General features: G+C 35.9%; 6 protein-coding genes across 9 annotated transcripts; 3 read left to right on the top strand and 3 right to left on the bottom strand.

The window, feature by feature from the left end:
• Positions 1 to 694: 694 nt before the first annotated feature.
• LOC126714770 (uncharacterized) lies at positions 695 to 2,445 on the top strand. Its single transcript, XM_050415068.1, has 2 exons — positions 695 to 1,206; positions 1,903 to 2,445. The coding sequence occupies exons 1-2, from the start codon at positions 835 to 837 to the stop codon at positions 2,059 to 2,061; spliced, it is 531 nt and encodes a 176-aa protein (XP_050271025.1). The 5' UTR covers positions 695 to 834; the 3' UTR covers positions 2,062 to 2,445.
• A 1,379-nt stretch (positions 2,446 to 3,824) lies between these two features.
• Positions 3,825 to 9,335, bottom strand: LOC126714771 (glucuronokinase 1-like). 2 transcript variants are annotated; one of them, XM_050415071.1, is made up of 7 exons: positions 8,963 to 9,111; positions 8,675 to 8,748; positions 7,192 to 7,341; positions 6,067 to 6,255; positions 5,864 to 5,980; positions 4,689 to 4,849; positions 3,825 to 4,261 (listed from the first exon to the last, which is right to left on the bottom strand). In XM_050415071.1, the coding sequence occupies exons 3-7, from the start codon at positions 7,291 to 7,293 to the stop codon at positions 4,018 to 4,020; spliced, it is 813 nt and encodes a 270-aa protein (XP_050271028.1). In that variant the 5' UTR covers positions 7,294 to 7,341; positions 8,675 to 8,748; positions 8,963 to 9,111; the 3' UTR covers positions 3,825 to 4,017. The 2 variants fall into 2 exon arrangements, with proteins under 2 accessions (XP_050271028.1, XP_050271026.1); XM_050415069.1 differs by lacking the exon at positions 8,675 to 8,748 and having other exon boundaries at positions 8,963 to 9,335.
• Positions 9,336 to 18,439: 9,104 nt separating this feature from the next.
• LOC126714772 (golgin candidate 6) lies at positions 18,440 to 28,380 on the bottom strand. 3 transcript variants are annotated; one of them, XM_050415072.1, is made up of 20 exons: positions 28,197 to 28,380; positions 27,937 to 27,989; positions 27,479 to 27,531; positions 26,785 to 26,912; positions 26,647 to 26,699; positions 25,727 to 25,873; positions 25,262 to 25,335; positions 25,099 to 25,168; positions 24,686 to 24,739; positions 24,489 to 24,584; positions 23,581 to 23,631; positions 23,419 to 23,505; positions 23,196 to 23,309; positions 23,032 to 23,103; positions 22,529 to 22,711; positions 22,271 to 22,374; positions 22,069 to 22,117; positions 21,862 to 21,927; positions 19,682 to 20,449; positions 18,440 to 19,178 (listed from the first exon to the last, which is right to left on the bottom strand). In XM_050415072.1, the coding sequence occupies exons 2-20, from the start codon at positions 27,958 to 27,960 to the stop codon at positions 18,627 to 18,629; spliced, it is 2,745 nt and encodes a 914-aa protein (XP_050271029.1). In that variant the 5' UTR covers positions 27,961 to 27,989; positions 28,197 to 28,380; the 3' UTR covers positions 18,440 to 18,626. The 3 variants fall into 3 exon arrangements, with proteins under 3 accessions (XP_050271029.1, XP_050271030.1, XP_050271031.1); XM_050415073.1 differs by having other exon boundaries at positions 28,106 to 28,200; XM_050415074.1 differs by lacking the exons at positions 27,479 to 27,531; positions 27,937 to 27,989; positions 28,197 to 28,380 and having other exon boundaries at positions 25,727 to 25,881; positions 26,785 to 26,878.
• Positions 28,381 to 30,331: 1,951 nt separating this feature from the next.
• LOC126702487 (serine/threonine-protein phosphatase 7 long form homolog) lies at positions 30,332 to 31,174 on the top strand. Its single transcript, XM_050401194.1, has 3 exons — positions 30,332 to 30,666; positions 30,778 to 30,978; positions 31,087 to 31,174. Exons 1-3 carry the CDS (start codon positions 30,332 to 30,334, stop codon positions 31,172 to 31,174), a joined length of 624 nt encoding a protein of 207 aa, XP_050257151.1.
• Positions 31,175 to 39,051: 7,877 nt separating this feature from the next.
• On the top strand, positions 39,052 to 41,003 carry LOC126702496 (uncharacterized). The gene is made up of 2 exons (XM_050401203.1): positions 39,052 to 39,453; positions 39,747 to 41,003. The coding sequence occupies exons 1-2, from the start codon at positions 39,052 to 39,054 to the stop codon at positions 41,001 to 41,003; spliced, it is 1,659 nt and encodes a 552-aa protein (XP_050257160.1).
• An 8,591-nt stretch (positions 41,004 to 49,594) lies between these two features.
• Positions 49,595 to 51,118, bottom strand: LOC126702506 (uncharacterized). Its single transcript, XM_050401213.1, has one exon. The coding sequence runs from the start codon at positions 51,116 to 51,118 to the stop codon at positions 49,595 to 49,597; it is 1,524 nt and encodes a 507-aa protein (XP_050257170.1).
• Between the last annotated feature and the right edge of the window lie 499 nt (positions 51,119 to 51,617).

Here is a 51,617-nt window from a genome sequence, read left to right on the forward strand (position 1 = left end):
CCTTCCCCCATATATGTGTTTGTGTTTCTCAAATTTAAAAAAAAAAAAAAAAAATTGGTTTTATGGGAAAATGAAAAGTGCATTGACAAAGAAATACATAAGAACAAGAATGAAAAAAAAAAAAAAAAAAAATTTAATAGCGTTAAAAACCAGTTTAAAATTTTATTATTTTCTTCGCAATAAATTTATATAAACCATAAAATAAACCAAAAAATTAATTTTATTCGTTTATTTATTTATTTGATTTAGCATATTTCTCTTCTCTAAATGGTCAAAATGGCAAATCACATATAATAATAATAAGTATGAATCAAATAAATGAGTGATTTTGAGTATATGAACAAAACCAGGTTACCATTTCGTTTGAATGGGTTATAAAGAATTAATTGAGTTGGATTTGATTAGATCATATGCTTACACAATCTAATTAAAGACTTGAATCGATCTAAATACCAAATCATCGTTTCATTAGTTCAACCAGTGGATTGATCAAGTTTAATAACTATGGATAAAATTAATTTAAAGAAAAAAAGAAAAAGAAAATTTCCATTTAAAATGGCAAGTGGCATCTAAAATCAAACTGTAGACAAAGTGGGATCCACAGACCTTATCAACTACCAATCAAAAAGTAAAAAAAAAAAAGAAAAAGAAAAGAAAGGACAAGCACAACTAATATAAAATATAACTCCCACCAAAATAGCGCTCACTCTCACTCTCACTCACTACTCACAAGTCACAACTTTCAACTCTTCAATCCCAAAATTTTTGAAAATATCAAAATTTCGCACTCATATTTGAACTTTTAGTACCAAACAAGCTTCGTCTGTCTGGGTGATGGACACGGTCGCCACATCTTTGGCAGACGACGAGGAGTGGGAACTCTATAACGACGATGGCTTCGTCTACAAGCGCAAGAAGCGCCGCCTCAACCCAGATGAAGCCGCGTTGGCGGCTCGGCCACCGAGTATGGATCCCGAGGCGGAGGAGAGGAACCGGAGGGAGCGGAAGAGGAAGACTTTGCTGAAGCTGAAAGAGCGGTACCAGACAGAGATCGACCGGTGGGAGCTCTTGTCGAACACCTTGCGTGCAATGGAAGAGAGAGCGCGTCAACGACAAGAACATGAAGATACGCCGTCGTTTAGTGCTTTGCCTTTGTCTTCGCCCGAGATTGTTAATGGGTCACTCGTGGATGAGCTTCTCTTGCAGGTAAAATTGGGGTTTGTTTGGTTGGTGGGAAAATGCGGAAAAAAGAAAGAAATTGAATATTTGGGTCTTTGTTTTTTTTTTTCGAAAAGATAGAATAGTCCACTTAAATTGAGCTGAAATTGATGTTGTCTTTCAAAAATTGAACCAAATTGAGAATATGATTCGAAAAGTTCCTTTTTCTTTTTTACTTTTCTTTTCCTTTGCTTCAGTTTCTGAGCAACCAAACACGGGTTTTAGGGTTCTAACTGCTTCATTTTGCTCATTACTTCTTATTCTTGTTGAAGGGTTCATGCTAAAGACTATTCCTTTACTGTTAGAGCTCTTGCTAATACTATCATTAGGGCATTTTTTTCTAAGTTAATTTTAATTAAATTTCAGTTTCCTTAAATTTTTACCTTTGTTTGATATTGGTTAAACAATAATTTTGAAAAATGTCTTTCCTGAAAAGAGAGTAGAGTATAAAAAAGGGTGCCTCAGGAACTGAGCAAGTAGCTATGTAGTTATGTTCCTTTAAATCCCAAAATATGCACTATTTTAAGACTAAAAATAGTACAATCTTAGCCACTAAACATGGATTTTGAGTCTTTATGACCCGAAATTAGAGGGTTCCTGTTATGCTTTTCTAATTCCATAGCTCCAATTCCGAGGCTTTGATTCTAGCTGTTTCCTAATTTTTAAGGGGTCTTTACAATGCAGGTGGAGGCCCAGGAAGCAATAATTCGTGATGTTTCGAATTTATGTGATGTAGCAGAAGCAATGTGCAATGCACAAGAGGAGCAAATGAAGCAATCTTTTATTGATCTTCCGATTTGGGCTTCACCGCATGAGCTTATTGCATCACTTTGTGTTGATTGAGTTTCTTCTGGATAGTTTGTCATGTTATGCTCTGGAAAGAAAAAAGGTAAAGCCAGGTCTTCCACTGGTATTTATTATCTTCACCTGTAACTATAATTTTAGTGCTCCAAGAAGGCCTTACTAGTGTATTCTGCTGTCATTACTTTCAGACAGATAGGGAATTTTTTTAGTTTGTTTATTCGTCGTTAGATAATGTGATTTAGTAGGAGTTGTGTAATTGAACTAACCATCTGTTGAATGAATAGAAGATGGAGAATATGCTCAAAATGAGGTTGAGAAAATTTGTGTCCTGGAGTAACTTCTGTGAAGTAGTATCAGATCAAACTTTGTGGTGTATATGCATGTATGATTTCTAATACAGTTTCTTATCAAGCTTTTCAGATATGATTACATTGTGCAGTATATAAAATTTGGAGTTGAATGAGCTCATTTCATTTAATGTCATAGATTTGCTTCTTGGTGATCTGAGAGTAAAAGGTTGGAAGTGTGCTTGGTTCCTTGGCTGAAAGTATGGTCTTCTTAGGCTATTTATTTCATCTAATTTGCCACTTTTCAATTATGGAACTAGCCTATTTAATCTTTACTGAGCTGTGCAGACACAGTGGAAGTCGGAAGAAAAAGAATTAGGTAATGCTGAAGAGCATCTCTAAGTGCACCTGGTTCATTGTTGGCCTGACTTCAATAGATAGCAAATACAAAGGCGAAAGAGTCGATTTTGAGAAAAGTAAATTGGTTACACTGGGTTGTTTGAACCAAAAGGAGCCCCTATATCCCATAGCTCAACGTCTAAATTTCTGGCGCACACGTGTTTGGACTAGCTTTCTAAAATTAACTCATTTACTTATGTTTAGCTTTTTAAAGTCTGTCTTTGTCTGGATATAGTTATATTTATATTCACTTTCAACAAATTAACATATTATATGAAAACTAAAGTTAAAATTAGAATACGAAATAATAGGAAAACTAAAATTAAAAGCTAATCTAAACAGTGTCTCTAGGCTAATAGAGAATTGACCCCATTACCTCTAGTACGGGTTTGGTTTGTGAGGCACCATTAATAATATGTGCGGTGAGATACCATTAGAGAGAACATAAGAAATCGTTGGCATATGAAATGGCTCGGGAATGGTTGATTTTCTTGTTCTGGAACGGTACTAGAGATCCAATGGGATGTCATGGGCTCATGGTTGGGGAGAGTAATCTTTTGATTTGGAGCTGTGAGCATGAGAATTGAGATAAAATGTGAAAACTTTGAACGCCATTGTTGTTCTATAGCATTTAAGGTAAATGTGACCACAAGTTTCTCCACCTTGGCTATTGCACTTGCACGGTCGTCTTTCCATGTGCTAATGTCCATAGAAAAAGATTATATTCTTGGCAAAGTGTTCCATTTCCAAATTTATATCCATGGTGAAGACAGCAAAAAGTGGATTCTTCCGCATTTGGTAATTTGGTTATTCAACTATAGTGCATGGAATAGGAAGGAGCCACAGTTAGCAAGGATTCAGTCTACCCCATTGTTCTGATTTGGTTTTCATAAAATTTAAGGGTTCATGAATTAGGAAATGGCGGGTCGTACGAATTTGAGTTGAATTTTTTTACCGAAAGGAGCTCATGGCGTAGCAATGAAGAAGTTTGGTATTGCCAATGAGCTCTAATTCAACTAACAAATCCCTTAATAAGTGTTAAGTAAATGATTAGGTTGTGGCTTGTGTGTTTAAGACTCGGGTGAACGTGTAATTCACTAATAGAAGAAAAGCAAATGAAAAGGGGCTTGGCATTTATCAAGCACATTAGAAGATGTGCTCCTTAAAAAATTGGATATGTCAATATATAAAACATCAGCAATTCAGCATAAAAGAATGTCTACACAAATATGAGCTTATTCTTTCTTGCTCTCTTTAGTGTTTTTTTTTTTCCCCCTTTTCTTTTTGGGGGGAGGTTGGTCCTAAATCTCTATTTTTCAAGGGTTTTAAGCTCCTCATCACTTAAACAAGATGGAACAACTTTCAATGGTATAACAATAAAACCAGCTTCCTGACATTCATTCTCCAGAAGCTTTACTTGTGAAGGCCCGTCAGGGCAGAATGCAACTACAGCTCCTCCACTACCTGTAAATTTCGATGCAGCACCCACCTTTCGTGCCACCTCCACCATTTTTATATTTATAGCACCAAGGGCATCATCACCAAATATGCTCCTGCACAATATTTAAATTATAATATTCAGTAGCAATAAAATGTGCACAAGCACTTATTGCAAAACTAGGGTTTTTGTTTCAGAAGAATAAAAATGATATTGATTCAGTAATGCTGATGCTATAACTATATTTGACAAGAAAACAAGAAAGCATTTTCAAAGACATGTGCCTCTTAGATAACAAACATCTTTCTGTCAATTTTAGTAACTTACATTTCAAAGCAGCAGACATAAATGTTGCATAAAAAGCCCTTCATAAGAATAGCATTATCTTTCACAAAACAAATCTTTAAAGTGCAATCTATATAAAGAGATATGAAAGCAAAAGAGCTTCAATACGTTGGAGTTGGGAATGCTAATCTGAATTATATTGATTACTGGCTTCTCCTCAATGTGATTTAAACTATGCAGTTAAATAAATTTCTTACCTTCGAAGATCAAAATTACGATTCATGAGCTTTGCAAGCTTGGAATAGTCCTTTTCCAGTAATGCTGTTCTTCCTTCTTTTGCTAAATTTGCAACTTCTTGAATTGATGATATTATAAACTCATCACCATTCAGCCACCTTTGGCGTACTGTACTATGAACCTGCGTTTATAATAATGCATTGAAATTATTCTACCATTACAATTTGAGGAAGGAAATATGAGAAGACACTCCTGCTATAGAACCCTGAATTTTAGAGACATAAGTAGACTAGTGGATTCTTTTCATGAAGCAGCCAGCTTGCTTCCAGAATACTACCCAATTTGCATTCCCATGATGGAAGTTGAAGATCATACGTAAATACCTAATGAACTAGCTTTCAACTGAAATTGTTGACAGAGAAAGATCCAAGTATAAACCCTTGATCAAACCAGCAGATGGTATTACAAATCAAGGTTATCTACTAGAACCTTAACATGATATCACTAAATCAAGATACTCTCTCTTATGCTCTCTTATTCTCTCTCAATAGGAAAAGAACAGAAAAAAAAATCAAATATAGGGTAACTAATAAAAAGTTAATGCAACACTGGAAACCAGATGTTTAGAACAAATATTATCAATCAATTAGAAAGAAAGACTGTATATCACAAAAGTAGATAATAAACAAATAAAAATAAAATCCAACATGATTATAGATGAATATGCTTCCATGAATTGGGAAAAGGCTTCACTGAGTTCACTTGATTGTTATTAAAGATCAATTAACATTATGCTAAGAGGAAAATCATCATCTTCATAATCCATCATGTGATTCCAAAGTGTATCAAGTTTCGTAACAAATGCATAGAAACGTATATAAGAAGGATCCATAAAGAATCAAACCAAAAGTATTTAAGATGTGAAAAGTATAAAGCTTTTTTCTGTTTGACATTCTGGATACAATGTAGGCAAAATGTAGGATAAGCAAGTTCTCCTATATTCAGCACTCTTTTGTTCACTAAAACCTACTGCATGTCGTTTTTTTAGAAGAAATACAAATTGTGCGCACATGAGATTTTGGAACCATTTTAACTACATAAGATGAAAATGATACCCCCATAAAAAATAAAAATATATGGAAAAAAAAAAAATTAGAAGCTAGGAAGGAAGATGAGGGCAGGGTTTGATGCTAACCTTCCCTGAATCACTAGGATTCTCAGCATAGATGAGATGAAGAGGTGGGAGAAGACTAATATCCATGGGTGTATAGATGCCACGCCCCAAGCCATCCATGTATTCCTTGCTAAAATCCTACATAAGGAAATTTGCATATCTAGGTGACTACATTTTTACCCATTAGATGTGCACAAGCTCTGTCAAAAATTCAAACCACATACCATGTGAACAAGGCCCCCATAAACCTGTGCCACCCGGTCTTGGAGACCAGCAACAATTCCAAGTTCTTTCTCTGCAGCGAGGACAAGATTAGGCCTGAACTCTACTTTAATCAAATGCCTAACTTTGTAGAAGTCAAGAAGGCAGCTTAAGGCAGCACATACAATAGCACTAGAACCTGAAAGTCCCATCTGAAATGTCAAAATCAAAACTTAAGCCATGTTGCAATATCAAAAGAGTCAAAAATTAAGTTCTAAATGACTATCTCTTCTATTGAAGAGAAGATTAGTAACAACAACAAAGAGACACTATAACACATTTGGTCACAAAAGGTCACATAAAAACTTTGCTACAAAATCAAAAAGTGAAACATGCTTGCAATTCAGTTTTGTCTACAAGCAAAAATATATAACATCAAGGAAAAAATAACCTCCAAACAAGGTGATGCAGATTAAAATTTCACAAAATGAGAAATATTTAAATATTAATGTGTTAAATTAAACATCAATTACAATATATTGGAAGACACAAGATAACCATGGTTATAATGGCATTCATAAGCAAGTGCATAATAGAAAAAATAAATTAAAAAGAAAAGACAAGAAATGGGACTCATGCCCTGTCATTTATTCATCTTGTAAGTCAATTCCTCTCAAAATAAACAATAACAAATAAGTATATATATATATTTAAATTGGTAAGTTATACATACAACCAGTAGGTCTTAAACCCACAATCTCACCCTACACCTAGAACTTGGAAAGGGAGGAGGTGCCAATTGAATAAGAGCTCATTGGTAGCAAACAAATGAGTCTTACCAGGACTTATAACTGGTTCATAGAGGAAAATCAAATCAGCAACAAGGATGTAACTCACTCAACAGAAACAATCTTTTCCACAACCTAATAAATGTTATTCCTTGTCATTTTACCAAGATAGAGGGTTGGATAAATAGATGGCATAAACCTCAAAGCCAATAAAATAGACATGTAGCAAACAGTAAACTTCACAAACAAACATAGGAATACTGGAAAAAAATAAATCATAGAGATGTGTATCACAACTGAAATAATGATTATCATAAAAAGAGCTAAGAAATTTCTGGTAGAACTGGACTAAAGCTTTACCTGACGAGGGATATTAGTGTCATATGATAGCGTGAAATTTCCTCCATGAAGATCAATCTTGTTATCCTTGCAATAATTATGGAAAACTCTACAAATTGCCATAAGCAATCGTACACCTCCATAATAACCTTCATTATCTAACCGATTCACCTGTAAACAAAGGTAAAAGAACATTTTTTATTATGATGAATCCAGATCCTGTAGCATCATGTACATGGACTAAGATAAGACTTGATCACCACAACATTCTATATGAAGGAAAAAAACCTTAACATTAAAACACACACCCATCAAGAGAGAGAGACGAACTAAAATATATAATAATGTAAGATAACCTGCTTCCACCCCAAAAAAACTCAAAACCGCCAATTCATTTATTTATTTATATTTTGCCTTTGCATTTGGATGTGAATTGGACAATGTCAAGCCAAACACAAATTGTGATTTAGAAGGTATTACTGGATACCGGGAATCAGCCACTCCAAAAAAAAAAATGCCATACAGCCGCCCACCATGACCTCTCCCAAACCCCAAAGTGGAAGCTTTGTGAACTGAGTACGACTAATAGTATACTGGGTAATTGAAAAACTAACACTAGAGGAACACCATCACCTACAATTACCGGACAAAAGAATTTTCACAGATAACTCCAAATGCATATCAGAACAAAAAAGCTATAACTTTGGTATGCAAAAGTTTACCTTTCAATCTGTTAAAAGAAACATATAAATACTTAAGTGACAACACATGCTCTCCTGACCAAATCTCCTTTATCCTACCACATGCAAACTATAGAATTGCACACGGTTTGTGAAAAAAATACCCACACTCCTAAACCATTGATTTGGCAAATGCAGCAGTTTAAGGCACCAAATATACAACTGCATCAACTCTAGAAATCTGCATTTTTTGCTCTACTCAGAGCCATATCCAATGCCCGGTTCACAAGGGCTTCAATTGAACTGATGCGACACCATACGTATCCGGTCCTTGCAGCCCACAACCGTGCAACAAATCCACATATTTTGCTCTATCCATCACACTCAACTGGCAAACATGATTTAATAATAATTCCAAGGGCATTTCTCCTATGCATTAAGGACAACATGTTCATCCAAATTGATTTCAAGGAAATTCTTTCAACCCACTACATGGCGACTAAAATGATTATTCACAAGTACTTTTAGGACCTATTTAAAAGTCACACGACTTGTTTGAATCAGTCAATGAGTCCTGTGATTACAATACACGTAGAATCGCCATATAAAGGGTTAGAGGAGATTCTTAATATATATAGATTTAAAGTAATTATTCAGTACTTGGATCTGACATGCTAGTGGGTCCCATTGATAACATATTCCTTATAGGATCCACTCCCCCCCCAGAGCAGTAAAAATAATAATTCTCCAAATCTTATACATGAAATCCCACCAGTTACCATATCAAAAACTGAACCTTTAAATCCCACACATCAAGATCTAACCTTCAAATTTCATCGCATCCAACCTTTCACAGCAAATGCAAGCTACAGATCAAATCTAAATCACATTCTAATACCTAAAAAAAAAAAAAAAAACCCATTTAGAGAAATGTAGATAACACCGAAATAAACAACAAAAACAAAAGTTGAGCTTGTTATACATTGCATGCAATACCAAACCCAATAACAAAAAAAAAAAAAAAAAAACATATATATACACCCAGATCTTCAAATTCAAAGCACTACATTGCAGATCAATTATAAGAGAGAGAAAGAGAGAGAGAGAGAGACCAGGTGAGGGAGAGACTGGAACTGTACGAGATCATGGGTGGGATGGGGAGTGATGATGAGGTGATCAGACGGCTGCAATTGAACGTCAGCCCAGAAGTTATCGAAAGTGAAAGAGATGGTGTGGCCAAAATACACGTCGCTTGGATTTCCAAGCAGTCCAACTCTAGCATAAGCCTTGTGCTCTATCACTTTCTTGTTATTCTCACTTTTTGATGATTCCATTGCTCTTTCTTTCTATTTGCAGAAACTGAATTCTGATTCCTGGTTTCTTCTTCCTAAAATTCTGATTTATACTATATACGTACGTTACGAGGTGCCACGTCAGCCCCAAGTGTTGCTGTTGCTGAGGTTTTCCTTTCTTCAGTTTGAGTTTATCTAATGAATACACTGTATCTAAAGTCTAATGCTCTGCCAAATCTAGACATACTAGCATTGAAAAATGCTATCCTATACTATTATACCATCTCAAAAAATCACTTTATTACTTATACCATCCCATTTTACAATACCTCCTACATCAAAAAACTCTATTTTTATTAAAATATTATTTTTTAATCTTTCTTTATTATATATTTCTAACCGTTTTTTTGTGATTGAATCACATTTTCCTGGGCTTTCCCAACCTTCATTTTTTTTTTTCCTCTCTTTCTGTTCAACACACAAAGCCACACACACACACACACACACACACACACACACCAAACCATCAACCACACACACCGATCAGCAACGGCCACACACACCGAGCCATACACAAACCACACCGATCGGAACAATGGCCACACACACACAAACACAAACCATCAACAAAGCCACACACATAAACACAAACCACCAAACCATCAACCACACACACCGATCAGCAACGGCCACACACACCGAGCCATACACAAACCACACCGATCGGAACAATGGCCATACACCGATCGGAGCAAACCACACCGACATCGGAACAAACCCATCGAACCCATCAGAGCAAACAGCAATCAGAGAGAGGAAAGATCAACCCAAATCCAAAACCCATAAACCATAACCCACGACCCACCATGCCGATCCACCACTTAACCCATGATACACCGATCGGAGCAAACCAAACCCTCATCGGAACAAACCCATCGAACCCATCGGAGCAAACAGCAATCAGAGAAAGGAAAGATCAACCCAAATCCAAAACCCATAAACCATAACCCACGACCCACCATGCCGATCCACCACTTAACCCATGATTCACCGATCGGAGCAAACCAAACCCTCATTGGAACAAACCCATCGAACCCATCGGAGCAAACAACAATCAGAGAGAGGAAAGATCAACCCAAATCCAAAACCCATAAACCATAACCCACGACCCACCATGCCGATCCACCACTTGACCCATGATTCACCGATCGGAGCAAACCAAACCCTCATCGGAACAAACCCATCGAACCCATCGGAGCAAACAGCAATCAAAGAGAGGAAAGGGAGAAGGAGAATGAGAGAGAGACGAGAAGGACAGTTCTTGAGAGAGTGGAGTTTAGGCTGTTCAGCAGAATAAAAAATGTATATATGTTTTACAATAGTGCTACAGTACTATTCTAACTTTAGAATAGTACTGTAGCACTATTGCAAAAAATTTTGCAATAGTGAGCTTTACCATTCTTTGATGCAACCGGTTTTAAGGCTTAAAATGCCAAATTGTCCTCAGATTTAGCATTAGCATTTTTCAATGCTAGTGCTCTAATGAATTACTAGTTAAGGCAGCACGTGCAAGGCACGTGCTAGCCATGGAAAAAAAAGTGATTAGGATCAATTCTAGATTTTATTTATATCACAAAATAAAGATATAAATAATTTGATTTTTAAAATATATAGAGATTTACATTAATCAAAAGAGACATTAATTATAAGAATTTTGATAATCATGTCATAAAAAGTTAATCTCATTCGTATAAGAATTTTGATCAACCACAGAGTTAGGAGAGCTATTTAACATATAAATATCTGTTTCACTATAATAGTTTTTTAGTACTTATTTGTTATAGTCAATATATCCACTCACTAAAAACTTCTAAGAATTTAACGAATATTATCATCTTCTAACAATAAACAACTGAGTTTTGCTAAGAAGATAAAAAAATAAAAAATAAAAAAAATATAACAAAAGGCATGTGTTATATAATTTTCCATTAGATAAATTTTAAGTTTTAAAAATTTAAACCTAGAAAATCAATGTTCTTTAGATAACAAATAAAAAACCTTATATCATCATTCTAACTTTCCAATAATTATTACCATCTAAAACTCAAAATACTGGAAGAAAATTTTTGGGATGTTAAAATTTAGTAAGAGTATTTTAGACATTACACAATAAAATATTTTAAAAATTATAAGTTTTCATTAGGGTTTAACTGAGAGAGTAATAACATGACATATTTGCTCTTTTCCAAAATATTAAGAGAAAAATTGCTTGATTTTAAAGTTTAAGAAGGAGGAATTGTAAACTACCCCAAACATAAAGAATAAAAAGTGTTTTTTTCCTAAGTTTTTGTTTTTGTGCGTAAAACTATGTAGTTTTACTTAAAATGGTGCGCAAAGAAAAAAAAATACAAAAAGTCAACCCAAGAAAATTGTATGTGAAATAGTGAATTTTGGCTCAACAAATCTGACTAAACCCACAAAAAATTTCTAAAAACACAATAGAATAGCACAACATTTTCATAATACCTTTATAATTTTGTTATATTTTATTTTGACTTGTAAAGAATTGACAGCTCAACAGTTTTGAAAATATTGTGACGATAACAAGATATTTTAGACTTTTCACCAAAAAAAAAAAAAAAAGCTATGTCCACGATATTTTCATAACAAATCATAAGTAGTAGATTGTTACAGGTTGTTATTGGTGGACAAAAAAAGTAATTTCATTAGTAAGTTTAAATTAGAACCAAAAGCAAATTACCACCTATAATTTGTTATGAAAGTATTGTAAAAAATATTGTGAATGTACACATCTTTTTTCACATTACCTTTAATTTTAGTTGTGGACGTTGGTTGTAGTATGATATTTTATTATTTTATTTCGAATTATAAGGAATTAACATCTCAAAAATTGTGAAAATATTGTGCCAATTTATTGTGTTAATATTTTATTATAATGTAAAACAATGTGAATTGGGCAAACCAAAAATAATATAGCAAATCTATTGCAGCTTTATGCATTCACACACAAAAAAAAAGGCCCGCAAAACATTGAAAATTGAACAAGTCAAAACTACTGTAACGAAGCTATGATAGCTTTTCCTGTTTACTCTTTTTATATATAGATTACTAAATTTGACTAAACCAACAAAAAAAAAAAAAAAAAATCTATGAATACAACAAAATATTACAACGTTTTCACAATACCTCTATTTTCAACCATGAAGGATCCCAGTCCTATATTTTTTTTTATGTTATTTTGACCTATAACTTACACCTCAATAGTTGTGAAAATATTGTAATAACAACAAAATGTCAAATTTTTAGTTGTGCTAGATCTTGGTATGATATTTTATTATTTTATTTTATATTATTTTAACCCATAAGGAATTGACACATATGTCATAACATTTTCACAATATCTCTATGTATACATTGTACTTACAATGTAAATTTATATGGTAGACACAAAAAAATTGCAAATTTTGTTCACATTTGCAAAATTTGTACAATATTTACCATTTTTTGTGCAAATGTGTATAATATTAACCACTTTTGTGTATTTACAATGTAAACTTGCATTGCAAGTACAAAGTAAACATATAAAGATCTTAAATAAACAAAAAAAAAAACAAAACAAAACAAAACACACACACACACACACACTTTAGGCACTATAGAAATTAATGTTAAAATTTTGTGGACTTAGCATTTTTTTTTATTTGATCTATAAGAAACTGAGATCTCAACAATTGTGAAAATATTGTGATAACAATAAGTGTTGTAATATTTTCTCAAAACATTTATTTTTAGTTGTGGTTGGTTACACTCTCATATTTTATTATTTTATTTCGACTTGTAAGAAATCTATATAGGATTGTCCAATGATCATCTTCTTTTCCGAGAGCATGATCCCTTGTGATTTCACTAAATTATAGAATTCAACGAGCAACTTCTCATGGGATTCTTCATCCTTGGAAAACAAGAGAATATCATCGACGTAAATCAATGCATTGTTCAGGAGTGGCTGGAACACCTTCTCACATGGACCCAAGTTCCTCATCTGTTCACAGTTGACCCATTTCAGTCTTTAAAACTCCAGATTATCCATGACTGTTGTGCAAATACCCACTCTGAATTCCTTCTTAAGAATTCAAATCCTCTGTGGAAAAACCCCAACTTTTTCATATCCCTTCCCTTCAAGAAAAATGAAGATGTTAATCCTACAAAAGCCAGTCATCGGGGAATGAATCCTGAACATTTAACCTTAGCCAAACAAGAGCTTGCCACCCTCCTTTCCGAAGGCCTTATTGAACCAACAACTTCTCCATGGGCATGTGAAGCCATTTATGTTAATAAGCATTCTGAACAAGTCAGAGGAAAACTCAGATTGGTGATTAATTATCAGGATCTCAATCACTTCCTTGCAAATGATAAATTCCCCCTGCCAAACAAAAGTGCACTCTTTCAACATCTTTCAAGTGCAAAATTTTTTTCAAAGTTTGATCTGAAAGCAGGATTTTGGCAATTGGGAATCCACCCAGAAGAAAGATACAAAACAGCTTTTTGTATCCCTGATCACCACTATCAATGGACTGTTATGCCCTTCGGTCTTAAAAATGCTCCATCCCAATTCCAAAAGGCAATGGTAACGTTGTTCCAGCCACTCCTGAACAATGCATTGATTTACGTCGATGATATTCTCCTATTTTCCAAGGATGAAGAATCCCATGAGAAGTTGCTCGCTGAATTCTATAATTTAGTGAAATCACAAGGGATCATGCTCTCGGAAAAGAAGATGATCATTGGACAATCCTCTATAGATTTCTTGGGGGTAAATATTTCAGATGGAAAGTATGTACTACAACCTCACATAGCTGCCTCTCTTGGTCAATTCCCAGATAGGCTCACAAGTGCTAAACAGATACAACAGTTTCTTGGAATTGTTAATTACATGTCAGATTTTATTCCTAAAATCTCCAAGTATAGAAATTCTCTAGCCCAACTGCTGAAAAAATCTCCCCCAGAATGGGATTCTGTCCATACAGAAGCAGTCCAACAGTTGAAAAAATTGGCAGAACAGCTTCCTCCTTTGCAAATCCCAGGAACAGGTAAACGGATTTTGCAAACAGATGCAAGTGATGAGTATTGGGCAGCAGCTCTGTTTGAAGAACTTGATGGTAAAAGAAATATTTGTGGGTATAAAAGTGGTGCATTTAAACCTTCAGAATTACACTACCACTCTACTTTTAAGGAGATTCTTGCAGTCAAACATGGAATTGAAAAATTCCAGTTCATCTTCTTGGGCATCACTTCCTGGTAGAAATGGATATGTCTTCCTTTCCCAAAATGCTTCAGTTCAAAAGGAAAATGCTTCCACACCCCCAGTTACTCAGATGGTCAAATTGGTTTTCACAGTGGTCCTTCCAAGTCAAGCACATCAAAGGAAGAGATAACCTTATCACTGATTATCTTTCCAGAAAGCCTCCAATCCTCAATACCACAATTCTTCCTTCCCCCTTATGTGTATACCCTGTTACAGATCCTTCCTCATCATCAAATCCTTCTCCTGCAATTCCTAGTGATATCCTTAACATGATAGAGAATCTCCCTCTAGAAATAAAAGACCAAATAAAGACCTTGACCCTTCAAGCCAGAGCCAAAAGAATTATCAGAATCCTCCATAATTATCTCAGAAATCACCAACCTCACTTCCTTGCTATTTTCCCTGATATTGACCAACCATGGAAAACCCCTTTTGCCTTCTGGATAACAAACTGGACGGTTGCACATTATCTCTACATGTGGTACTTACTTAATGAGTATCATTTGTGTATCCATTTTGAACCAGAATTTTACAAATATATTTTCCCACGTGAAAATAGATATTTTCATAAATTCTGGTTTAACATTTTGAAAAATGATGCCTATGATGGAGAATGGATAAAATATCTTTCCACAGAACATCCAAGATTTGCAAGCAAGATTACTTCAGCAACTTTGATTGTTAAGCTTAACTCCAAAAATGATGTTCGTACAGAAGGACTTTTCAACCCTGCAGAAATACAGTGGCTTACCAATCCAGATGGCACTTTGCACACACATCGAGACCCATCTTGGGTATCCTGTTACTATGCTCTCACACCGACAGAATCTCTAAAAAAAGGGATTTTATCTCAAGCAGTACCCATGGATCCAGAAACCTGTAGAAAGCAATTACCACATGCAGACCATTGGGAAATGCCAAACCCTCTTGAGGGGTATGATGATCCCTATTACCATAACAATGATCCAGATGTAATTGCTGATGTAGATGAAGAATGGTTCCAAGGAAGAGACGGATGGGACTAGACTTTCCTAATATATTAAAAAAAAAAAAAAAACCCTAGAAACGTCTTCAGACGTTTCATCCTTATCCTTACAGCATGCCTTACAGTGATCTTCCCAGCTGTCCATTTATGCAGTAAGGACCCCTACCATACACCTGCTTCACAGCCTAATCAAGCCAAACTGAGGCTTCTGCCCCTTCAGCCAGGTGTCAACATGGAGCCAGCCCCTACTCTCTCTTCAAGCATTATTGTACTCTACTTGTAAGATATTTCTGTAAGAGTTTTTCCTTATAAATAGCCCCCAAAGGGCTTTGTAAAAGGGCAGAGTGAAGAAAAGAAGAAAGAATCCCTGTAAGATGTCCACCAGCATATCCAATGTAAAAAAGATGTTAAGTCTAATAATATCCTTAAGTTTGCTGTATTTAGTTCTGTGTTCCATTCCTTATTGTGTCAGTATAACAATATATATACCAGCTTACATAAATATTTAAAAGAAAAAAAAAAAAAACAAACAAACCGATTACTGGAGGAAAAAAAAAAAAAACTCTAGGCACTGTAGCTATAGTGCAGAGGTTGATGAAACCAAAGCACTGTAGCTACAGTGCTTTAGCGCATTTGAAAAAAAAAAAAAAAAAAAACTTTAGGCACTGTAGCTACAATGCAGAGGTTGACGAAACCAAAGCACTGTAGCAACTGTTCAAAACTTTGGGGAAGGAGGGGGGGGGGAATGGCTCACCACACCAAAAGGGGCACTGTAGAGGCATTGCCTCTTTTTATATAGTTAGTAGAAAAAAGTACACAAATCGATGATTAAAATAAATAAAAAAATATATATATTGAACAAACTAAAAATACTATAGTTTTTACACATTCACCTAATAAGTGTCACAACATTTTCACAAAACATTTATATTCAGTTGTGGTTGGTCACAGTTTCATATTTTATTATTTTATTATTTTATTTTGACTTATAAGAAATTGATACCTCAATAATTGTGAAAATATTGTGAAATTTGTTGTGTCAGTATAATAATATATATAAAAGGAAAAAAAAAGTACAAACGGAAGACTAAAAAAAAAAAAAAACTACTATAGCTACAGTGCCACTTGGTACTGCAGCTATAGTGCTACTTGGTATTGTAGCTACTGTTCAAAACTTATAAAAAAAGAAAAAAAAAAAAAAAGAAAAGGAAAAACAGCTCACAAAACCAAAATACTGTAGACTTGTAAGAAATTGACACGTCAATAATTGTGAAAATATTGTGAAATTTATTGTGTCAGTATAACAATATATATACCAACTTACATAAATATTTTAAAGAAAAAAAAAACACACACACACACAAACCGATTACTGGAGGAAAAAAAAAAAAAACTCTGGGCACTATAGCTACAGTGCAAAGGTTGACGAAACCAAAGCACTGTAGCTACAGTGCTTTAGCGCATTCGAGGAAGGAAAAAAAAAAAAAAAAAAAAAAAAAAAAAAAAAAAAAAAAACCTCTTTAGGCACCGTAACTACAATGCAGAGGTTGACGAAACCAAAGCACTGTAGCAACTGTTCAAAACTTTGGGGGGAAAAAATGGCTCACAACACCAAAAGGGGCCCTGTAAAGGCATTGCCTCTTTTTATATAGTTAGTAGAATTAATAAGGTGGCATGGATAATAGTACTTTTAAAAATCTGATGTAAGTGGTGGGCCACATGATGATGAGTGCGGCTTGTGTCCGGTGAAAGTTTTCACTGGACACGTTGGATTGCGAACTCTTGGACATGTGTCCACAATCCAACGTGTCCAGTTTTCACTGGACACAAGCCCTTCCCCCTGATAAACTCTCACTGGACACGTTGGATTGCGGACTCTTGAACATGTGTCCGCAATCCAACGTGTCCAGTTTTCACTGGACACAAGCTCTTCCTCATAATAATTAACAAAAGTTTCTCGCTTAACTTTTGTAGACGCATGATAAATATTTATTATGATTATATTAAATAAGAAGTGTGATAGATATTTAAATATTGAGAATAGTGTGTAAAATTGTTTTAAGTTTCGATTTTATGCATATTATTATTAGCCAATAATTTGTGCAATAAATAAAAATTTTCTCAAAATATGATTTTTTTTTTCCTTCTAAAATTTGAAATTTGATAAAAATGGTAGTTATTAATAAATATTTATATTATTGTATTTGTATATAAAACTATTCATATTACTCTTTAAAGAAAATATGATGTCACAATGGAATCTTTATACCATTCAAACTTAATTGAAAAATATGGGTTATTATTATATTAGAGTGAAAGAAAAAGACAAGAAAAAAAATGTGAGGCCTTCTCAAGATTATGTGGCAAAATATTAAGAGTTGAGCCCAAAAGTATTATCTCTCTAGCCACCTAAGTTGGGTGTAATGTGAATCCCCTTCATAATTAATCCTTATCCATTATTAATTTGCTGTCAGGCTTACACGATTTAAGATTTATTAAAGAGTAAAATAATAATCACAAAAGACTGCAAGATATATGTTACTTTATTCTGTTCATTCCTGCTTTGCCCCAAAATTTCCGGCTTCTTTTGTTTGTGTTGTAATTTGTTCATTTAAGGATTGTTGAGCTTAAATCATAAGCCATGCGTTAGACATTAATTTGACTTGAAAAGCAGTTCCACTTCTCCAAAATTTGAGGATCGTTGAGGTCATAGGTGGTGCTAATTAGATCAGAACTAGGGGAATTGATAAACGAACTGTAGTAATGTTTGTTTTAGGCCATATGAGGAGTATGATATATGAATTGCTTGATCCAACCGAGACTCAATTTTTTTGGTTGGATCCAATTGAATGCTCAATCTAACCATATGCTGTCCATCCATAACCCGGAACCCGACAAAACTGCCCAACCAAGAAGGACCTGAACCGAAGACCGACCGATTGCAAAGTAATACATGCATATGGTTGGCTAGTGAATAATAATTGGCTGATACTTTAAAACCAAACTTGGCACAAAGATCACATAATTAACATTAGTCTATGTTAATTTACACATAAAGATACTGGTTTTAGTGTGTAATTTAAGATTTGCCTTTGGCACAAGGAGGAATTACAATTAAACAGAAGGTAAAACAAAGCAAACCTAAGTGCAGAAGACAAGAAGGACCCATATATTCAGTCTTCCTCCTCTTCACCTTCTTCAGGCAGCCCAACGTCATCTCCAATACCTTCAAGCAGTGTGTCAACGTCCTCCCCTAACTCAAGCAACCTTGCGCTTAATTTTTCCACCCTGCTCTGTTCTTGGCCAAGGCACACAAGCAAATCATTCAGTTCTGCCTCACTGTCCTTCTGGGCTTCTTCCCTTGCTGCGGCCTTTATTGCCTCAACATCTGGAATTGTTGAGGGCCCTCCACTCTTCAAAGCTCTCACCTCCTTTTCTAGATATAAGTTGGCCTGTTCAAGACTGTTGTAAGCATCAGACAGGCCCTTCAGATCAGATTCCATCTTCCCGGCTAAATTTCTGTACATGGATGCCTCAGACTCGATCTTGGCCTTATCTGTCTTGAGCATCTCCAACTGTTGAGATGCTTCTTGAAGATCTCTTCGGAGTTTCTCTACCTGGACTCTATCCAGGCCCCCACTCACTCTCTGCTCAGGCTGGGAATTACTGCCTCCACCAGTTTTTGCAAGGTCCTCAGCCAAAAGTGAATTTCGGCTAAGAAGGTCCTAAAAGACGAGGAGGAAAGGGCAGTGGAAAAAAAAAAAGCAAGTCAAATTTAGTCCTCACTGAAGTGCAGTTCTATGGAAATCTTCCAACAAGATGGCCTGTTAATCGCCAATGCTTATGCTCATCAACAATGAGTTAATGGGCAACACTTCTGACCACAAATTTTAATATGATCAGTGCTATAACATTATCGTTATAGAAAATTCTCCAAGGAGTAAGGGCATGCCTCAGAATGACATATAATGTTGGAATCATTATAGAATGACATATAAGGACGTTGGAAATGTTGACACTAGTACAGCATAAGAAAGATTTGACAACTGTAACACCATTTGTAACCAGACAGCCAGCCATCTGACAAACAGAGAGGGTTACCTACAGCCGATCCATATTACTATCCTAATGGTACCCTCCCATTCATTATATGACGCTTTTCCCATTCATTATACTACACTTTTCGGAAGAATGATTAGAAAAGCATGAATTGTAAAAAGAACAATACCTGTATCTCAGAGCACTGCTTCTCCACAAATGTTTTCAGCCGCTTGATATACTCCCCATCACTTTCCCCACTTCTCTGTTCCAATTCTGCTGGCACCACCGACACCTTGCTCTTTGGGTGGCTATAGACCTCAACAATGCTTTCTCTGATATCTCCCTCCAATTTCTTGACAAGGTTCACAAATTGAACATCAAAGATTGCCGAGAGAATCGGATGATCCTCAGCTTTCTGATCAGACGAATCATTCTCATCAACATCTTCAATATCTGCCATGCTAGCAGCAGTAGATCTCGTCAATGCTTTATGAGGCTGGGCTGACTTTACAGAGGTAAAAAGGAAGCTTTTCTGCATCTCATCAAACTTCAAGAAGTATGACGTAAGCCCGAGTTTCTGGCTTATGGTATCAACCACTGTAAAAGCATCCTTTCCATTATCATTGGATTTGTTGTAAATTACACATTCTCCCAAGAGAACTGCTGCCAAACCCCTTGTGCACACTGTTGCAGAGGAATTTGACACCAACTCAAGCAGATACGTAAGGTGGGGACGGGAATCTAGGAAGCAATGCACTGCATTAGGGCAATCAGCTAGCCATGTGACCAGCAATTTCAAGATAATTGGTTGAACATATAGATTTCCTGATGTGCTTGATTTTCCATCTTTATTTTTCATGGAAGAGGCAAGAGCTATGTATTTTACCATTCGGTGCATTAGTGGCTCACTAGCTCCTAGTGATGGCATGGGTGGCTCAAGTTCCATTCGAATAACCTGCACATACTCTAACAAAATCAGATTGATATATGCAACAGTCATTGTTTTCACTTTTTCCTTTTCTTTTTTTTTTTTTCGAGGCTCCTCTTTTTCAATAGCTTAATTACAGTGAGTCATCTTTTGAGTTTCTTTCCATCTTGAGGCACTTAGTTACCTACCTCAAAACTATACATCCATCATGTAGAAACATTTCTTTGAAAACACTCAAGCTTTATAAGGTGGCCATCAAAGTGGCCAATGGTGTGAGATAAAATAAGGTTCAACATTAAGCCTAAGGTGCACACCATCACAAAGAATAAATTTATGTATTTATTTTCACCAAGTTCTCAGCATCATATAACATATAGAGGATGGATAACCCCAACTATAAGAATTCATACAACAAAAACAAGAAGCCTTAATCCCAAAAAATTTTTAGGGTCAACCACGTGTATTATTTTCCTCCATTATATTCCTATCTAAATTCATATTCTCTGTTACTTATTTAATTGCCAAGTCCTTTTTTATAAGTTCCACTAATGTTAATTTGGGTCTTCCTCTACCTTTTTTAATTCCCTCAACTTGGATCAACTCGCTATTACCGGTGCATCAATCGCTCTCCTTTGAACATGACCAAACCATCTCAAGAAACTCTTTCTCATCTTTTCATCAACAGGTGCTGCCCCTATCTTTAAGTGGATTTCCTCATTTCAGATCCTATCATTCCATTTATTTTCACTTATCCACATTAACATTCTCTTTAAGTGCTGTCCAATTCAATGTAGTGTCCTATATTGAAAAAGAAGTTTTGAAAATGTTGTCGAAAGGAATCGAACCTGAAGTCCCCCACTCCAACAATTTTTTTCCCGCATTGCAACCACTGAGGCAGTTGCCTTGGTTCTAGAACCATTTATAATGCAATTAAAAGGGCAAACAACAATATGAGAAAAGTAATTTCACAGCAATTAAGTATAAATTCCATGGTTTTAAATGGCCAAAGAACCGAAAATAGGTCTGGTTCCCAGTTGAAACGTCCGGTCTGGTTTTTAAAACCATGATAAATTCTGATGAATGTTCCTTATCAATTATCATGTTTGTTTAGTCCAAAGAAGGAAAAATAGACTCTATTAAACTTTTAAGAAATAAGCAACGTTAAGATAAGAATAGGGAAATATGTATTAGACCAGGCTATGTAAAACATTGCCCACTGTTAAGGAATTGACCTCCCACACAAATGCAATCATTCTACAGATAACTTTTAATTTGACAATGATAATCATTTTTTCTTTTGTTAGGTAAAAGAAGCACTGAAAAAGCATATGTGTTATGCTAGCCATGCACATGATAGGTATACAAATGATACATCAGTTGATCAAACTAGTACTAAAAGCATGGGAAGACAACAATGAGAAGGAAATGCAGTTGCTTACCCTTTCTTTGCACTGGACATTATCCTTTAGTACATGAGAAAGAACACTAGCAGCTCTGCAACAAGTCTGTGTTTCAAAAAAAAAAAAAAAATTCATTGGCACACACAGAGAGATTGTAATCTATGTATGTAAAGATGATACAATCCAACAAATTCAGCTGGTACTACTGTTGTCTTTAGAACTTAAATTACCAAAGAACCACATTACCTCAAGATCACCATCATTTTCACTCAAGGTAAGACCATGCAATAGCATGCTGCAGGAGAAAAAGGTTATTCATCAGAAGAAGCTTTTAGAAGAAGAAGAAAAGAATGTGATGCCTTTTATTTTTAATTCATGTAACATAATTTAATATATGGACCCAGCTCAAAACAGATTAATCAGTAAAATGCACAGAGAATAGACAAACCTTCCAAACGACATGTTCACATCCTCCTCAAGGGGAGCATGAGTCATTAAATGCGGTTGAGGAATTAATGTAGATGCTAACATTGTTTGACCATCAGAATTTTTCTGGTACAAGGGGCATAGCAAACAAAAACAAGCAAAAATAAAAGGTCAAGAAGCAATGATGTATACGAGCAAAAGATTTAGATTATTAACTATGCATTGAACATGCTTAGGAACCAAAGAAAATGACAAAATAGAGCAGATACATGTTATCAACCTCACAGAAGCTCTTAAAAACGTAATCAGCTGCAATAAACTCTTGCATACTAGATGTCCGCAAAAGGATTCGAAGAATAGAGTTCAAAGCAGGTTCCGTTTGTGGCTCCTCTCCAAGAACTTTGGTTGCAAGGATATCAAGATTCTTGGGTTGTCCAATCAGATCACCGATGCATTGTAATGCCTGACAAAGTGAATAGGCAAGAAATGTAAAACAAATATACCACAAACACCCTCTTAATCTACCAATAACAAATGAAAGTTACTGCATTTAAAAGGCAGGAGAAATTTTTTTCTGAAACATGGTGGTGTATACATAGTACCAGAAATTTGAAATAGAATTCCTAAATGCTTATTTGTGTAATATCTAAACTTTTAACTCTCTCTCTCTCTCTCTCTCTCTCTGCAAATTATGTGCACAAAAAGAGTGTATGTGTGTGTGAGAGAGAGAGAGAGACAGAGAGGCAAAAAGACAGTGAACAATGTTCAGAAAAGTCATCTTACTGCGCAACGGACAGCTACTGGTGCCCACTGGCTTTCGACACCCAACAAAAGAAGATGATCCAATACTTTTTTCTGCAACCAATATACACATTACAGGATAAGATACCACCAAGTTAATGATTCTAAAGGAAATAATTATAGCAGATATGAAGTTAGTAAGAAACCTGAACCAGTGTTGCTTTATTTGTTAGCTTATTTGCATCTTTTCCAGGATCAGCCTCTGTACCTCCCATCATTAACAAATTAATGGTTTCTAATGCACTGAGTAGATTAATTGTCTACTGGCATGGCGTTTGTTTCAAGGAAAAGAAGAAATACCAGTAAGGCTTCTGTGACAGAAAATTCAAAGATCTATGGTAAAATCTTATATACATTTGAGTATCTAACCTTCTGTTGGGTGAAACTGTAAGTACTTCCCCGTAGCTTCAGAATTGATATTACGGGGTCAAATCCCATAGTCTCTCTCAGTAGTATCTGAACCACACTTGGAAGCATTAGGAGCATGAGAGAATCTCAAGCATAAAATATAACACAACAGAGGCTGCAGACCTGATTAGATGCATTAGTTCGGAGAAGGTTGTTCAACAATTGAAGACAGTCCTGCACCATTACATGCATAATAGTTTTATAACCAAGATATTCGCAGAATTCTCAAATGCTTGTAAAGAAAAATAGAAATGAATAAATTGAGGAATAGCTAAACAGTCAACGACCATAAGTTGTTCTCTGATTCTGAGAAAAACAAAAAGTTATGAAAATGGGACTCAGAATCAAGGCCAATGCACATAACTCTGTTTATTGTAACAAATTTTCTACAAAGAATATCTCCCCCCCCCCCCCTCCTCTCTCTTCTATGTTAGGTGTTTGTCTGGGCAAGTAGAACCATAAAGAGAAAATCATAATGATGGATCAACAAAGCCTTTTTACATGCTTTCTTTCTTGTCACCTAAAATGTTCAACTAGAATGTGTCAAATGAGCAACATAACCCATACGGGAGAGGACAGCCAAAGGATAATATAAAGCATGTGGGTTTCAAACTCAAAAAAATGGTCAAAACTACAAGAGTCCTTAATTTAGGCTACAAGTAGAATCATAACCGTAAATAACCAATGACAAAATAAAATATTCAGACCAAAACCCACAAATGGTGCTGAAGCTCAATGTAATTATAGCATATAAACAGCTCATTTAGCTAGCAAATTAGTGAAATGCAATAGAGGCACTTAAACGCTATCATAACTTCATTGGTGAAGCTGTCTTAGTAATCCATGACAAACTACTCGATTGATTGATATAGTTGAGAAAGTGTCACATTCAAAAGACCATAAAGGAAACAAGTTTTAAATTGTAGAAGCCCAAACAATAAGAAGCCATTTGCAAGACAAGTAATTTATCAGTAAACAAGCTAGAACCAGTTGATTAAACTTCCATGATAAATTGAGTAACAGTAAATCACCTGCACAACAACACCACCTTCTGATCCTCCCTCCTCTTTAATGATGCTGAAAATCTTCTCAAATGCACCTTCAAAGACCACAATTTTTTGAATCTCCTAAAATTCACAAAACTGTATTAATTAGTAGGGAAATCAAACACATTTTCAAGCACAGGTTCAGCAGAACCATTAGATGACAAGTGGCAGGAAGATCTTACCTCAGCTTCACGGGTCAAATAAGTAAGCAACAGTAAGGCCTCGTTTCGAATAACCTAAGAACCACAATTGTTTTTAATACGAGTACAAGAAGAAAACCAAACTGATAAATTACCAAGTCCCGAGAAGCTTAAGCTTTTAGGAAATGGTGACTTTAATCTAACCATTATTTTAAAACAAACAATTAAAGTTGTTCTCCTTCTCATAAAGTATTACAAGAGCCAAAATTTCAACTAACAGACAGGAGGAATTGTAAGCAGAAAAACTCTGGGAGATAATAAAAAATGTTGAATCTTCCTACCAAACAAGATCACTGCTAAAAGCTTATATTTTGGAGAAATATGCCTATGATAAAGATAAATTATAGCATTGAGAAAAAGTAGCAGAAGCAAGATTCCATGAACACATTTTGTACCTCACGATCCATTAGCATATCCATCAGCCGAGTTATACCACGAGGAATGGTAAGAATGGCTTCCTGTAACCTGAAGACGAACTCAGCAAAAATTCTTCCTGCTAAAACTTAAAAGAATCCACAAATTTGCACAAAAGCAAGATAGTAGTTGAGAAACAAATACCTATTTGGAGAATTTGTGAGGAGTGCTGTCAAAAGTTGAAGGGTATAATATCGTACATAGAAATCCTCCTCTGACTGCCAAAGCATCCAACAAAAATAACAATGAAAAAGGCCATGATGCTATGCATAAACCAAGCAAATATAGTAAACCAAGCAAATGCAATTAACGTGTGTGTCTAGTATTAATGTAAGAGAGGTGAAAACTTTTGTAAGACTCATAGAGCTCTTTATAGCAGAAATGAAGAGTTTTTAACAACTTTAAGGTTAAAGATGAAATTTGAACAAATGAAAGCTCCTTAGAAATTGGTAACCAAACAGTTTTAACAGCTTTATAGCACTAAGCATTATTGAGTTAAAATTTTTTTATCTCAAATGCTCTACAGCTAGAACTCTACTTCCTACAGCAATACCAAACGCGCCCAATAACATATCCATGGTGATCAAAATTTAAGTGAAGAGCTCTCACCAACAAACTTAGAAGAAGAGAAATGCTGTCTGCTTCTCTGGAAAGCAAATCAGTGTTCATTAAAGCTGGTTGAACCTCATTCTTTGGCCCTTTTGCATGCTCAATAGGAGTCAGAGCACCTACAAGAGTTTCTAAAGCACCCCGAACCTGCACAACTGGAATGAATGAACTCATTGTCTTACTCGGTTCTTGGACATAATAAAACTGAAGATTATTTCATATTGAATGAAATAATGGGAAAAGGCATACAAATAAAAATCAATCTTGCAGGATAAGAATGTAAATTCTGCAGTAAAAATGGGTCATATTTGTCAGCCATGACCAAAAAAGGCTCATGTCCCACTTAGTTAGTTTCCGCCAATGGCCAAAAAAGATCTTCAGTAGAGAATCTTTCTTTTGGTAAGTTGATTGTGGAGTCCTTCATTTTTTTTTTTTTTTTTTTTTTCTGAGTAAAATATAAATTTCTGAGATAACAGTCAAGAATAATTTCTACAGATCCTCTGTCCAAGGTCAAAACCAAGTCAGTGTGATTGGTCCATCTTGGTCATAAGCATTATTTCAATAAAATATAGCATGCCAGAACCTGAACATTCAACTTGTTGGTAATGGTTTAACCTAAATACAGGCAGAAGAATCTCCAAAAATTAAATATGGATCAAACAATGGATTTTACCAAACTGTTGAATTTAACCGTTAAACCATAAAATATTTTAGGATATAAGACAGCTAATACTGAAGAACATGTTGGAATTGTTTTTAAGCTACCTAAGGGGAAAGATATATCAGAAAAATGTGGATAATTAAAAGCCACAGTTCAGTTCTCAATTTTTTTCCTCTTAATATGTACTTTTTTGAGTGATGGAATTGAAATTAAAGGAAAAACATGGAATAAAGGCGTGTAGGGAAGAAAGATTTTCCACCATTTCAACGTCATCACGTTCTTCCTTTAAGACTGCCAACATTACAGGGAAGCCTGCAAAAGTAAATGAAAAATATTATAAAACGCAATCATAGCACACAAACTAACCCACTATATCATACAAGAGAGAAGCATTCACCCATTGCCCCAAATGCTAGCTGGGCACCACGACTTTCTGCCACAATAGCCTGAAGCTCAATCATGGCACTCCTCCGGTCTTCAGCCAGTTTACCATTGCTTATACGGTCTAGCAAGCGCTCAACATAGCTATCAATACAAAACACATAGAAGATTGATTACATAAAGCAAAAACTTCTCCAGAAAAATACAACAGTGATACAAGGCAATAAGAAATGAAGCAAAGAACGCTTTAGAATATTCAGGACATAAGAAATGTAGTTGCAAGAGAGGCAAAAAAATTGCTTTGAGAAAACAATGCAGTAAAAAAACAGGCTACCAGCTGCATAAACCCACTAAATGCATATGCCTCAACAATTCCTAACAGAACTGATGTAGTTTTACATTAACCACCTATTCCAATGAGATGATACATTACTTTCAAATGCCTAACTCCTTCAGAGTTCAGACACATTACAGTAATGAAATCTCTCCTAACTCCAATGAAGGACTGACAACAACACCGGTTAACAATTTTATCAGAAACGTATAATACAAGTATGCAAAGTGCGTCCGATTCATAAGCCATAAACCCTTATTTCTCTAAAAACAAGTTCTTCTGGATTAGTTTCAACAGATAAAGAGTCAAGCCGTATCCGGGTCATTTTCAATTTCTTCAAATTCACAAATATCATGAGCATAAAAGAGAACTTTACCTATCTTCATTTGAACCAGAATTCTCATTGCCAAAAACGAGCCCGACAACCCCCTGCACAATAATTTCAACTCAATAACATCCAAACATAATATAAAAGGCACAACCACAAAATCCATTCAATCATAAATTGGCTCAAAATCAAATGGCAACAACCCTCACTAACCAAAAAAAAAAAAAAAACTCATTCTGCCCATGACTTGTACATAATCAAATCATACCATTGGTCGAGAAAAAAAAAACCATTGTGCCCACCATTCATTATAAACCCATATACCGAAATTTTAGAGTTTGCAACTTTAATATATGCTATAGATGACCATATAAAAAGGGTTATTAAGGCCTAACTATACAATTAAAAGCCTAAAACATTAAAACGATTATAATCAATTAGTCACAAATGATAAAAATTTACAACTATTAGAACATGCATTAGAGAGAGAGAGAGATAGAAGTGACCTTGTAGCCAGATACCAAATCCATGTTGTTGGGTCACCAAATTGCAAGAAATCCTGAAACAACAACAACAATAAAAATAAAATAAAATAAAATAACCCAAAAGAATCAAGGTATTATTGGAGCTGGTTTGACTTTTGAAGAACAAACACAAACACAAAAAGAGGCTTACAGTAACAGAAAGGAATTGACGAAAAAGAAAACCTAGAGAGAAGGGAAAGAAATGGGTTATATGGAAATTAATTAGTACGCGAAGATTGTACCTTTGCTTATTTTTGAGGATTGTGAAGACGAGCGTAGCGATCTCAGTGTGACGGTGGAGTAGTTGATCTGAGCCTTTTCGCTTTCACGTGGTTTCTATACGATCACACGAAAGCCCACAGTAGTTTTTGTTTTTGTTTTGTTTTTTTGTTTTCAGGTTGTTGTTGTGTTGGACTATGAATATGATTATGAGAGTCACCGGTAACGGAGATATATTGGGCCTCCGAGCCCAATTGATTTTATGTGAATGAGCGATTTGGTGGCCAAAATGGCCCATTAGCATTAATTTTTGAAATATTTAGGCCCGAAACACTGTTTGGAAAATATATAGGAAACTATCACTTTTTGTGGTACTCGAGCTTGGTGAGCTCGAGTACCCCATTTTTCTGTTCCAGCGTGGCACCTGACGTGGGCATCTGAATTTAAAAAATAAACTTGGTACCTGAGCTCATGAAGCTCGAGTACTGCTCAGCCATGTCTGCCTATTACCCCACACTTAAACCATCTGTTACCCACAATATCCAACCCAGAACAGAGCAAAACATACCCATAAACACGAAACCTCTCAATCTCGCTATCTCCCTCTCTCAATCTAAAGCTATTTCCACACAAATACTCTCATTCTTCCTCTCAATCTCGCAAATTCTCTCATTCTCCCTCTCAATCTCGCGATCTGCCTCATTCTCCGTCGCTGTCTCGCTCTTGGTCTCCCTCTCGCGCTGATGCTCACGCTCTCGGTCTCCCTCTCACAAGGTATGTCTCGCTCAGCTTGCATGTTCAGCTTGTGGGTATTTTTGTTTGTAAATTTGTGATTTTTATGCATAGTTTGATTCTGGGTTTTGATCAATTTAGTTAGTTAGTTAATATATATATTTTCGGTGATTACTAGAATGTTGGTCTGGTTGTGCTTGTCTTTTAGGTTTTTTATTTTCTATTAAGGGAAAGACTTTCAGTGTTCTACATGAGTGTACTACATGAATATAAGCACACTTTCAGCTTTGTTTAGTTTACTATGCCCAGGTTTAAGCCAATCCCTTAGGCTGATCCCATCATTGAACCGTTCAGGACCAGACCTATCAATTCTATGTGTGCAAGACTGACCATTGTTGGCACTTAATTTTATAATGAGAAATATATAATACAAATGCATAAAACATGTTTTGTAGTATTGCTGGTTCCAACTTCCAAACATTTTTTTTTTTTTCAAAAATTCTTGTAGTTGGATTTGAAGTTTAGACTTAAAATATGGGTTTCTTCAAGTTTCTGTAAGACTTCTTCCATGTTTGGTCTTTCTTGTTCATTTGGAGTAGTACGTTGAACAGCTATCGATAATACATTTTGAAATTCAGTTACAATATAAGCCCCACTTAAGCATGGATCTGCCATGGCACTTATGCTTCCTCCTTTCATTATTGCATTCCTCGCTTGTATCAGTGACAATTGACAATAGAAATATATTCAGCTAATCTGCTGGAATTTACCATCTTAGGTGAAAAAACTACTTATAAAATAGTAACATGCTAAACTATATGGGAGACAACATGTTAAATAGAGCATACCTCTTTAACTTTCTCCTGCCCCCTTAACCAAATGACATCTCCTGCCCCCTTAACTTTCTGAGTCTCCCTCTCACTTTCTGAGTCTCCCTCTCACTTTCTCAAGTTTAATTCAAATTTTTTTATTGAAATCAGTGAAGGCTATATTAGATATATATTATTGCCATTTTCAGAAAAATTTGTTTATAATTAAAAATAAATAAATAAGACTGTCTTGCTGTTGTCTCCAAATGCCAGATATGGACCCACATGGAGCAGGACCCGCTATACAGACTTTGTTGACGAGGCAGGATGAGCATCGTTCAAGTTTGCTTTGGGATGCGCATTTGGAAGGCGAGGTATGCACTTGTTCAATATATGAAGTCGAAAGATTTTTGGAATTTAACTTTGAAGCGTAATTATTATGTGGTACTGTAATTATTATTAATATTACGCTGCTCTATTTGCAGGAAGTGCCAGATGTATTGACTTGTCGTCACCGAGATAAAGGTCTGCTTGAAGGTAGGGTAGATGGGTTAGATCCACGAATTGTCGCTTATATCACTGATGCGGGGTTAGATGGGCTACTTCAGGTCCCACATATGGACATTGACCATGCATTGATCATAGCGTTGGTGGAGAGATGGCGGCCGGAGACGCACTCATTTCACTTGCCCCACGGTGAGATGACCATCACACTACAAGATATGGAGGTTATAATGGGGGTACCTGTAGATGGCTTGCCGTTGGTGGAATGTATACCCTCGACAGGCAGTTGGCGTGACGTCTGCCGTAGATTGCTAGGGCATATACCGCCAGATAGAGAACTTGGTCATAATAAGAACACTGGAGTGCTGGAAGGGGCGAGCATAAAAGCCAAATGGCTTGGGGATCGGTTTAGTAACCCTCTCCCGGTTGACGCCCCTGAGGCGCTTGTGTAGAAGTATGCTTGTTTTTACATAGTGGAGTTGTTAGGTAGTACGCTATTTATGTACAAGTCTGGAGAACGGATCTCAATTAGGTATCTGCAATTTTTGGATCTAATCAGCAACGGAAAGAAGTATAGTTGGGGTAGTGCAGCACTAAGTTGGCTCTATAGACACCTTTGTAAGGCATCAGAGAAGACAACCAAGCAGATCGACGGTGCACTGCTATTGGTGCAGTTGTGGGTGTGGGCGAGGTTTCCCCACATATGTCCTGTGATGAGGCATCCACACCAGGCATTGCCTCCAGGTCCACTTGCTGTCAGGTATGTAGCATCTTAGATAGTTACCGTTTTACATTTCCTCATCAACTTTGTTTGCATGGGAATTATGTAAGTAACTAATATGAAGGTAATGTCTGTGTTGTTTGCTAGATGGAAAGGGGCTAAGATAACAACTGAACATTCAATGCACGTTCTACGTGCCTATCGTGTGTCGCTTACTTCACTACGGCCAAATTAGGTATCATGTCTTACAAGTGGGAACCGTTTTGGCATGTAGTTTTTGTACTGACAATTCACTTTGGAATGAATAAACATTTTTTATTTCAGAGTTACATGTATTGTTCACATTCGTTACACATTTTTTCTAATTATATTGTTAATATGGTTGTTTGCATCTGTTGAATCATTGCAGATTGTTTGGGAGCCGTACAGAAATTATTCGCGTTCTCTACCCGCATATTGTACGACAGGCCAACACATATGGAGGTCTATTGTGCTGCTCATACATTTTTGGGTGGTTGAAAGTCATCATCCTGAACATGTTCTCCGACAATTTGGGATGAAGCAAGGCATACCAGTCGATATTGATACTTCAATTGAATTGCACAAGATCACCCTCCAGGGCAAGCATCATGAAGATTGGGCCAAAGTACATGCCCCGCATATTGCTAAATGGGCTGCGCACGCTAGAATTGTCGATGCACCGGCCTTTCATGGGGAGATGAGCTACAATGACGAGTATATGGTGTGGTTTCGTCCCTGCACTGTTCGCCATATTACAAAAGAGACTTCGTACTGGGACACTTTGGTAAATTTATAAAGACTGTTGTTTCGTTATAAATGTACCTTGCTTCGCATAGTTTAGTTCAACCTACTAACACTACTCTTGTATATTTGTGACAGGTTCAATTGCAGTTGAGCATTATAGCGAAGTGCGAACCAAGGTCTGAGATCTACACCGACTCTATTAATGCCTTGCAAGCTGTTGAAGAGATTGGTCGGTTAATCTTGGACCATGCACATGATGTGGGCAACACAAGTGAACCGGTTGTACGGCGTGGTCGGCAAGCAGGTGGACGTCAAGGGCATGGAGGTCGTCAATCTAGTCAGCGTCATTCATCTAGTCGGCCTCCCACATCTAGTCAGCGTCACACACCCGTGCCCACATCTAGTCGACGTCCCACATCTGCTCAGCGTCCTACATCTGGTTCGTGTCACACACCCGTGCCCACATCTAGTCGGCGTCACACACCCGTGCCCACATCTACTCGGCGCCACAGACCCGTGCATGACCACACCATGGAGGAAGCAAGTCAGACAACAGATGAGATGTGTTTGGACACTACTTATGACATAGGCTCTATGGCACACGATGATGCGGGTCCATCCTATACGTTTGCCCATAGAGACACATCTGGGTCCCCATCCATGAGGAGCAATGGTACTTGCCCACCCACATCCCCTAGTACATCTCTGTTGCCCACCACCCGTACGTCTCCCCCACTGACTGCCGGCCCTGCCCCCGCAGTTGTAGATGGTAGAGATGAGATGAGGTTCATGCCCACTCCTGGGCGACCCACCCCTGTTTCTGTCCCCCCTGAGTTTGTGCATACCGAGTTCATCCAGACACAGATACCCACCCCCCCAGCAGAGCCTTCGCACATCGAGGATCGGCCACAAAGGCCGCAATGCACACGGACACATCGTCCTGACTGTGGGACTGGACATGGTACTATAGTTTGATTCGATACCAATTACATATACATCGCTTTATAGTTAAATCATTTGCATGTTAATATTTGCTTGTGTTGTGTTCTTTTCAGGCAAGGTGAGACCAGTCAAGGAACTGGTGAGGAGAAGAAAACGAGAATGATTCAAGAATGGGCAAGAATTTGTGCTACTTTGGGTTTGTAATGGTATAGGATCTTCTTGTCCTTTGGTCATATATTTTTTGTAGCACATATCTTTTGACAATGAACTTGAAGATTTGGGCTTACAAGCTAATATAGTTTTTTGTTCGTAACTTGCAAAATTCTGGCAATGAACTTCAGAAATTTCCATTTCAGACCTATAGAATAACTTATGTCCATTATTTTTCAGTTGCACAACTGTTTTTTTGCTAATAAATTTAGGAAAATGTGGTATTTGGCCATTTTGGCTGGTAGTCAGGTCTATAATAAAAATTGACATACACTTCAGCTCAAGAAAAACATCCCTTCATATAACATTGTTTTTGGATTGGTTCATTTGCTTTATTAATTTTTTAAATTTTGACATCGATTTTAGCCTAAATTTTGAGGGGGTAGGACTTGTTATTAGTAATTGGGAATTGAGTTTAGAAAGTTTGGTGGTGGATAAGTTTCCTTAGAAAGGTGAATTCCCATAAATTATTTGCTCTATAGGTTCACAATTGTTCTATGGTGTGGGAATAGAAGTATTTAAACAATTAGGGGTGGAGATGATAGCTTAGAAAGTGGCTGGTGGTATAAGAAAGAAGCTGCATTTACACAGATTCCGTCCCTTCAACCTGAACACTCATTGATTGGAGGACTTACGCTTCTCAAGAGTAGTATTGATGCAACAATATTGAAAGTCAAAAGGTCCTAACATATGGCAACAATTATCTCATAAGTACAAAGGTTAGTGTCTTGCACTTGTCATTGATACATTTTACTTGTGATAACTAGGAATGTATGGAAAGGTTATTTCGGTACTTGGGATAAAACAACTCATTGTTCTCTTGCATTCCTCTTAATTGTTGTTTTATTTTTGCTTTTGCTTTGCTTTAGGTGTATTCCACATCAATGGCAATGCCACTGACGACAGTTCTGTCTCTATTCCTCTTTGATTTTAGGCCAACGTTGCAGGTAAGATTCCATGCCTATGAAGTTTATAGGCATCAATAAATATTCCCTTGTATCCTATGTTTTGCGAGTGCTGCACATTCAATTTATTATTATTATTATTATTACATGTTTTTGTATTGTACCATATTCTTTTGTAGCAATTGCACTGTAAGATTTTGTATCAACTGTTCTCTTGTAGTCCTTTAGTAGGCTATATATATGAAGGGTTACTAAAGCCTGATTTGAAATTTCTACTTTCCCCCTTGGGGCTAAAACAATTTTTGTTTTTTAAATAAAAAGAACAGAAAATCCTTAATCTGGTTTGGAGGTGTGGGAAAGCTTAGCCTGAGGAAGTGATAAAAGTAGAAGATTGGGTTAGAACAGGATTTGTTATGCTGCAACTTATAATCTTAATTTCTCAAGCTCCTTTTTGTTTGTTTCTTTTGTATACTTCCTTTCTATTTGAAATGGATTGCATTTAGCACTTCACATTCGGAATTTACTATCTTGAAATTAATGGTATAAGTTTTATATGTTGCCTGTTACATGTGGAGCATTCATTCATCTTGTGGAAAATTCATGATCTTGTAGGAATAGCTTTATATGTGCCATATTATATGACATTGTTATCTTCCTATCAGGGTTGGTTCTAACACAATAAATTAGTGTATATGTTATGTGTTTTTGTAATATATGTTGGGTAAAGTTTTCTTTATGATGCCATCTTTGATATCAACTTCAATGCTATATTTTTGCATGAGCGTTGGTTTGACAAACTTTGTGTTTCACAGGATCTGGTTCTAGTTACTTGTACGGGTTTTTCGATCAAGCATGGAAAGAAGGAATGACCAAAGATGAAGCTGAGGTATGTAGGTCTTGATCTTTGTAAAGGCAAAATTAGTTAATGCCTTTTGAGGTGATGATAAAATACTTTCAAGTTTCTGTGAACCTGTGACCTCATTATTATGCTTGCATTAGTAAACAACTGAAGGTTACAATCAGGGAGAAGTAATAAACATGACAACCTATTTTTTTTATATTTGCCTTATTATTTCCCCCTTGGCTGTATCTGAAAAGGTCAACTGCGATTTAAAAAAAAATTAGTATAGGAAGAGTCATGATGACAGTTATTTCTTTTCTTTTCACTTGTCATTACTTATTACAAAAGGAGGAATATGTGTGTAATGATGGAGTACGAGGGCAAAACATTTCTTCTAACTCATACTCTCTCATTGCTCATCCAATATATATATATATATATATATATATATATAAGTATAAAACTGTTGTTTTTTGCCGTACTTTTTAGGCTCTTAATTATTTTTTGGTGTTTTACTGCAGCAATTAGTGGTTAAGGCAGTTTCCCTTGCCATTGCGCGTGATGGTGCTAGTGGTGGTGTTGTTCGTACTGTCATTGTAAGATTTCTGCTAAGCATTTCCAAGTAGATTCTTTTTTACCATTCAGTTGCTCACAAATTGACTAAAACCCCTTGGTCTTTGATGTTCTTGCAGATAAATTCCGAGGGAGTGACAAGAAATTTCTACGCTGGTGACAAACTTCCCTTGTGGCATGAGGAATTGGAGCCACATAACTCACTTTTGGACATACTGAACTCAACCAGTCCTGAGCCAATGAACATATGAAGTGGAGGAATCATAATGTTGATAGGCTTCTAGCCTCACTTTAGTTATTTTCTCAAACCTGCTACATCTGTTTTCCAAACAGGAATGAGATTTTAATCACTTTATATTTGAGAATGGTTCATGTACCATATCTTGCTGGATATATTTCTTATTGGTGTCATCATTATCTCTTCTCTGGGCTAATTAGAGGTTTGTGGAAACTGGAAATAGATATATTTGCACCTCATCGAGGGTGACGTTTTTGATTCATATATTCCTGCTCATTGGCCAATGTTTGGATTTTAGATTTTAATACTTATATTTTAGTAAGGTGATAAGCAAGTAAATTCTTATTTCTTGTGATTCCTTTTTATTGAAAAGAGGCTGCTGATTTGTATCAGCCTCTTTTCAATTTATATCCAGATTGGTACCCGAGCTTGGTGGGCTCGGGTACTTTGTGAAGTACCCGAGTCCACCAAGCTCAGGTACCAAGCTGGATATTGAAAAGAGGCTGCTAATTTGTATCAGCCTCTTTTCAATTTATATCCAGATTGGTACCCGAGCCCACCAAGCTCGAGTACTAATCTGCCTATTTCAAAACTTACGCAGAATGTACCCGAGCTTGGTGGGCTCAGGTACTTCACAAAGACCGCCACCAAGTACCGTAGAACTTGGTTGGCGTAAATTATTATTATTATTATTATTATTTTTTTTTGATTGACGAAAAAGTAATGTACAATGAAGCCAACGTTTTTTTTTTTCTTTATTTTTGACATGAGAATAAATAAAATCCAATTATATCAGGACACGTAAGTTCCCACAGTTTTTATAAAGTGTTTGTAGTAAAATTATAAATGCCATGTCACTTTTTCGTTAGCCACATAAGTATTATTTTTATATTGTACACACAAACTTCCACACACATTATTATTTACACAAATAACATTATAACAAAAAATAATGCACACAATCAATATTACATACACTCTCATACACATATAATATAAAGAATAATGCTAGAGATACAAACTAGTTTTCAAATTTTTTTACAAACTGCTGTTGTGGTGAGTGATTAAGCTATTATGAAAAAATGCATATTAATGGTAGGCCTAAATAAAAACCAATAACAAGTTGGCCACATCAACATTTTGTACAAATTGTAAAATAGTTTATGGTTGTAACATTACTCTAATATAAATTTATGACAGAGTGACACTTACAATCTACAAACACTTATTCTAATCTTCAAACAAAAATGAAAAAAAAAAAAAAGATAATAAAAAATAGCTATAAATGAGCAATTAATCTTCGAAATTTAAGTGAAATTCACCTTTTTTCCTGCCCACTTGTCTGACGCCAACCACTAACTTAAAGCAAATGGTACCTTCTGAGTCTCCCTCACCAGCTTACTTGTAGAATTTATGACCATAATGACTCTTGCACTAACATCACAAGTCCATGTGAAGAGTGAGTTGTTGCCATGTGAAAGATTACTGAAGCTATTTACAATTGTTGGGTCACCATCTGCAGATGAACTGTGTCAGTTTTTTCCATTGAAGGCAAACCATTTAACCTTTGGGTCCTGACTATTGTATACATAGAGGTAAGTTAAATGTTTTGTCTGATTGTGTGTGCATGTGTGGTTCGTATGACATTATTTTTGCATGACCATAGTTCATGAGTTGAGTTTTTTGCAAGACCCTGCGTCCATGTACAACTGCTGATATATATATATATATATATATATATATGACTTACAAGTTATCTAAACAAATGGAGCAGAACTATATTGTAACAAAATATTGTAAAGAAACAATTGCAATTAGAAGCATATTTTTTTTTTACCTGAAAAGAAAGAAAAAAAAAACCATTTCATAATTACTAATAGTTGAAAGAGAGATAGTAAATCCATAAATTATTATATGCTTTAGAAGAATAATACATATAGTTTAGACATGTACTTTGATTCCTTTTCCTTCAAATAAATTAAGAAAAAAGAAATCATGTATAAGTTTTTATTTAATTTTGTGAAATCTAAAAATATTAAAAATATAGCAAATACTTGTAAAGTTGTGTATATATCTTGCTGTCTGATTGCTTCTTAAAATATGCCCCATTCAGCATTTACTTCTCTATCCTTCTAAATATTTAAAATTGAAGTTTATAACAAAAATTCAGAATTTAAAATTGTAAAAAAATTTATAGATAACTGTATTGTTCACATTCATTTATGGGTTAAGCTATGTATGAGATAAGCAAGAAAGGCAAGTGCTGTGAATAGTGATATTGGTAAAGAAAATGAACGTGTATACAATATCAAAATTCATTTGGGGGGGGGGGGGGGCACAATTAACATAAACTATATCTAAATAACAAAAAACTCAAGAAGAAGAAAGAAATTCGTATCATTAAAACTTATATTTGCCTATGCTTTGGGGAATTCATTTTATATTTTATGTTTCTATGTATTTAGTTATTTAGATGTAAAAGAATTCGTATCATTGTCATTATATTTGCCTATGCTTTGAATCTTAAATTTTATATTTTATGTTTCTATGTATTTATTTATTTAGATGTAAAAGAATACTATGTCATTGTATATTGTTTATTCTATAATTTATAAGTTATCTAAATATTAAATAAAACACAGTTTTTGTTAACAATTTGCTGGCAGCCAAGTATTGTAATTAAATCTATTATAAATTATAGATATGTGGTTAAAACGATTGAAAATTATTTATATCTCTATATAGAAAGTTTAGGAGGTTGAGTTTGAATATAAATTGTTTTTATCATATGTCATCTTTTATTTAAGTGGTTATAGATGATGACACCTTTTATATTGTTAATAACAGGTCTGTGATGGATTTTCACTTTTTCTATCTGTACTACGACGGGGAGATGTATTATCATGAGTTGCATGGGTTGTCATACCAAGGCTCGAACCAAAAGCAAAAATACGTTAAGGTGAAACGTGGGATAGGGCTTACGAACTTGCAATGAAGAATATTGAAGGCGATGGGGTTAGACCACTCTAGGCATAAGATTTCCATCGTGTATCGAGCACCTCAACGGGTTGTAGACACGCAGGTTTTCTACAATTCACTACAATTATCGGGTGGCACCGAAGTGAAGATGATGTGGGAAATGGTTGCACAAATGGTGGCTTGAGGATTCATTGCTTCGGATCTCTATGTCATTGTTGAGCCCGCCACAGTAGAGGCTGGAGAGGGTTCAGAACATACTGTTTTGGATGGAAGAGTAGATGAGCACATCGACTCAATACCAGAAAGATCTTACCAAGGGTGTGTAGAGAACACAGGAGATGGGTATGGCAGTGAACCGTGGCAGACATTTGCCCATGTGAACTCGATTGAGGATGAAGAAAGGCCCCAGCAAGTGCATGAAGGAGAGCATTTAGTTGATGATGAGCTCCATAAGAGCACATCCGACAATAACCATAATGATCACGGACTTGGTGATGATGCAACCCATATCGATGTTACTAGGGATGACTTCGAGGAGCTCCTAGATACCATGGGAGGATGTTGATCATATCGAAGATGTGGTTGTAGAAGAAAATAGAGAAACATGCCCCGGTCTCGATCCTACGCCGGAATGGTTCACCCAAAACACTTGGGATAATATGTTTAATCCATCACCGGTTATGCAAGCAGAAGTATTACCATGGACGCTTGGGGAGCAGCCAGTTAAAGGGATGGTATTCGCGACTAAATTGGCAGTGCGACGTGCGTTGACTTGGTACGCAGTGCGAGAGAATTTTAGCTTCAAAACTAAGCATTCAGATTCAGAGAGGCTTATGGTGAGTTGCGAGGATGATTCCTGTCTATGGTCAGTCCGTGCGATATGTTGCAAGGGAGACAATGTCTGGAAGATCGCAAAATGCAAGGGCCCCCACACGTGCGACAAAATTCAGAATGCTCATGATGGTCGGATGATTGATTCGGTGTTCTTAGCATATGTACTTGAGCGCTATATACGAGAAGACCCTGCGTATAAGATAAAGAACTTACGCCACGTTGCTTTGGTAGACTTAAAACACAAAGTATCTCATTACAAGGTATTCTATTCTTTAACTTGCATTATATTTTCAATACAATGTAGAGACATCAGTCTTTTGGGAAGTATAATCATGATATTTTTTTTCCCAAAACCCATGAATACTTTATATTATGAAAATTGAAATTGAAAAAAGAAAAGAAAAAAAGGAATGCAGAGTGAAGAAATATTATAGTCTTACAAGTCTTGATTTGTTTTCTTCAAGTTTTTTTATTTAACTTGTATTCATTTCTAACGTAATCATTATGGTTCACATACAAGGTATGGGATGCCAAACAAAAGGCCGTTGCATCTATATACGGGGATTTTAAGGAGTCTTATGCGGAGTTGCCGCGTTTTTTGGCAGGACTGAAGGACGCAAGTTCGGGTACAGAGTATAAGTTAATAGTGGACGATAATTATGAACAGGGAACCTGTACATTCAAGTTCGTATTTTGGGCGTTTCGTCCATGTATTGTTGGGTTCAAGAAGTGTAGGCCTGTGATTAGCATTGATGCAACCCACCTCTATGGAAAATATAAAGGGAAATTGATGATTGCAATGGCGACAGATGCTAATAATAAAATTTATCCAGTAGCCTTCGCCGTTGTCGAGAGCGAGAGCACAGAGACTTGGGGTTGGTTCTTGGCTTGTATAAGAACGTATGTTACCGACCGGAGACACCTGTGTGTCATATCTGACAGACACCCTGGGATACAAGCTATATTTAGAGACAATAATCGAGACTTTTCCCTGCGGCCTCCCATGACAGAACATCGTTACTGCCTTCGTCATCTATGTAGTAACGTCAACACTAGATGGAACAATGAAACTTTAAAGAATCTAGTATGGAGGGCAGCAAGTGCTACCCAGGAGCGAAAGTTCAATGCCACCTTCGAGTTAATTGAGAATGTCAACCGGGATGCGCACCAATATCTAAAGGATGTGCCCAAAGAGAAATGGGCTCTAAGTTTTGACAAGGGTTATCGTTATGGGGCAATGACGACAAACGTCTCTGAGTGCTTCAATGGTGTTCTAAAGGGTGCTCGTAGCTTGCCCATTACGGCAATGGTGAAATACGCATGGTTCAAATTGAATTCTTACTTCGATGATCGTCGCAATAAGAGCATAGCACAGTTAAATTCGGGACAAAAATGGACTAAATATGCCTTGGATATCTTCATGAGAAATAAGGCGAAGGCGAAGCATCACAGGGTGACAAGATTGAGCGCGCAACAACAATCATATCAAGTAGATACACCGCATAATCCAGAGAGTGCTGGACATGGGGATCACACACATGGAGTTAATTTGTTGCAAAGAAGTTGCATATGTCAAAAATGGAAGCTGTACAAGATACCATGTTCACATGTCAATGTAGTTTGTATTAGGTATCGACATGATGCAGAGCAATACATTGACCCATGCTATAGCGTGGATGCACTATTTCGGAGCTATGCTCTCGTTTTCCCTGCGTTGAAAGATAGATTATCATGGTTGGATCCTGAAGAAACTCGAAGGGTCCTCCCTAACCCCTGATTGATTCGAGAGAAAGGCCGCCCTGTCTCAACACGAATCAGGAATGAGATGGACGAGGGTGGGAAATGGCCGAGAACCACACCGTGGAAGGAGGGGGGGAGGAAGGTGCAATGCGGGTTGTGTGACCAAGAGGGGCATAACCGAAGAACATGCCCTAAGCGGAATGAGGTACCGACAAGTGGTGGTGTCACAGACTAGGTACGCTAATTTTGAACCGTGGCATTCTTCTAAATGCAACTTGAAACAAAATGCATGCTATATGCCATTCAATTATGTATTTTTATAACTTAAGAAATATTGGAAAAAATTTTAAGGACCAAATATGACATATATCGTTAAAATATCATCGTTGCTTGTGTACATGTGGTTCATTCCAATTAGTCTCTTGAGGATGCATACCCAATTCCAAAGTTTTGGGACTAAGACTTTGTCTTCTTATGCTTGGTGTTGATGACTGCATTATTTCTAGTGTTGATTTTGTATGTGTTGGATCATTATGTGTAAAATGCTAATGCCCATTTCTTACAAGTGTTTTTCAATCGTATCTTCCATTGGATTGAAACAAAAAATAGGATTTGATGTGAATGAAGTGATAAGTATTCAAATTCAGCATGGTGAAGTCCTTATTTTTGCAAAATATTTAAAGAATTGATGGTATTTGGCCATTTTGGCCTATACCTTACTATGATTCATTGTAATATGCATAGTTCTAATATCAAAGATGTAGCCATCAAAGACTTTAAATTGTAGAGGTAAGTCGACAAACCAAACTACGTAACCCCCTTGTGTTCTCTCTTTTTTTTTTTCTGCATTCTCCTTACAGTATTTTCTATTTCATTTTAAAACTTACTAGGAAATGAAAGAGCTATCTGTTGTTGGCATTTAAGGGCCCTGACAGACCTCTTTAACTTATAGCTTTTTTTTTTTTGCTAAATGTTTTCTAACTGCAGATTTTTTTATTTTATTTTAATTTTTATAGGATCTAACCGTAGATTGGTCATGAATAATATGTGCCATTTTATTGGGTCTGGGCTGATATATAATAGATTGGTCATGAATAATAAATTGGTTCAATTATTGCTCATGAATAATATGTGCCAGTTTTAACATGTTAGGGAAATGTTTGCCCTCATGGAGTGATTATTTAGGATTCTTTTTGCTTTTCTTAATAATCCAAATGTCAAAATTTTTGGTTTTAAAATATGGGGGATAAAAGCTTTTATGTGAGCTTTAGGTATGTGGGTGATACCAAATTGCTATAGCAAGAACAAGCTTCAAAATCTACTTTCTAATCAACTGATTTTCCCATTTATCTTCCCTGTCATTTATCTACCACATTGTTTAAAAAAAAAAGTAGGACTAGTTTTGATTTTGTGTAATTATTAGCATGAACTTCCAGATACTAATACTATAGTCTATTTGTTAGATATTACTTCATGAGCATGACTACTACCTTGCTGATTTATCTGTTTCTGTTGTTTTCCAAAGGATGCTTCTTCACATCGTCTGGAGGCTTGAGGAGTTATGAACACCCCCTCAATGAGGTGAAGCCTGTGCCAAGGGTGGACAGTTCTGGTCAGGTGTGTGGTGTAACTTTCACCGTGGATGAAGAGTCGAAGAGGGAAACTGTCGGCATGCCAAGAGTTGGAAGTGCTGCCAACTGGTCATCTAACTACTGATATTGTTATAGTTTCCTTTTACGGCATGGCTGTCATTATTAGTGGGCCTTGCCTTTGATGTCCTTTTTCTTATCATACTACTCTAATCTTGAATGGCTTGAAAGCATTTTAATTGGTGATTGGATTTATATCCTTTTTAGTACTACCAAAACAAAGACATGATTTTATGCTGCTGTACAATGTTGCGTAATGTCAAACTAAGCCAGGATCTCAAGTTTCATACAAGAAATAATATGATTGCTCTTTAAGACTGATATTGTGGTAGATTTGTATTTGATATATTTCTCTATTTTTATCGCTTATTGAATCAAGCTGTGATGATGATAATAATTACGGTCACATTCGTAATAACAAATAAAATCCATTTCTAAATAGTTGCCTGTTCACACAATAACCATTGCTAAGAAACAATGAAGTCCATTGATTTTTAATATGGCTACTATATTCACCAAAGAAGTTAAAGATGTACATCTAGAGCATAGTTCAGGGCATACTCTTGCTCGATTGAAATTCTCAGCTATTTGTGAAGAAATCCTTGGCAGGAAAGGGACCTATCTGTGGAGCCCCAGAGTACAAAATCTGACAGTTTTCAAAATTAGGCAGATTGGTACCCGAGTTTGGTTGACTCGGGTACCTTGTGAAGTACCCGAGTCCACCAAACTCGGGTACCAATCTTGACAATTTTGAAAATAGGCAGATTGGTACCCGAGCTTGGTGGACTCAGGTACCTTGTGGCAGATTGGTACCCGAGCTTGGTGGACTCGGGTACTTCACAAGGTACCTGAGTCCACCAAGCTCGGGTACCAACCTGCCAATTTTCAAAATAGGCAGATTGGTACCCCGAGCTTGGTACTAATCTGCCTACTTTTTTCAGAATATCTATTCTGAATTATCTCTACAAAGTTCATCTTTTAACCTAAAAAAAGATTATTAAAAAAAAATTGCTAGCAAGCAGTCATAAATAAAGATGCCTTCATTATTGCAATGTCAATATTTGACGTTATATAAAGATGCACCCCACAAATGTGGGCACCAAATTAATAAAGATGTTTTTTTTCGAAGCATTACTCAAGTCTCAAAGACACACCCACCTAGTGGCACTAGTTACTAACCAAAAAAATCTTAAACACTATATTAGCATAAAAAGACAAGTCTTAAACATAATAATATTATTTAGTAGCAATACAAGCTAGCAGAAAGAGAGGTAGGGATGTAATGCAGTCCATTCATAGCACCATCAATGTGGCAACACTTGAAACTAATATAGGCCTCCATGACTCGTGGACACTCGGGACATTTCATATGCTCTGGGATCTTTCCAGTAGTAATGGGGATATATACCCTACCAGGAAAACAAGATAAAACAATTAAATATTTGCATTCAACACAAAAAAAACCCAATACCACCACCTTGACAACCATCAACAAAATAAACATAGCTTATGAGAACTACAAATTCAAAAAATTCTAAACCATTCTCGTTATCATTTACCCTCATGCAAGAAATCATAGTCTTAGTCACATTGCTAAATGGCCACAGCTATAAAAACCATGTATTTACAACATACAATAAGTACAATAAAGTAAAACCATGTTAGAATCATAACATATAGAATAAACTTGTTTGAAATGTCTCAGAACATGTAATCAACACAATAAAAGTCAATACCGACTACCCAACAAAATAAAAAAGTTTACGTGAACTACAAATTCAACAAATTCTAACCCATTCCCATTATCATTGACCCTCATGCAAGAAAAGCAAACACTCTCAACCACATTGCTAATGGCCACAGCTACAAAAACCATGTATTTAAAACATAGTATCAGTACAATAAAACTATGTTCAAATCATATTGTATAATATAAACTAGTTCAAAATGCCTTAGAACAAGTAAATTTCATGACTAAAAGCAACAGGATTTTTTTTTTCCTAGTCCAAGATAGAGAAACTTCAATTAAACTTAGCTACACTAAGTTCCAAAATCACCAACACAACCTCACAAGTCACAGCACCCACACAATCAAACTAGTTAAGTTCTTCACAACACATTATTCACCAAAAACTAAAACCCAAATAAAAAACTTACAAGAACCACAAATTCAATGAATTCTAACCCATTCCCATTATCATTGACCCTCATGCAAGAAAAGAAAACAGTCTTATCCTGCCCTGCCTTGCCCTTATTATCCACATCATTTCCAAATTCCAATTCTTCGAAAACTAAGCTGTAATCCCGAGGAATTGAGATTGGCTACATAAATCCTTTTATGCCTTCTAATTCTATGTATGACCATGTTGTCAGTTTCCTCTTTAATTGTCATTAATTTTTTATTTTTTTTACCTTCATTTTTTCCTTGTCTTTTTCCAGATTAATATTATACACTTGTATTAGTTCATTCCTACGCCTTCATTGCACATATCTAACCATCTCAGACAATTCTCCTCCATATTCTATCTTCAACTGATGCCACCCTCACATTCTCACATAGCTACAGCTAGGAATTTTTTCACATGGGTCTTAAATAAAATAAGTAAATAAATACATGGATTTGATAATATTCAGCTTAAAAGAAAAACAAAAAGGTGTTTGTTAACTATACTACAACCAATTTCCATACTCATCAAACCAAGCACTATTGAATATCAATGAAAAAAAAATCCAATTTTCCTTCGTGGAAAGTTGCAGTCATGAGGTTAATAAGGACCCTTTTGTAAATATGCCCTTTTAACTTCATCACAATAATTTGGATGGCATTCTAAAATTTTAGCCTATAGCCCAAGATATACAAGAAGATTTTCCAAGTCAACTTTAAGATGGATGGTTTTACTTTGAACAATTTTGTTCAGTTAATGTGACTACTACTTTCTTGGGCAAGTAGCATTTGTTTTGATATTGGTTTTCTCTTGAGAAGTTTATCCATAAATAATTCAAAAATAGCAACTTCAACACTTTTAAGAATTTAATTTCAATTTTTTAAATTAACAACCCAACATAAACTTTGCACTAAACTAATAAAAAATGTAACTAAACCTGCCAATACTTAAATGAGTTTTATCTTTTAGGACCACTTTTAGAATTGCAATAGGATCTAATATTTTTTCAGAGGTTCTCACAATTGACCCCACAAAATAATAATAATAATTCAGTGGGTGCAATTGGACCCACTCAAAAATATGTGTCTCCGCCACTGCTTTCTCACAATCCTAGTGTTGCCACAAATCCAACTTAACATCCTCATTGTTACTACTCCTTTCATGGACATATTCAAAGAGGGAGTGGGTCCCTAAAATTTCAACATCTTTAGATCCAGTAAAACTCGAACTAAAACCGCATACTTTTGGCCAATATTGTATGTTATAAATACTGCAGCTCTATCTAACATAATAACATAATGAATTTGTTCTAAATTGAATCTTTTCTCAAAAACTATGATAATGCATCACTGACAAAATGCATCAAAACACCCATGGTACACAGACTACCACCAATATGTATATATATATATATATTGTATTACCTGAGTGCAGTAAAAAACACGTCCTCTCTTGCGACCTCGGGTCCTTGGAGGTGATTTGAAAGCTAGTGATTCCTGTACGACTTGATTTAATATGGAAGTGCTAAGCCTTCTTGACCTCTCCTTTTCAACTGTACTAGCAGCAACAATGATCCTGCACTTAGCATAAATGCGATTACTGTATAGCCTAGGACTCACTATGCTAAGATGCTCAGGTATCATATACAATGTATGGAAAGGTATCTATAACTTCCCCACCAGGACCTACCCCCCAACCTAGAGTAGCTAGGTGGGGAAGTAAAATTAATCCTAAAGAATTTTCTTAGAGACAATTAGAAGTGCAGAGGAAGGATAGAATTTGGTAAAGAATGCAATTGGACTATAGTTATGAAACAAAAGATATTCTTTTATGGTTCAGTTGAACATACTTATCAACATTATGACCAGCTATTGCAGTTGAATAAACAATAGGTGCCCAATCAAGAACACGAACTTTCTCCCTAACATCTTGCTCATAGTATGTCGCAATCTGCTGATTTTTATTTGGTATGGTATCCCATTTGTTGACGACTATCAGGCACCATTATTCACACACTTATTCACATATAAAGCATTCTAAGCCCCTTTGAAACTGATTACTACTTACTTTAATTGTTATGATTAACTTGATTAGTTTAAAAATTCTGTGAAAATTTGATATATTAATCTACTTGATTCCGTATGTTACTACTAAGTCACAGGCCAAAAGAGAAAAAACTCAAATTTGTTAGAGACACTCTTTTCCTGTTTTGGTCAATGGAACTGGTTTGCAATCAATGGCCAGGACTGCTAAAAGAAGCGAGGGTGCGATCCACCACATGCACACGCACTTGAAACTGTGGTAGACTTTGTTTATGATTTATATCGAGGAGCCAGAAACTCTGTGGCAGGCCCTCTTTATTTGAAAAAATATTTCAAGAGGGATTTTTGAGAAGTTGGTGGTTGGAAAAGCAATCCTCAATTCCATATTTTCTCTCTTTTTTTTTTTTCAATTCCAAAACATGGTAGCTTTTGCATATCTTCAGTCTTATGTTTGAATCTTAGGAAACCCCTGTTCTGGTAATTTCATCTATTTCGCATGCTTACAGCACTAAGGTCTACACTAATATCAAGGTTGTTGGATGGGATTATACATGATGGGGGATGTTAGTGTGTTTTAAGCTTGGAAGAGGTGGCAGCCCACTTATTAGGGAGCTTACATAAAAAGACAGGAAACATGAAAAATATGGATTTTAGGGTGAGATGGGCAGGGGATGCGCACCCTCAAAACCTTTTTCTTTTTCCCAGAGAATACACACCCCACAACCTTAATTATGGACTAACCTTTTTTTTCCTGTGAGGTGTACTTATTCTAGTAATGATCTCCTTTTCAATAATCAAATCCTAAACTGAATTTATACATTAAGAGAATCATGAAGCACATGCAGGAAACACAATTCTTGTGTCACCCCAAAGACAATGCATAAGACCATAATTCACAGTAATTTAACATTTAACTTGGTCCACATAAACACAATTATGTGGTCCATCTTATCTTAATTTGGTCCGTACTAACAATGCCCCCCTTCTTTCTTTCTTTTTTTTAGTGGAAATCGCCATTTTGTTAAATGATAGATTTGTAGTAGTATCTCTTTTCATTTACAATGAATGCTGGGGGTTTAATAATGTGGATTTGTTTGTCTATAACGTAAGTTTACATTATTAGTGCAATTTAAAGCTATAAAAGTCTTCTATCACTTCTGTCAAAAAAAAAAAATAGCTATAAAAGTCCAAGATTTATACCTTCAGCCTTCAGTGCTTCCAATTTTTCATTCAAACACACTAAGTTCCAAAATCACCAACACAACCTCACAGCATCCACACAATCAAACTAGCTAAATTCTTCACAACACATTATTCACCAAAAACTAAAACCCAGATAAAAAAATTATAACTTTTTTCAAAAAAATCAACATGCTAAGTTCTTCACAACACATTATGCACCAAAATTCAAAAAAGTATGAAATTTCTTGAAAATTTAAAACAAAAACCAAGACATGGAATTGCAGCGCCAAAACCAGTTGGATTAGTGAAAATTAAGAGAAAAAGAACTCAAATTTTTCGGAGAGAGAGAGCTTACAAAGCGCCATTGAAGGGGAAATGGTTCGTGTGGCGACTCTGTGAAATGAAATTGAAAACCCTAATTGGTCGGAGACAGGGAGAAGTAAGGGCGAAGAAGAAGATGAGGACGAAGACGACGTCGCACCACTGTCATCCAACGGAAAGTCCATTACCATCGCTCCTCCAACAACCACCACTTTCCCTTCTCCTATTCCCTCAGGCGTGACGGCGACGGAGACCACGATTCCACTCCCCCGGCCATCATCGATACGCGAAAGCGATCACAACGACGTTTTTTATTTCTGCTGCCAATGGTGTGAGGGTGTGAGGGTTTGAACGTTTAGGTGTAAGTGAGAGTGAGAGTGAGACTGTGTTCTGGTAAGGGTGAGGGTGAAGAGAGACCTTAAATTCATATGCCAACGTCAGGTGCCACGCTGGAACAGAAAAATAGGGTACTCGAGCTCACCAAGCTCGAGTACCACAAAAAGTGGTACTTTCCTATATATTTCCCAAACAGTGTTTCGGGCCTAAATATTTCAAAAATTAATGCTAATGGGCCATTTTGCCCGCGATTTGGTAGGGTTGAAGTTGTTTGTGTTGGACACTATTGGGCTTTGTGTTTTTGGAAGAGAAAACATGTTTTGTCTTTTGGATTTTTTTAGAACCTTTTTAATATATTAAAAAACTTCAAAAACTATATATAATTTGCAATGGTATTATACTTTTTAAGTCTTTTTGTTGTTGAAGTTTTTTATAAATAGGATCTATTCTAGATCTAATTCCTCTATTGGTCTTATGAGTGTGACCATTATATCTTTGTCATTACGTTCTGGTATTGCTTTTAAAACATATATATGAAACATTTGTTTCAAGTTTTGATTGATCTTCTTTTTTAGGAAATAGTTCTTATGCAAGTCATTTAAGGGAATGTTTGGTACACTAAATTAGAATTACGATATGAATGGTAATCTTTATTACTGGGAATAAAAAGTGTTATAATAGAATAATTAAACATATTCATAAGTTTGGTTGTGAGATGTAACATTAAAATAAAAGTTATGATATATTTTAGGAAATATTTTACTCATATAATTATATTTCCTAAAAAATAATATTTTTTAAATTTGAGAGAGAGAATAGTTATTTGAGAAGTGATATGACTATAATATTTTCACAACAAATCATAGGTGATTAGTTGTTATTGGTTCTTTTTTTTCTTTTTCTTTTTTTGTTTGATAAAAAACTGAAATTCCATTAACATAAACTAGAAACGAGTACATCAGTTGAGAGAGTATGTTCTAAGAAACAAGGGCTCTCCTTAATCCATGCAACATATTGCTCAACACCCTGAACATGTTTTGCTAACAAGTGGGCTACTTGATTACCTTTCCTACCAACATGTGAAATAGAAAATCTACGAAAAGCACTTAACAAAGAACTAATTCCATACACAACTGATGCAATCAAAGATGGAGGAGGAGAAATGCCAGCAATATCATTTGAAACCATAACAGAATCTCCCTCAAGAACAATCTCATGAAATCCCATATCTTTAGCAAATGTAATGCCCAATTCATAAGCTTTTGCTTCGACTTCCAAGGATCCCAGATGTTGATTTAGCTTCATTGACAAAGCTCCCATGAACAAACCTTCACTATTGCGTATTACCACTCCTACCCCAGACTTTCGTTGTTCTGCGAAGACAGCCCCATCAACATTTACTTTAAAAACAGAAGCATTAGGAGGTGACCAAACCTGTCTGCATTGTTTTGCCGAGCCTAATGCAGTACTTCCAGAAATTGCAGATGTTGCAGCATATAAAGAAGTTGCATTTGCAGAAACTGCAGTTGCAGAAACTGCATTTGCAGCAACTGTAGTTGCAGAAACTGCATTTGCAGAATTAGATACTGCATTTGATAAATCGCTAGAACTTGATGAAGTTGAAGAATTTGCAGCCTTGAATGATTCAATATATGTTCCACACCACTTGACTAGTTCAAATCCTGTCATAAACTGTTTTCCATTTCTTTTCTCATTTTGCCTAGTCCACAAAGCCCAAGCAATGGTCACAGCTAATGAGAGTACTTCCTCACCACTTTTCTGAACATGCACTAGGAACCAAAACAACTCCATAAAATCATTAAAAAATAGATGTTGCTGCCTGCAGAAAATAGAAGTAAGAGCCCAGGTACCCGAAGCACATAAGTAGCTCCAAAACACATGACCAAAGGATTCATAGCCCATTTTACACTCTTCACATAAATCATTGTCAACAATTCCTCTCTTTTTAAGGTTAGACAATGTTGGTAGAATGTTTTTACACGCTCTCCACCCAAAGTGTTTAACCTTATTTGGAATTTTCAAACCCCATAGCACCTTCCAAAGTGTCTTCATATCACTATTGTTTGAACAGGAACCAAAATCAGATTGTACTCTAGTCTCCATAGCAATTTTGTAAGCACTCCTCACTGAGAATTTCCCATTTGGGGTTGTACTCCATATCAAGGTATCTGCAGGTAGAGTTGAGCTAAGTGGCAAACCAAAAATGATGTCAGCCTCATGTGGTACAAAAATCTGATGAACCAAATCATATTTCCACTTCGCGGTATCACTATTAATAAGATCAAAGACCAATGCTTGACTGCCCAGCACTGTTGGTGGTGATATTACTTTAAAGGTAGATGGAATTGGCAACCATTTATCAGACCAAATCCTAATCTTCTGACCATTCCCAACCCGCCATCTTTCTCCACTCCTAACAATATTTTGTGCAGCCATTATACTCTGCCACAAATAAGATGGTTCAAATTTGAACCTACCACTGAGATTATTTTTTTGCCTTAACAATAACAACCAGCATTTCTCATTGTGAGATGTGTTACTTCTGCAACATTTTTCACAATAAATTATAGGTATTTAGTTGTTATTGGTTCAAATTTGAACCTACCGTTGAGATTACTTTTTAGCTCCAATTTTGATGATTTTTTTTATTGTTATAATTATTATGTGCATATGGAAAGTTTGTTTATTTGGAAATATAGGGTCTGTTTGGATAGAACTTATTTTACTGAAACTGAAAACTGAAAACTGAAAACACTGTAGCAAAATAATTTTTAAATGTATGAATAGTGCTGTGGGACCCATTTTTAATGAAAAAATTGATAAAAAATGAAATTTGTGGATCCGTGAACAGTGCACGGATGCACTATTCACCGAAGACCGGTCAAAAGTTGCGGCTACTGTTCATGTACCGTACATGAACAGTACCGCTTGTTGG

This window comes from Quercus robur, chromosome 2, assembly GCF_932294415.1.
Source record: "Quercus robur chromosome 2, dhQueRobu3.1, whole genome shotgun sequence".
Lineage (NCBI taxonomy): Eukaryota > Viridiplantae > Streptophyta > Magnoliopsida > Fagales > Fagaceae > Quercus > Quercus robur.

Bases quoted from the DNA above. Each gene is read 5' to 3' on its own strand.
- LOC126714770 (XM_050415068.1), top strand. From the start codon at position 835: ATGGACACGGTCGCCACATCTTTGGCAGACGACGAGGAGTGGGAACTC. The intron at 1,207-1,902 runs GTAAAATTGGGG...TTTACAATGCAG, and splicing joins TGGATGAGCTTCTCTTGCAG to GTGGAGGCCCAGGAAGCAAT.
- LOC126702487 (XM_050401194.1), top strand. From the start codon at position 30,332: ATGGACATTGACCATGCATTGATCATAGCGTTGGTGGAGAGATGGCGG. The intron at 30,667-30,777 runs GTAGAAGTATGC...GGATCTAATCAG, and splicing joins GACGCCCCTGAGGCGCTTGT to CAACGGAAAGAAGTATAGTT. The intron at 30,979-31,086 runs GTATGTAGCATC...GTTGTTTGCTAG, and splicing joins CCAGGTCCACTTGCTGTCAG to ATGGAAAGGGGCTAAGATAA.
- LOC126702496 (XM_050401203.1), top strand. From the start codon at position 39,052: ATGTTTAATCCATCACCGGTTATGCAAGCAGAAGTATTACCATGGACG. The intron at 39,454-39,746 runs GTAGACTTAAAA...TTCACATACAAG, and splicing joins ACTTACGCCACGTTGCTTTG to GTATGGGATGCCAAACAAAA.
- LOC126702506 (XM_050401213.1), bottom strand. From the start codon at position 51,118: ATGGCTGCACAAAATATTGTTAGGAGTGGAGAAAGATGGCGGGTTGGG.
- LOC126714772 (XM_050415072.1), bottom strand. From the start codon at position 27,960: ATGGATTTGGTATCTGGCTACAAG. The intron at 25,336-25,726 runs GTGAGAGCTCTT...ATGCTTTGGCAG, and splicing joins CTCTTCTTCTAAGTTTGTTG to TCAGAGGAGGATTTCTATGT. The intron at 24,740-25,098 runs GTACAAAATGTG...TGTGGTTCTTAG, and splicing joins ATATGCTAATGGATCGTGAG to GTTATTCGAAACGAGGCCTT.
- LOC126714771 (XM_050415069.1), bottom strand. From the start codon at position 9,184: ATGGAATCATCAAAAAGTGAGAATAACAAGAAAGTGATAGAGCACAAG. The intron at 5,981-6,066 runs GTATGTGGTTTG...TTCCTTATGTAG, and splicing joins ATGGGGGCCTTGTTCACATG to GATTTTAGCAAGGAATACAT. The intron at 4,262-4,688 runs GTAAGAAATTTA...AATATTGTGCAG, and splicing joins CGTAATTTTGATCTTCGAAG to GAGCATATTTGGTGATGATG.